The sequence below is a fragment of the Camellia sinensis genome, chromosome 5, assembly GCF_055761805.1.
Source record: "Camellia sinensis isolate YWXY chromosome 5, ASM5576180v1, whole genome shotgun sequence".
In the NCBI taxonomy this organism is placed as follows: domain Eukaryota; kingdom Viridiplantae; phylum Streptophyta; class Magnoliopsida; order Ericales; family Theaceae; genus Camellia; species Camellia sinensis.
Window position 1 is genome coordinate 27,913,397 of NC_138965.1, and position 72,089 is coordinate 27,985,485.

General features: G+C 39.4%; 2 protein-coding genes across 2 annotated transcripts; both read right to left on the bottom strand.

Annotated features, from left to right (window-relative positions):
• Positions 1-7,202: 7,202 nt before the first annotated feature.
• Positions 7,203-13,344, bottom strand: LOC114315544 (uncharacterized). The gene is made up of 3 exons (XM_082868465.1): positions 13,045-13,344; positions 12,692-12,860; positions 7,203-7,740 (listed from the first exon to the last, which is right to left on the bottom strand). The coding sequence occupies exons 1-3, from the start codon at positions 13,102-13,104 to the stop codon at positions 7,544-7,546; spliced, it is 426 nt and encodes a 141-aa protein (XP_082724591.1). The 5' UTR covers positions 13,105-13,344; the 3' UTR covers positions 7,203-7,543.
• Positions 13,345-21,958: 8,614 nt separating this feature from the next.
• Positions 21,959-28,820, bottom strand: LOC114305807 (zinc finger BED domain-containing protein RICESLEEPER 2). The gene is made up of 6 exons (XM_082868466.1): positions 28,585-28,820; positions 26,960-27,043; positions 24,200-26,173; positions 24,047-24,109; positions 23,870-23,926; positions 21,959-22,420 (listed from the first exon to the last, which is right to left on the bottom strand). Exons 3-4 carry the CDS (start codon positions 26,145-26,147, stop codon positions 24,084-24,086), a joined length of 1,974 nt encoding a protein of 657 aa, XP_082724592.1. The 5' UTR covers positions 26,148-26,173; positions 26,960-27,043; positions 28,585-28,820; the 3' UTR covers positions 21,959-22,420; positions 23,870-23,926; positions 24,047-24,083.
• Between the last annotated feature and the right edge of the window lie 43,269 nt (positions 28,821-72,089).

Here is a 72,089-nt window from a genome sequence, read left to right on the forward strand (position 1 = left end):
CTTAAATGGAGAGGCCTGTATAACAGATCCTTGATGTTCTATTATGATGGTAGATAAAGGAGGATGACTAGAACTAACAGTAGTATTAGGAGAAGTTTTTCATTTATGTTTTGTAATTGTATTAACTTTGTTGTAATAATTTTCTAAGTATTCAAAGAAAGGAACTTCTATACTATGTTCAGTCATAAACTTATACCATTTGTGAGTAATTTTAGATTGTTGATTGGAATTATATTTAAGCCGATAAACATGACGTTTGGTTTTATTAGGTTTAGATTTAAATTCAATATGTAATTTATCAAGATCATGTGTAAATGGTTTACTAATGGTCATCAATTGAGGATTTACAGGAGGTATAACTTCGAAATCCGTTTGAGTTGGGGAATCCTGAGAGACAGTATTGTCTTCAGGAAGATGAGTATAACTTGAATAAACAGGTTTACTGATTTGGGAACTTGTGGAGTCATCAACGCCTTTCATTTTACTATGTGAAGCTTGACCAACATGGATTTGACTGTTTTTTTGAAACAAATGTGTATTAAATACTTCATCTTCAGTTTCAGTATCAGTAGGTATACTAGACGTACTATGTCGAGAGGATTGACTAGATCGATTAAATTTAATTTGGACAGAGCTATCAGTAAATTGTTGAATATCCTGAATATCTTGACTAGTAGATTGTTTTTTATTATGTTTATAATTTTCATTAACTGTAACCCATTGATCTGGGAGAGTAATATTTTTCCATTCAATCATTTTAGAAATATTTATATTAGTATCATGACTACTACTTTGAATCAGTAAAGTTTTGTCTTTTGGACTTTTATGTAAAGCTTGAACATTTAAATTAGTTTTAATACATTTGTAATAAACACGATAAATTAAAGCAATATTATGAACTTTTTCTTTCATATTTGTAAAAGAACCACTTAACTGGATATTCAAAGTTAAAGTAAAATCAGGAAAGCAATTAAAATAGACAGGTCCTCTATGGAAACCAGTTTCCATCATACCCATTAAACTATCATTATAATCAAGAAAACGAGTATCTCTTAAACATAATAATACAGAAGTATTTTTACCTTATTGAGTTAATGGTTTGATTCCTACTTGAATTAATCCTAAATGAATAAAATTATGACCAGTTCTTAAATGGCGTTTAATAGTATTAACATCAAGTAATTGACAAGTTTCGCGAGGCCTTTCTAAAGCATATACTTGTTCTAAAGTTTTAACATGAAGATTAACATTAAATGTAGATTATATAAAAGTAGTTTTATAAATTTCTTTAACTAGTAATTGTGGTATATTCCAACTTACATCAATTTTATCATTATGTAATTCGACATCTTCTTCATTAATTACTAAACCTTGATTAGGTATAGAGGGTGGAGTGGTTGATCTAGAACTGATAGAAGAGTTACTTCTAAATAATCGACTCATTTTAACCTTTACCTGAAATGTTTTACAGGGAGCTTAATACATTGTCTAAATTTATCATGTTCTCACATACGATGTGTTCACACATACCCAATTCGGAAAATCCTTAAAATCCAACACTGCCTAACCAAAGGACTTACCTAGGACGTGGGACGAAAGATGGGTGGCTAATAACAAAGTGGAAAGACACAGATAGAATTTTGACAGATTAAGAGGACTGTAAACAAGGTTAGATAAAGGAAAAGAGTAGACACAGATATAACAATTCAGTAAGTAACCGGAATCAACATAACTTGGCTTTGATACCAAGGCACTTGTGCCTTCTAGTATTCCAGTTCCTCCCTTGAAATTAGTCACCTATTATCATCCAGCTGAATTAGTTAATTGTTACCAAGTCCTTGGTAATATTCCTAAACCCAGTTATACATCTGCATTAGCTTCTGATCCATTTGCTTCCTCTAGTCAAGCAGTCACTCCATATCCTCCTAACCATAAAATCAACTCGTTCTGATTATGTTCAATCTACTAACACCAATCTTTTCTTTAAAGAACCCAGTCATAAAAATGCCAATGTTCTTGATCTAGTCAAATCTTATTTTCCTCCTAGATGGCATTTTGTTCATCATCATCCAGAAAAGTCAATCACATTCTATAAGGATATTCTGTTCAATCACCAATCCATTGTTATTAAATCGATTTATGATCAAACCTACCCCAGTAAGATTGTCTACCATTCATTGTATATTCACAATATAGTCTCTTTGAATGAATGGGGTTCTCCTTACCAACTCTGTGATTTACCTGGTCACTTAATTCAATATAGTTATTATGATTATATTGATGCTTGGTTTAAAGTCCTTTTATATCAAAATGAGTCCAATAGTCACTCCTGGTTTCCCCAATTTGATCACAAATTCAAGTCAGAATTCTCTACTTGGTTTCTACGATGGTGGACTCAATATGGCTCCATCACTGATATTTTCCCTTCCATCTTGATTGAACAAGTCAATTATTTCTCTACCGTTTTCTCATTCAGTCCACAACAAAAGAAATTCTCTACATTGCTCATTTTCATATCCAAATACAAGGTCCCATGGATATTTAAATGGCAATATCCTATTTCTGATGACATAATCATTCGCCAATACTTTATTAAATGGTGGGATAATTTCAAAGTTCCACGAATCATTGAACAAGTTCAGGCAGAATTTCCAGTCGACATTCATGCACCCACACCTGCCATGATTAAAGCTCAGCAGAACCGAACTGCTCCATTAACCTAAGGAAGCCAACTTCCTCCGGTCAATCTTGGAAGCCCATCTTCAAGTTCTTCCAAGCCCAAGTTAGCAAAGCCCAAATCTGATCAACCAAAGTCCAAGGCAAAATCTAAGCCCTCTTCATCCCAGGCTAAGCCCAAAGTTAAGTCTAAATCCAAGTCCAAGTCCAAGTCATCTAAAGATGAGTTTCTCTAAATAGCTCATCTCCTCATGGCCTAAGCCAAGTCAGAATCTGATCAAGATAAATCAGAAGAAGGCTTAGACAGTTCAAACTCTTCTGAAAGTTTAACTACTCAAAATCCTTATAGACCCGAGTTTCAAGATGCTCAGGACCCATATGCTTGATATAGTCAACAAAATCTTTATAGCTATAATTATCAGCTTCAATCAATACTCTCCTTTTGAGAAAAGCTGTTGATATATATATCTCAAAGCTGTTGATATATATATATATATATATATATTGATTTTCACAGTTACATGTCTCCACCGAAAGTAGTGAATAGTGAAAAAAGTTAACTTTACTGTTCACTATTCACCAATCAGACAAAGTCACTACAGTTAACAGCATCCATCAGTCACTGAAAGTTGCAGACAGAGCCCATGTGCTGCATCATGCTCCTTGCCAATCACAAGCTGCATAGTCATTTGTTTTGCTTATAAATTAGTTAGCTTAGTCATTTGTGAGAGAGAGTTAAAAAAAAATTGAGAATTCTTTTACCTCAAAAACAAAGCTATCTCTGTAATTTAATTTTTTGCAAATTTAGTTTCAAACTTTCAAGTTATGTATTTTGAAGAACTGTTTTTTGCATTCCAGTAAACAATTGTAAGTGAAACTATTTATTTTAAACTATTGTTATTTATTATGTCTATTGTGCTGATTTCTTATTGCCATCTTATCACTTCATTCCGCTCCTTTTGGTATCAGAACCAAGTTATGTCGATTCCTGTTACCTACTAATTTTATTTTATATTTTTTTAATTTTATTTTATTTAATAAAAAATAATTTTATTTAATATATAATTTTAATAATTTTATTTAATTTTTTAACAACACTAAAAAAATTTAATTTATAAGGCCATAATTTTTAATTTATTATTTTTAATTAAATTTAATTTATAATTTATATTTTTAATTTAATATATAATTTTAAATTAACAACACAAAAAATAATTTATAAATGTTCAAAAGACTATTTTATCTTTTTCCAATTGTTTATTAAGTAATAACATGAGGGTAAAATGGACATTTCACACATTAGTCTCATGGGATACCAATCCCATGGAAATAATCCCATCTTCCAGGATACAATAATCCTTCATACGAGGGACGAATAGTCCGGAGGGACTATTAATCCGGAGCAAAAAAATTAAACCAAACAATGGACTATTAGTCCAGTTAGTCCGGATGGACTAATAATCCAATCTCATGGCCTAATCCTTCAAAACAAACACCAATATTAATTAGGACTTATTGTAATATTAGTTATGATATTATTTTAGTTATGATCTAAGAGTTCATTGGTTATACCTTATATATTGTTTGATTATAATTTTTTTTAAGTTATCACTCCCTTAAAATTGAGTTATGATATTTATAATAATCAAATTTGTAAATGTTATAAAAGGGTGTATACCATAGAATTACCCTTCAATATTTTATTTATTGAACAAATAAATATTATGTACATATATTAACATTTAGGGCAAATTACAAACACCCCCTTGAGGTTTGATAAAAATACAGATTCTCCCCTGAGGTTTGAGAAATTACAAATTGTCCCTGATGGTCAAATTTTCGTAACAAATTAGGGGAAATTATGGAGGAATCTGTATGAAAGTAAAAACCTCAGGAGGCAATTTGTTATGGAAATATAAACCTCAGGAGACGGGATATAATTTCACAAACCTCAGGAGAGAATTTGTATTTTCACCAAATCTCAAGGGGGTGTTTTTAATTTGCCCTAATATTTAAAAAAAAAATTCTTAATTATGCGGTTGGGTTGAGTTTTGCAGATTAGTATATATGTAGTTCTGCCCACATTTGTCCGCTTGTTACGTCGAAATCACTCATTTGAAATTAAGTTAAACAGATTAAGTGAGTCGGCTGGATGTTTGTCCTCTGCAACGGTGATGAGAAATTTTGATCATTGGTAAATCTGTTCACACTACCTCGTAAACACAACTTTGTTGGGAGCTTCTATTTCCGCATCATATTTCCTCTCTATTCACGCACTTAATGATTTATTACTTTATTACAATTTTATTCTCAAATAAAATTATCAAATTGTTCTTATCTTCTTTACCAAAATCTTAGTTTCCTAACCTAACCCTAGCCACGCCCACCGCTATTACCAACGCCGCCATCAAACCCCTCTGTTGCAACTTCCTTGCTGCGAAACCCTCACCTCCTCTCTCTCTCTCTCTCTCTCTCTCTCTCTCTCTCTTCATCAACGTCTCTTTCTCTCTTACTCTCTTAGTTGGTATGCTCATTGGAGTATGAAGTATAGGCAACAAAGATGGAGATGAGACCATAACAATTGCGACTCGCGAGGGGCAAAAATCACGATGGTGGGAGAGGATGGCAATGAAAGGGCCGGAGGGGGATGAGAAGGATTGGCGGAGGAGTAGAGGGAATGGCAGAAGCAGTGACAACGGTGGAAGAGGGCTAGAAATAAGCAACTTAGAGTTGCCGCCATTGCCGATCCGTGGTCATGGATGGCGACTGGCATCGAGTGGTAACATGTGTTGGTTTAGGGTTTGAATGTCAAAGAAAGGAAAATTTTTTTGGCGAAAAAGAATTTGAATCAAGTAAAATTACAAAATTCAAAATTGATTAATGTATGTATTAAAAGATGATGTGGAGTAAGATGTACTAGTATGTGAAAATAGAATTTTTTTAATTTCATTATATATTCTTTGTAAATTTTCAATTATCTCATTAATTACACCTACGAAGAGCAATTATTCATCGTCCCAAAGGCATTGACATTGTAATGCCACAAATCAATCCAAACCGTTCATTTGTGTCTTAGATTGATTTGTGGTAACGTCACATGGGCGTGAAATAATTTTTCTATGACCTCACACACTGCAGTCCTAGATCATCATCTCTATTATGAGAATAAATCTGGACCGTCTATAATATATTGTCTCTAGTGAATCCTATAATGTATTAAAAAGTCATTGTAAAATAAAATTTAAACAAAAAAAATCTTTCCACTTTTTCCTTCCCCTTTCCCTTTCCGGTGCCCTTTCCCTTTGCCCTTTCACCAAAACAATATCATTTTAATACACTTTAATACTGTGTTTGGTTGGGGAATTTGGAGAGGGATTTAGAAAAGGAAAGAGAGAAGGTGTGTGAAACTAGGTGAAATGTAGGTACATTTTATTCACATTTCACCTAACTTTTCCCTTTCCCTTTCCAAGTCCCTCCTCAAATCCTCCAACCAAACACAGCGAACGCGCATTATATGCAATATATTACAAAGGATTGGGATTCAACCAGAATAGAGAATAAGAGGACATTGGTACGAAGAGTGGAGTTTGCTCAACTTCATGACCTTACTATTGAATTAATAATCTGATAAAATACATAATGGGAAATTCCAAAAAGAAAAAAAAAGAAAAAAAAGTTACGAACGTCTGAGTCTTATAACAAAATAAATTTTTAATTTTATCAATTTAAACTTTAAAATTTTAAATTATTTTCAATCTAAATCATTTTTTTATTTTCGTTAGGTAAAATCGATGAAAAAAATAAATATTTTAATAATTAAACTAAATAAAAAGAGTATTTTAGACATTTTATGTACACCTACATTGAGTTTAATGACTAAAATACCCCTTCCATTGGATTACTTAACGAAAATAGATAAATTGTTTAGACTAAAAAAAAATAAAAAAAATTATAATTTAAATTGATACAATTAAAAACTCAGAGTTTATTTTGTTACAAGACTCAAACCTTATAATTTTTTTTTTTTTTTTTTTTGGTAATTGTCCCAATACATAATTTTATAAGAAAATTTGAATTCGAAGTAAATTCATAAGAGAGATTATGAAATCTTAAGAGAAATGAGATATCAAATTACATTAAGGACAGTTCAGACTAATTAATTAAATTATATGATAATTAACAATCCCAACAAATTTGTTCATATCAATCGCTTATAAATTTCATAAACAATTTTTTGCATTTGGAAGCAAACGGAACCCTGCAATACTAAGCATACAACTTACAAATTGTTTAGGCTGTTTGAATCATAAAAACTAAATGACTATCAGTTTCAAGTGTAGTGGCGTGCACACGGGTGGGACGGGTATGGCAATACCTATTTCTAACTCTCACATAAAGAGATGCACTAGAAGCTAAACTGGTGTTTGGGTACCCCAAAAATAAGTGACAAAATGACAAATTTATCCTCTTATATAACAGGCCCTGGTCAACATGTGTCGTAAAGGTGTAAAATGGAAAAATAACCATTTATACCAACTGGCGTGACATATTTTATTATTCTCAAAAACTAAACAAAGCCGATAAATAAATAAATTCCTAATACCTCGACAAAAAAGCAATTAAAAAAAAGTCAAAAAGTTACTAAATAAGCAAATTCCAAATTTTCAGCACTTCATTCTTTACAGTATAGTAGGTAGTTTGGTCCAATTGGGCTTGTTATAAATAGAACATATCAATTCAATACAAAGAAAGTAGCACAATATCAAACTGAACTTGCAAAAACGAACTTGGAGATCATAATTTTCTTTTAAAATATCAAAAATAGATCAAAAGAAGCTCAAGTCAAACTCACATTTCAAGGAAAGTCTCATCGCCCCAACAAGGCAACACGGTCCTTCTGAACTGCCTGTGTCAGGTTGATTTCAAAAAGCTCACACCGGATGGGCATCTCCATTTCATAGAAGGGGTTCTTTAAAACATAATCCGTGTACAGTTCATATATATGTTTCAAGAGACCATCCATATGCAGTGTTCCCGGCTCACTCACCACAAAGAATTTTGTCCCTGCAAGCAAAAAAAAAAAAACAATCCGCAATTTAACTATCGCTTTGAGTGATTCACACAATAGAATTCATCTCCAAAAAGAGAAATCACAAATTACTTACAATTTTGAATAAACAGTGACCAACAGGATACCAAAATAAAAAGATATACTCATTACGTTGACATACGCCAAGCCTCATCAAATTAAATAACATAGTTTTTCATCACCTATGAAGCATGGGTGTAGGTACGGATACGTTACGGGTATGCCGATACGGCAAGACCTAAAAAAAAATAGGATACAAGTACAGTTGTGGTGCGTTAATAAATTTTTTTATTTTTTATAATTTATAGTTTGAGATTCAACTTACAAATAAAAGTTCAATACCAAAAATTAAAGAATAAATTACAAAACCAAAAGAGAAATCATAATTCAACAATACTAATATCAAAGCAAAGTCCATAAGTTATTTTAATTTCAATGCTATTAAATAAGAGAAATTACAAAACAAAATTTCATTCTAAAAGCAAGCTAAGCAAAATTTGTTTTCACTTCTACCAATTTCATTATTGAATAATACATCTTTCATCTTTGACACGTCAAGTAAAAGATTTGCAATACCAAGTACATCAGAATTCTCTAATAAATTAATCGTATTTCTACCAATGTCTCATAACTTGGTGCACCTCCAATGTAGCCATCCTGTACCCATGGAGTACCCAATTGCCAAAGAATATATAAAAAGTACCCGATACGTATTTCGAGTATGCAGCCCTATCGGTATGCGTACCAATACTTGGTATCGGTATAAGTGCGGCAATATTTTCGTAATACCCATATTTCATAGTTCATCACAAACTTGAAATAACTCTGTAGTAACTGAAACAATTTTGTCCTCTATAACTGAAGGTTTACATGATACGAGTATTGACATTGAAAATCAAAGGACTATAAAAATTTGATCCATTATATAGAAATTTAATAAACTTTCGAAAATCTTAAACAACTATATCAAGAAAAGCTTGGTTTCTGCTTTTAAAATAGTGACAGTTTTCACGTCTTTTTTCCCCCCAAGAAACCTTGGCATAGATCTCTGCACTGAGCCACTAGGAAGAGAGAATCAAGAAGTCAAATGACCAACAAAGGAAGACTAAGCGATGATTCTTACAAATTCCATAAATAAATATGGATGGGAGGTATGAGCAGGGTAATGTGTACCGCTATTAGTTTGACAAAGGAATTTTATTAAGGCAAATTGCATTTTAGTTGAGCATTTCATGATGGTGCAACTCTCCTGTGTGCATGGTGCAAATTCATTCATGTGTTTAGTGCAACTCTTCATGTGTGTTAGAGTTGCACCAAAAAAAATTACCATTTCTAGTGCATTTATTTTGTGATTTTACCATGTATTTGCAATTTCTCCATTTTATTATATAGCTAGGGTGGTGCTAATGTCACAAATAAAACAGTTGGATCCATGCAAATTACACAACTCAGACAAAATTGTCCTTCCAACACTCACACTGACATTCTCCATCACTCCTCTTTTCTTCTCTTACGATAATAACTCTATGCTCATGAAGGATTTTTTTTTTTTTTAATAAATTGAGGCCTAAATCTAAACCCAAACACAAATTTAATAAATTGAGGCCTAAATCTAAACCCAAACACAAACTCAACTCATTTAAACTGTAACCGAACTCTGCTTCACTTGTTTAACATTATTTGTTATTTTTAAGCTAAAAATATGAATTGTATTTAAAATTGCTTAGACAATTTAAATTTGTTAAAGTAATTATCTTATTAATTAGTATTTGATACTTTTGAGTAATGATATGATAACACGTTAAAATAATGTACTCAACGTGAAATCATTAACTAATAGTGGTTTAATACTGCACAAATGTCTAATTATGATGTATATAATACAGTATAATAACACGTTGGGGCTTAATAGATTCATCATGAAACTAAATTACTTATAATCTCGTTGGAAGATGTCAACCCAAACTTGACCAATCTTTAATAAACAACTCAAAATCTCAACCCAAGCCCTTAAAAATAAGGGTTAGGTTGGGTAGATTGGCAGTCAGGTCAAAATTCCCACCCCTAAGCATCTCCAATGGTAAAAGCCAAAATGGCTTTGCCAAAGCCATTTTTTAGCTTGCTACAGTACAAAAAAAGCTATTTTTTGGCTATACCACTCCAATGGTGTCCTGCTATTTTGGCACAATCAAATGCTAAATCCAACTAACTTTTAAATTTTTCAACAACTTGTCTTCCACCATTATGTTGTTCTAATTTATTTCTACCAACCACCCATTATTTTTCATATAACTTTTTGTTATTTTTTAATCTATAAATTACCCCATTGACTCAATTTATTCCAGAACAGTCTCAATTTCAATCTCATCAACCTTCTCACACTAGTGATTTACATCTTGCCACAACACAAAATAAGAAGGGGGGAAAGGGTGAATTGCAATAAAAAGAAAGGAATGCCAACCGGACAAAGTTGGAAGAAGAACCACTCTTTAAAGCATGGTTGCGCATCTTAGAAGATGCAACTACTGGTACAGATCAACCGAGAACAACGTTACGGGATCGAATTCGGGATGAGTTTAATTTGTAATTTAAGAGGATGATGAGGTTGTAAGGTTGAATAGAACAGTGAGTTTCATCAATCTTCCAACAAATTTTGATAAGCTTTGCTCAACACTAATTTTTTATAAGCTTTGTTAGAGTTAACACTAGTGTCAACACTAATTTTTTATAAGCTTTGCTAATGTTGACACTAGTATTGATACTAATATGTGATAAGCTTTGTTAGTGTCAACACTAATTTTTTATTAGTTTTGCCAGCGTTGGCACTAGTGCTGACACCAGTGTCGACACTAATTTTTTATAAGATTGCTAGGGTAACATTAATATTTGATAAGCTTTGCTAGTGTGTCACTAATTTTTTATTAGTTTTGCTAGCGTTGAAACTAAATTTTTATAAGCTTTGCTAGTGTTGACATTAATTTTTGATAAGTTTTGCTAATGTTGACACTAGTGCAGCGTCAGACATTAATTTTTGATAAGCTTTGCTAGTGTCGACACTAATTTTGAAATTTTTTATTATTGTTAAGATATTGTGATTGCAGAAATTTTTTGTATAAAGTTTAGGAATTTGGTAAATTAAAAACAATTGGATTTTGATAGGAAAATTGATGCAGCAACAGATAGTTTTGCCAAACTTTGCGCCAAATTTGACTCATGGTTTGCTTTGCCATTTTTTGGCAAGGCATTTGGCTCACCATTGGAGGAGTGATTTTGTGAACTCGCCATTTTTTTCGCTTTGTCAAGGCATTTGGCACAACCATTGGAGACAACCATTGGAGTTGCTCTAAGAGCATCTCCAATGGTTGAGTCAAACAACTTGCGAAAGCCAAAAAATGGCTAGAACTCAGAAAAAGCCCTCTTCAATGGTAAGCCAAAGCTATTGTCAAAAAATGGCAAAGCCAAATTTTATGCCAAATTTGGCTCAAGGTTTGGCAATGCCATTCCTTGCCAAATCAACTTTCCTACTAAAGGCCGAACTATTCTTTCATACCAAAAATACTAAAATCACAAAACATTTTCACAACAATAATAGAAATCATAAAAATTTATGAGTAGTTCTCAAAGCATTGTCAGATAATAATAAAACTCCATGCAAATTATAAAAATTGAACTTTGCACAAATTCCTAAAAAGACACTTATCATGGAACTATTGGCAATGATTAAATAAACCAAAATATTTTTGACTGATTTTTTTAAAATTTTTTAACATTCTTCCAATAAACAATTTTGTTTTTATATTTACTCCAAAATTCCTCCAAATAAACCAAAAGTTAGTTGGATTTGGCACTTGATTATGCCAAAATTACAAATTACCATTGGAGTGGTATAGCCAAAAAATGACTCTGCCAAAGCCATCTTAGCTTAGACCGTTGGTTTAGGCTTGTGGCATAGGTTTAACTTTATAAGATGGTGTCTGTCTGTCACCTTTCATTAGTTGCTCAATGCATATTATTAGTACATAGGCTGTGCCCCCTTTGTGGCTTAATGGGTTGCTTTTACCTGTCCAAAAACCATACGTCTTTTCTTTGTCTTAAAAGTGTTGTTTGAGAAAATTTTCAAATTGTTAACAGCATTACTTTCCCAGGCTACTATGTACTCAACACTCAAAAGGTTTTCATTTCCTCTACTATTTATTGGGGTGAGATTGAAAATTCTAGCAAGTTGGTTGTTACAACAAATTTCATACAGCATGTGGGGAAGCCTTGCCTGAATTTTACTTACCCAAAAAAAAAAGCCTTGCCTGAATCTTATATATGTTATCACATCATTGCCTCTTTGTAACTACGGCGATACATTTTGGTCACTCTTTGATTGCTTAAAAAGATTCTTTTTAAAATACTTGTGTTCCGTGTTCATCCAGTCCTATTTAAACCATTAAAAATTCCTAATCCATCACCACTCCAATATGTAGATTGTAGAAAATTCTAAAGATGCAGTATTGAAATTCCGCATTCGAAAAGAACATTAATAGATCCCAATATGATTTCTAAGAGCATCTCCAACCCTTCATCAAAAAAAATTTCATCTAATTTGATTCTAAATTTGAGTAAAAAGCTTGATTTGATACTAACTATTTCAACCCTTTCATCAAATTTTCATCAATCTAAAAATAAAAATAAAAACCCTCTCTTATCCCAAATTTATATACAATGCTCCATCTTTTTAAATTTTCATCAAATTACAATTTGATGAAATCTCAATTTGATAAAATAAATAAAGTCTCTCCCTTGATTTCATAAACATTTTATGAATGGATGATTTTTATGTATTTTTTTTTTATCAAATTTAAATTTGATGAAAAAAAAATCTAAGACTAGAATTTGTTCATAGAACAATATATAAAAGAAAATGAGATCAGATGGTACCAGTAAGAGATTGGAAGCAATGGAGATCGAAATTATCGGCTTCAAGAAGTTCGATCCCTAAACAACCAGGGATCGGCGATAGCTGCTGAGAGATAGCGTGCATCGAATGCCATAAACTCGCCAATCTCAAGCTATCATTCGTATCCATCCTTCCTGCAGATCCGTAATCCTATAACATTACATTTTCCCCAATTCATGCCTCCCATTAAAATTCCCCAAAAAAAAATTTAACAAAATTAAACATGCTACTCTGTTTGTTAATATAGAAACAGAGAGAAAACAGAAAATGAATCATCACATGAATTAGATAGAGAAAAAAAATATATATGAAGAGGGAGATTTAGGGTTTGAACCTTGTAGAAGATGAGACCTCCTGATTTATTGATGATGTAGAAGCTGTAGACAGCTGCCATTATTGATGAAAACTGAAAATGAGAATCACAGGAATTAGGTAATTGCTTTTGATTGATTGAAACTATTTCTCGTCCATATGCTGTGTTTGATCTTTGTAGGCACCATTGGACGTTCCTATAGCTTTTTTTTTTTTTTTTTTTTGTAGGTCACGTGTTTTTCTTTTTTTTTTTTTCATATATTTTTGTAAAATATATATATATATATATATAAATAAAATTATTTAAATCATTCAAAAGACCTTCTAAGTAAATGATAAATAGTGAAAAATGATAAGAGAGTGAAAGAATAATTATCACATTTGTGTTTTGTTTCTTACTAAAATGGTGTGATGCGGTGGAAAATGAATTAGGTGTAATCAAAATTTTCTAAAATATTAAAATTATCATGTGAAAAGCATAGTTTATTATGAAAAGTTATTTTGATAAAATGAAATTTAACATTTTTTTTTCTTTTCTTTTATCTTATTTAGAGGTGAGAAATCACATTTTCTTTTCTTTTATTCATTCAAATATAATAATAAAAAATTATAATTATTTCTTTTCTTTTCTCACTCCATCTCATGATTAAGGAGACTGTAAATGCAGAAGAGTTGAACGGACATGATGATCCATAAAGAGTTATGGGTCAAGTTGGGTCGATCTACTATCTACCTAAGGTCTTGGATTTTTATTAATGTTGTGTTTGGTTGGGGGATTTGGGGAGGGAAAGGGAAAAGGTGTGTGAAACTATGTGAAATGTAGGTATATTTTTTTCACATTTCACCTACCTTTTCCATTTCCCTTTCCAAATCTCTCCTCAAATCCCTCAACCAAACACAGCATAAGAGAAAGAAAGTCCACGAGTAAATGATTTAAGACAATTTATTATTTTTAAAAATCACTTATCATGATGGTATTTGATAGGTTTTAAATTTTGATTTGTCATTTTATCATGTAAGGATTAACATCAACTTTTTATAAACTACACCATATAGATCCTAATAAGAGCAAAACTAAAATGCTGATAGTTGCACCAATATTTAAATTGATTATACATTATTTTTGTTGCACACATTCTTATGCATTGTATACTAACATTTTAAACTTTTTATTAAGGGTCTTTAGAGCACTTGTTAATAAAATTCTTAAGTCAAGGCCCTTGTGGCAAGTAGTGAGGAAAATTTAGGAGTTCAAGCTGGAGCAGCGGCAACTCTTTAAGCTTTACTAACAAACTACCAAATCTAATTACCTAAAATGTTGACAGAAAAATAAATAAATAAATAAAATCCTTAATATAATTAGTCCATGCACCTTGAATTTGTAACTTCTAAAAACATTCATAAAATTTCTCCCTATATTCACATGGATAAATGTTTTTTCCCCTAAAGGATAAGGTCTACTATTATGTAGTTGATATAAAAACAAGGGTAAATTTCACTTTACCTCCTATGATTTGAGTTATGTGCAATTTATTTCTTAATGTTTAAGAATAGCCACATAATTTTCATGTGATTTATAGATTGAAAGGTACCGTTAAACATTCCGTTCAACTTGACAAGAAGTATGAAACATGTAACAGACATATAGGGGTTATCTACTCATTTTCAAATTTTAAGGAAGGTAAGTCCCACATGGAATAAAACACAATGGATTAAAGTGCACTTTGCTTTCCAAATAAATGACAAAAATATAGGAATATTTTAGTCTTCTTCATTAAACCGTAAACAAATCTAACGGTGCATTTCAATTCACAAACCATAAAGAGGGTTATGTGGTCATTTTTAAACATTAAAAAAATAAATCACATATAATCTAAACTATAATAAGATAAAGTGAAATTTGCCTTAAAAAGAAAATCGGTGAGTCTATTTAAAAACTCTCCTTGAATTTATAGTTCTTTCAAAGGTGCAAATAGTCATTGGGTGTTTAACCTTGTCATAGAATGTCTTTCAAATGTTTGCCTAAGTCTTGGCTACAAGGTTTTGTCAACAAATGAATTAAAAAAACTCTGAGTCCATCAATAATGGTAGATATTGGTTAGATTGAGGATTTTATTTTTATTTTTTTTTTAAAGCATGCACCATAGCCCATTGCTCAAGTACTTCACGATTTGTTTTTTAGGCCATATTGGCTTAACCTTTGCGCTTTATCCAAATTGATGATAGTATTTTTCAATCTTTAGGCCTATCTTGTCTTTGAGAAGTTGTTGCACATACGACTTTTTATTTGAATTGAAGTATGTTGATTATTAGTGGTTTAGGTAGATTGTGAGTCATTTAAGAATCATGGTAAACACAAAAATGGTGCGAGATCATTAGATGAGGAGAGAGACAGAGCTAAGATAGTCTTTTGAGAGAAAGTGGCAAAATGGTACATCTCTTAGGAGTGGAAGTGAGAGCTCTCCTAATACTGTGTTTGGTTGAGAGATTTGAGAAGGAATTTGGAAATGAAAAGGGAAAGAAAAAACTTGTGTGAAACTATGTGTAATATATGTATATTTTATTCACATTTCACCAAACGTTTTCCTTTCTTTTTTCAAATTCCTTTTTAAATTCTCCAACCAAACACGTATGGAGAAGTTTGTTGTGTATGGAGAGCAAGATCACTTTTTATAAGAGAACAAAGGAGGTCAACTAACTATTAGAACTCAAACTCCCTCATCCTTTAGATCTGCTTATTTTCTCTCTCTAGAATGTTGAACACAACGGTTACCCACAACGACACTTCATCACTAGAGAAATCCTCTAAAGAGGAAGATAATCTGGTCCGAAGTACGAAGAAGGTCAAGAATGGGACTGATGATCTTGAAAACGCACCTATAGTAGATGATATGGTGGAAATTACAAACCACTCTACCCAGATTGAAACCACAAATCCCACCAAAGATACAGCACTCATTGTAGGAAGGTCCTTCAAGTAAGCCCTCATTGAATTCAAGCTAAATGAGAAAGATTTTGATAGTGATCTTGAAGATCTATCAACTAATAATGAATTTATGAGTGATGATGTGATGGAAGAGGAAACAGAAAACTATGAAGACTCCAACAACGGTATACCCAGAGTCAAAATCCCAAGAAGCCTCCTGAGAAGGATTAGAAGGCCATGGAAGAACTGCTTAATCATCAAACTCCTGGGGAAAAATATTGGCTACAGAGTGCTAATTAATAGAGTTAAAAAAACTTTGGGCTTACAAGGGGATTTTGAGGCAGTGGATATTGGATTGGGTTATTTTTTGGTTAAATTTGAAATGCAGGACCGTGTGAAAAGTCGCAATAGGAGGACCATGGATCTTAATGGACCATTACCTCACAGTCCAAAAATGGGAGGCTGACTTCAAACCCTCTGAAGCAGAAGAGATTACAATGGCGGTCTGGGTGCGGTTTCTCCAATTACCGATCGAATATTACAATGAGAATGTTCTATTCCACATTGCAAAATTAATTGGCAAGCCATTGAAGGTGGATCATAACACAACCACATCAGCTAGAAGGAGATATGCTAGAGTTTGTGTGGAGATTGATTTGAAGAAACCCTTTGCATTTCAATTTTATATAGGTAAATATTTATATAATATTGAATATAAACATTTACATTTTCTTTGTTTTTCAAATGGCAAGATAGGCCATAAAAAGAGACCTGCAGGAACTCACTGGTGCCGGAGAAGATAGAAGCACAAGTGACCAATGCCAATCCCAACAACACTTCAAACATGGCCACGTGCGATGAAATCAATATTGGGCTGCCAACAAGCAATATGGAGAGGCTTTGGGCCTTGCATACTAGCCACAAGAAAACCAAAGACAACAGATTTAGTTGAGAAAACACAAAAAGGCCCAACGAATGCACATAATAGATTTGAGCCTCTTTCGGAGGCTATTGTGAAGGATAATAGGGAGAATGAAGGTAGGAGTTGTTTGAGATGTCTTAAATAGGTGTACTTTTTGACTTTTTAGACTAAAAAGTTGAGGAAAAAAATATAGTTGTTTGGGATAACTTTTTGACTTTTTACGAAAAAATGTATATTAAAAAATTATATAAATTTGTGTATAGGAGAAGATTGTGATAGAATGGGCCGTACGGTCGGAAGGCGTAAGGGGCAGCGTGTGCAGAGTATAGGGTAGGAGATGATTCCATCATTTTCGGGCATTGAATTGGACGGTGCTGTTCGGCCCATGGGGGCCCACCACGGGTCCCGTTTTGCTAATCGGAACCGTTCAATGTGTAGAACTCGTTGAGTATTATATGCTTATAAAAAATCACGTTAATCAGATATCGATAGCTATTTGATCGGATTAGGCTTTTTTCAACTGTTAACTATAACACCATCCATTTTTTTTTATACAAAACTGATTTGATCATATAGTTAGCGATATCCGATCAATGTGATTTTTTATAAACATATAGTACTCGACGAGTTTTACAAATTGAACGGTTCAGATTATCAAAACGGGATCCGTGATGGCCCCCATGAGCCGAACAACACCGTCCTTAAGCTTGTCTTCGCCTGTGTAATTTGTCCTCACCAAAGTTAGGCAAAGACAACTCACGTCAAAGTGAGTTGTCTCACAAATTGTATAAAATAATTTTTTTATAATTTTTTTTTTTGTGAATAATGATAACTTTTTAACTTTTTAAATAATTTTTTGACTTTTTGTTTTATTTTGAAGATGCCAAACTAGGCCTTAAATACCAACAAGGAGAAAGTCGTAAGAAAGTGAGAGAGGGAAAAAACAAGGCCCGGAGAAAGAGAGCCCACAATATAAAATGGGCTTAAATGAATCAACAATTATGCAGGGGACAGATAAGGAGCATAGCAAAGGAAAGCTAGGGGAGAAAGAAGAGGCAAGTTCCTTACAGCTGTATAAGGCTGTGCAAGAGTTGATTTATGAGAAAACAACTGACAATAAGATGACTAAAGCTAGAACGATAGAGCTGGTAGGTGTCATTAGTCATGAAAGAGCTAAAATGGAAGTCACATCCTCATCTCTATTACATGATAATAACTCAGAGGCTATTAATCACAACCAACCCTAGTTTGGAGAACACAACACATCTCATTTTGAATATGGAGGACTTGATCCAAAACCCCCAGACAAACAATATGAGGAACACAGAAAGGGAGATCCAAGATATGAAGGAGGAGTAAGAAATGGAGAGCAACGCAGAAGCGATTCCAGGAGTGGAGATTCATTTGATAAAGTACAACAACCTAAGGTTATCTCTCGAACCAGAGAGCGAAGCAATTCACCTAGTCACCATAGAATGGTAGATTGAGTAGTTAAGACTATGGATAAAACCCCTCACGGGTTGCCCACTCTTTCCTCTATATCATCTGATACGATTGGAGTCGCTGTTTTCGGTAGTGGCCAACTACCGAAGGGTTAACTTGATTATGGGTCACCCAAATCTTCAAACCCTCCATCTTTTCCCTTTATGGGACCCATGATTATGTTAATTTGGAATTGTCGGGGAGCTAGAAACAAAATCTTCAAGAAAATATTAAGAGAAATCGTGAGAATTCATAAACCTAACATGTTGGTGCTCATGGAAACCAAGGTAGGCCTAAGTTCAATGGGTATGTTTTTTAACAACATGGGATTTACTGCATCCTCTAATGTGGATCCTACAGGTAGAGCAGGTGGTATTTGGGTTCTATGGGACTTAAACCAAGTTGGATTTAAAGTGTGTGAAGCAACTTTTCAAGCCATTCATGTAACAGTGCAAAAAGAAGACTTCGAGGAGTGGGTACTTTCAGCTATCTACGCAAGTCCAAATGCAAGGCAACGTGATGAATTATGGAGCAACTTAGTAAACATGGAAGGAAATATGCAAAGTCCTTGGCTTGCAGTTGGGGGTTTTAATGACTACACCAGTTTAGAGGAAAGAAGAAGCTTTTTCCAAAATCAAAATATTGGTAGAATCAATAAGTTATGGATAGGATTAATCAATGCAACCTCATGGATCTTGGCTGTGAAGGACCAAAACTCACTTGGACCAACAATAGGCAAGGATTGGTGAATGCAAAGGAAAGGCTTGATAGAGCACTCTGCAACACCGAATAGAGGACTACCTTCCCCGAAAGATCTGTAAGGAATCTACCTCGTACGTACTCAGGCCACTCACCAATGCTTGTCTTCATTGAAGGTATGAGAACTAAATCCCCTTTAAATAAAATTATTAGATTTGAGGCTGCTTGGTTCTCTCATCCTTATTTTAAAAATGTCGTGAAAAATACTTGGGATAGTTGTGACAAATCACTTCCTCTGAAAAATAAACTTCTCCTTAATAATGCAATTCTCTAGAATAATGAAGTTTTTGGAAATATCTTTAAACCAAGGTTCTAAATCGCGGTATCAGGTAACGTAACGGTATCGATCGTAGAGTATCGGTGTCAGTAATATTGATCGGTACGTATCGGGAATCGAGTGTCGCGGTGGTGAAATTTTAAAAATCATTTCACAGGTTTTTTAGCTTTTTCTTTCCCGTACCGGTCCGAACTGGTGAGTATCGACCCGTCGCGGCTTATGTAACAGCTTATGTAACAGTTATAGACCGACACATACCGGGACTCAGCCGATACTCCTGCGATTTTCAATCTCAACGGTATACCGGCCTGTATCCGTCGCAGTACCCCATTTTTTCGATACATATCGGCCGATATTTAGAACTATGCTTTAAACATAAACGTATACTTCTGGCTAGGATTGAAGGTGTGCAAAAAGCACAAGGCACCCATTGTTCTCATAACCTTCTTTTTCTTGAGAAAGATCTCATAAAAGAGTACAACCAAGTATTACAACAAGAGGAAATTGTTTGGTTTCAAAAGTCTAGGAATAAGTGGATTACTCAAGGTGATAGGAACACAATTTTTTTTTTTTTTTTACATAACTACTCTTACTAAAAGACAGAAATTGAGAATTAATGTTCTTCAAGATGGTACCAATGCTTGGATTTCCAACCCTGAAGAGATCAAGGCTCATATTCAAAACTACTTTTCAAATCTCTTCAAACATGAGGATGTGTTTAATTTGAACAATTGAAATAATATTTCCATTAATACCTTCACTGAGGAAGACAATCATGAGATCTTAAAACCTATCACTGATGGTGATATTTAGAGTGCTATTAAAAATATCAAAGCATTTAAAGCTCTCGGTAAGGATGGCTTGCAAGCTGTGGTTTATCAGAAATTTTGGAACATTATGGGTCAATCTACTTGTGATTTTATTAAAGATTGATTTAACACTAGAGTGATCCCTCAGGAGGTTAACCAAACCCTTATTGCTCTCATCCCTAAAACTGATAATCCTAAGACCATAAAACTTTTTAAACCTATCAATCTATGCAATGTGGGCTATAAAATTCTATCAAAAATTTTGGTGAACAGAATCAGACTTTTGTTGGATAATATTGTGGTCGATTCACTAATGATAATATTATAATAACTTAGGAAATTACCCACATGCTTAGATCCAAAGAGGGTAAAATTGGTGGCATGATCTTCAAAATTGACTTGGAAAAAGCTTATGATAGACTATCTTAGGATTTTATCCACCAAACTTTGTTTGAATTCAATCTGAATATTAAAATTGTTGATTTGATTATGAGTTGCATTACCATTGTTAGCTCTGCCATCTTATTAAATGGGAAAACCCTACTTGAGTTCAAACCTGGTAAAGGATTTAGGCAAGGTGACCCCCTCTTCCCTTATATATTTGTGTTGTGTATGGAAAGATTGTCTAACATGATTGTTAAGAAAGTTGAAGCAAGTGAGTGGAAAGGAATAAAAGCCTTCAAAAATTCTCTATCCTTTTCCCATTTATTTTTTTGCGGATGATCTCATATTATTTGCCAAAGCTGATTTTGTGCAATGTGATGTGGTGATGGAAGTCCTCAGGACATCTGTGAGATTTCCGGGCAAAAAGTAAATTTTCATAAATCCAAACTGTTTGTATTCACCAATGTACCTAGATAGAAAACTTTGGAGCTCAGCCACAAATGTGGAATTTTATTAACCCAGGACCTTGGGAAATATCTTGGAATGCCCTTACTTCATAATAGGGCCAGCAAAGCCCACTTCTAGTACATCATTGAGAAAATTCAAAAGAGGTTAATTGGGTGAAAAGCTAAAACCTTGTCTCTAGCTGGGAGAATAACTCTAATCCAAGCTGTGACATCTGTCATTCCTAGCTATGCCATGCAAACAGTGAAGCTACCTCAAAGTAGGCCTGTCAATGGGTCGGATCCGGGTCGGATATGCCAAAATCCGATCCGATCCGATTAACTATTAATCCGAATCCGAATCCGAATCCGATTATTGAAAATCCGATTATACGTGATCCGATCCGATCCGTTTTACACGGATATCCTATCCGAATAATCCGATCCGATCCTTTTTTTTTTTTTTTTTTTTTTTTAAGCCAGCCATAAAGTCAAGAAAATACCAATTATAAAAAAAACATAGCAGCTTTTTATAATGAAAAGTTCATCTTGATGTTCTGACTTTCCTAATGCAAAACATAACATCATTTCAAAGCATCTTTCCAAAACAAAACATCATAATTTCTCCCCTTGTGATACAATCAAAAATACATAAATGAGGGCTTTCACAATGTAGCATGAAGTAACAACAAAGAAAAACTTTTTAAAAAAAATATTCAATTCCAGCAAACTAAAAGTGAAATTGAAAAATATCTAGCATGTTTGACTAGCAACATCAAAATTGGAAACAAGTCTATTTCATTACACATGCTAAACATATGTTCTCGGATTTTGAACATACAAATCAAATCAAACAATACTAAGCTGAGCAGTCTAATTCAAAGCTTACAAGCCTAACCCAGCTCAATAACTCAACCTGATCATATCCCAGATAGAGTACAAAAGTCACTGTTGCATTCATGGTGTAAAAACAACTCAAAAGATGTCACCAGGTTTTGAGAGACAATGGAGCATCATTACAAAGCAACAAACCAATCACTTGGTTGCAAATTAAACGGTGATGTGATTCAGTTTCACTATCACCAATCATATCCAACTCAAAAAGAATAATTCCATCATTGACAAAAAAAAAAAAAGTAACATCAGCCACCAAAACATTGCCACTGCATTCTCTAACTTACAAGAGGTCAGAATTTTATGACACACTTTTGGCACAAAAGTAAAACCAGAAAAAACTCATGAAAGACTCCTATGAAGAACAAGCTATGCTATACTATCTGAGAGCTAACAATAGTTTCCCAAACATGTTTGTGTCTCTTTTGGTCTTCTCTATTAGTTCTTCAGTATCTTCTCTTGTTCTTTGCTTCTACTACGATAACATCAGCCACCAAAACATCTGCAGAAGTAATTTTATCAATGTATCAGCAAGTGTAAGAGAAGATAAAAACAATAATGAAAACAATTTTGTTGATAAAGAGCAGTGGACCCAAGTAAAGTCACCGATCAGGGAGGAGACTTATTTTGTTATATATATATATATATATATTTATAAGGCAACTGCATCATGTGGTATGACCCTTTAGTTCCACTTTATAAGGCAATTAACATTGTGCCACATAGATGTAGACCACTTATTTTGGTTCAGCTGATAATGATTAGAGAATGAATTGGTTATATCATGAAGTAGCTGCAACTTGTCTCTATAATCCCTTTTGCTTTTGCAATTATGGGACTTCACTGTAGTTATAGAATAAAAATAAAAATAAAAATAAATATGATATGCATCTGTTGCAGTGGTTTCAGCCCCAGAAGCACTTATGGGGACAACTAGGTTCCTCTGTTGCCTTGTTTTGAGTCTAGTACATGGTAGCTTTGTGGGTATGTTCTTATTAAAGCCCAGAAAGGGGACAGATATAGAATGATGAGAACATGGTTTAGAGTGGAGGTGAGGAGATAGAGAACAGCTTGGCCTTTGAGGGCTTGGAAGCAGCTTGGCACAGGAAAGAGAAGAGACAGTGCAGATACTTCCATGTTTGACAATTGGAAGCAGCTTGGCCTTTTAGTTCCAATTCTCTCTCATTGTCCTTTCTTTTTCTTTTTCTTTTTTGTTTGCTAATATCTTATACTGTTAATTTTTGTTTTGGTTGTTCCGTAGATATTTCCCATACTAGAGGAGCAGTTCTTGCCTTGCAAACTTGGTGAGACAAAATTGGAGATGCCAGCAAGTGTGTGTGAAGATGGTTACTGGTATAGGGGCTTGCAAGGATTTGATGATACAAGAGATCTTGGGAAACGAGCGTGATGAGATGGAGAGTGAAAAGCGTTTTCGTGGACCATATAGAGAGGTTTTTTCAGATGTTGCTACAGACGATGAAACGGAAGGGGCGAGAACTACTGAACAATCTTCTCTCACTGAACTAGATGAGGTAGAGTGGCTAACTATAAGATTAAAGGCAGCAAAGAAAAGATTGAAAGAACTAGAGGAGAGGCGTGCTCAGTATGTTTCATCTCTATTGCTCAATTCTGGGGATAATGAGTGAATGTTTAGTGAAGCACTGATTTGGAAGAACCACTATCTTGCTGTCAATTATCTGAAAGTGCAACTATAGATAGAAAGAGACAACAGATTTGGAAGTAGGCAAAATCAGCACAACCGTCTACCATCTTAACAAAATATATTCAGACGATCCAACACATGTACATGGTAATTGTAAAAAGTACCAATAACCAGAGCAGTTCACATAAGCACTATTAATATTTAAACCAAGCTCCAAGAAGAAAAGTTATGTAACCACATTTCACAACAAGCAGTTCTAGTAAGAGATAATTAAAGCTATATACTCACGATTCTTCCAAGTCAATAACTTTAATAGCAACCGCTTTGTTAAGCTCATTATCAAACCTGCAAATCAAGAAAGCTATTACCTTAATATGCAAACAGATTATCAAATTATGTCAAATACGAATTTCATTGATCACTATAAAGGCATGGGACAAGCCCCATAATCTGAACCATATTTACCCATCTACTTCAAGTGATTCGATTCAATTCAATCCATCTACTCATGTCTGCATTCTTCTACATCTGCAATTTGAAAATAATGTGACATTAAGATATTCATAGAACTAAACTAAATAACATCTAATTATTTAAAAATTTCAATATTTCACTTACTTCTATTTTTGGTTGATTCAATCCAATCATGGCAAGTGATCAAGGCCTCCACAATATCTGGAAGTAATGAAGCACGTGTCTCATCAATCACCCTACCTCCTACACTAAACGCCGCCTCTGATGCAACCGTAGTAGCAGGAACACTTAAAACATCACGAGCTATCCTTGCCAAAGTAGGAAATTTTGCTTTATTCACTTTCCACCAATGTAGAATATTGAAGCTCTCATTACTTGGAAACACCAACTCCTCCAAGTATTGCTCCACCTCTGATTTTTGATAGGCATGAATGTTAGAAGCACGTTCTTGGGCATACCACGCATGAAAAGCAGCCAAACTTTCTTGTTTCGAAGAACCGACAAGCAACTGACTACCACTTGAGCTACTATTTTCAGAAACAAGTGCAATGCTACTCATAGAATCAGAAGAATCACTCCTATACTCATAAAAAAGATCAACAAAACCATTACGGACCCTCTGAATATGCTTATTAGCATCAACACCATAAATAAGCCCAAAGTAGTATTCCACCAAGTCCATTTTAAATCTCGGATCAAGAACCACTGCAATTGCTAACACCAAAGAACATTCTTCCCAATATTTTTGAAATTTCACTCTCATTGGACCGGCCATCAATCGAATGCAATCATACTCACTTTGCTCCCATTTTTTCATTTCAAGTTGAATAAGACAAATATCGGGAAAAAACACATTTGAAGTCGGAAAAGTGGTACCACTAAAGTGAGATGTAGCATCAAAAAAAATCTTCAAGCACCCACAAATCACATTTGCTACATTCCACTCATCCTCAGAAGGATTGTGCTTATATTGTTTGTCAATTTGCCCTAAGCGGTGGAATGCACTTTTCAAATCTAATGCAGCTTCAAGCATTGAATAAGTGGAGTTCCATCTGGTAGGAACATCCATGGGGACTTTCTTTTTATGATGTAACTTAACATGATTCACTGCAACATCAAATTTTTGTTTTCCATAAGGAGACCTCCCTAAATATCTCACACTTTCTCGGATTTTTGAAATAAGACTCCCAATCACCTTCAAACCATCCTGAACAACTAAATTCAATATGTGCGCGCTACAACGCACATGAAACAATTGTCCACCCAAATGTAGTAATCCTTGGTCATGTAGCCATCGCTTTAAGAGTCTCACCATGACATCATTACTCGTTGCATTATCGACTACCATTGAAAATAACTTCTTATCTATGTTCCACTCTAAAATTAGATCTTTGATAAAACTAAACAAATGGTCTCCATCATGCGGGTAATCAATGCGTCTATAAGCAAGGATTTTCTTCTTCAACTCCCAATCATTAGTCACATAATGAGCAGTCAAACATGTATAGGCAAAATTCTGATGGTCTGAAGTCCATATATCAGTTGTCAAGGTGATCTTAGAAGAGAGTTCATCCAAAAATTGATATAACTTGGCCTTTTCTATTTCATAAACATCAAGGACATCCGCCCTAACAGTGTTACGAGAAACAAGTTTGAACATTGGTTGAAGATTATTACAAAATATTTCAAAAAATTCATGCTCAACCATGTTAAAAGGATAATTGTGCTTGATTACCATCCTAGAAAAATCCATACGACTTCTCTCTTGATCGAATTTAAAATTTGCAGCCTTAGGAGTAGATTCAGAAGCAGCCTTACTTGCAATCCTAGGGGCATTTGGCCCTTTAAGTACTGGACATGTCTTCGACAAATGATTTTTTAAATGACTAGTCCCTTTCCTACTCTCTCCAACAAATTCCCTATTGCAATGCTTACATCTAGCTATGTCATTTCCATTAGGTCCTTTAAATTTGACAAAGTCATCCCATACCTTTGAAGTTAGTTTTCGAATCCTCTTTGTGGGTCCTTGAGATACATCGTCATCCAACTCGGCATCATCAGCAGTAATAGGTTCGCTATAATCCGAAGACATCTTTGGCTCTAAAACTCAAATATGCACTACACAAGAAATCAAACATAAAGGAGCAGGAGTTCATTTAAAAATAGTGTGCACCAATTTGGAAATTATATAGATTTGTGACTTAGTGATTTTTTTGTGATGTTTTTTTAAACTGTCACTAAAACTTATAGTTAGTGACATTTTTTGTGACAATTTTTATATTGTCGCTGAAAATTAACAAATAGTGACGTTTTTTATAGTGTTTAATGAAAAATGGCATTAATTATAGGACATATTGGACAATAAGTCCACCTAGTAGGACATACACGTAAGTCCCCCTTTATTTACTTCTCTGTTTTTTTCTTGTTTTTCTTTTTTTGGGTGGTCATTATGAAGAAGTAAACTATGGTTCTTAATCCAGAGTAAACACAGGTTACCACCAAGAAAAGAGAGTAAATAGGCTTATTGCCATAGCAAATTGGGTAAACTCTTTCACGTACTATTCAATCTTTCAAGGAAACAAAGAGATTGTAATTCAGTATAGACAACAAGGATAACCATCCCCAAATCATTCACCCACATATAAAATGTTGGGAAATAGGAGTAAGAGAATGTGTCGTAAGTTATAACTAAATACACAACTTTTGGAATTTTCAAAAAACAAACAAAGATCTTCTTATATATATATAAAGGTTTCACAGTTTATCCTCAAATTAAGACATTCTAATTCTAATTATAATATACAAAAGCATAGCCATCACTGTATTTAGCAATATAAAGGGCAGGAGCTAATTTATGTTGCAATGAGCAACAATGAGGAAGAAGTGGGGGTGTTCAGCAACTACCTGAGGTTTAATAATTTCTTGGACAGTCTTGAGAGCAAAATTTTCTGGTGGCCCTGACTCCAGTATGGCCCTCCTGAATAAATCCTGATTTACATATCATCGGTTCATAAAAATAGTCACACAATTAAAAAGTAACTAAATTTACACAACAACCCAAAAACAAAGAGTCAAATAGAGAAAAAGGAAAGCAGTTGTTTGTAACACATTTATATAATTTCGAATTCTAACTTTTCAAGTGACCTAGGTGAAAAAATCAGATCTTCATTAACAACATCATTTGTACTAGGACTAAACATCTGAGTGAGGCTCTCTGGGAAAGGTTGTCCATGAAAGTACCTACAGTTACTTCCATAGAACCAACCACAGAAGATAAGAATAGTCATACATGTCTGATGGTGTGTGACACGGTTGGTGCAGTGGTGAAAGCATCTGACCTTCGAGGTTGTTCCCATGTATATTTTATGTGGTTGATTTTGTATCCATAGAATTATTGATTTGGGTCACTTTCCAATCCAATAATTTGGGGAGCCTTTGTTGTGAAAGATGATTTCTTAGAACTTTCTTTTTCCTTTTCTTTTTACCTTTACCTAGTATTTGCCTTTGTAATTTTATACTAAATCGTGGAGGGGCTCTCTGAAACTCAACAACAAAAATCATGTGTTTTTGTTGAATAATTGACAGAGGATACACAATTTTATTGAATAGAATGAATTTGGCATGTTGATCTTGTCTTCTATTTTTTATTTATTAATTTGTTGTTTTTTGGTTGCATAAAGATGTGTTCCAAGATATAAAAAAATCATTTGTCATTCAAAGTAGTGCTGCAGTCCCAGCAAAAAAAATAAAAATAAACAAAGTAGTGCCAATCCAAATAATCTATGATTCAAGAACAGAAAATTATACATAGTGATCAAGTAAGAGTGATAAGTGATTTGTGTCAAACTTTACTGTCAAAAAAGAAAAGTATAAGCAAATCTAGGGAAAACCCACATAAGTACTTGTATAAGCAAATCTAGGGAAAAAAAAAAAAAAAAAACTACTTGTATGAATCTTTATATCATACTGATGAAAACCCACATAAGTATTCTACACATCTACTTAACAAAAAAAAAAAAATAGTAAGATTTGAAAAACCCTCCAATCAAAAATATTCATTTGCTCTTTTTTCAAACTTGACCTTCAAAGTTCTTTCTTTCCAGATTCAAAACCCTCTACAAACTAAATTCTTTTCACACGCCCCAAATTTAAAAATTAAAATTAAAATTAAAAAAAAATGCCCATAGTTATCAAAAACTATAAAATTAAAAAAATTAAAAAAAAACTTCCACATTAACAAAACCCAACTCTCATTAACAAAACCCAACTCTCAAATCAATAAAAAGAAACAATAAATTCACGGTCTCCTTTGATCTTGTTCAATATTGTAACAAAACCCAGCTCTCATTAACAAAACCCAACTCTCATTGACAGAGCAATAGGATCAGATCTGATACATACAACTTTAAACCAAGAATCAGATCTGATACGGGTAAGAATCAGATCGGCAACAAAAACAGATCTGATACGGGACAGAGACCCAACAAAAAAAATAAAAAATAAAAAGGAGCAGAGAGATGATCTCTTACAGTTCGTAGCTCCGATCTGACAAGATTTGGACTTCGTTCTTTGAAATTGAGCGTTATGAATCCAATCGGAGCAGAGAGCTCGATTTGGCTAGGTTCATCGTCATCAATCGGAGCATTTTCAGACGATGAGAGAGAGATTTGATCTTCAGACGATGAACTTCAACAATAGAACGCACTTTTCAGACGATGAGAGAGATCTGTTTATGAGAGATCTGATTTCAATGGAATCGGATTAGGCAAACAAACGGATTGGATCGGATTTATCCGAGTCCGACCCGTTTAAAATCGGGCTACACAGATACGGGTTAAACAGATATTCGGATTCAGATTTGTATAAATGGACCGGATTAATCGGATCGGATTCGGATCGGATTCGGGCTATACCCGATCCGTTGACAGGCCTACCTATTTGTAAAACTATTGATAAACTCAATAGAAATTTCTTATGGGGAGAGACATAAACCAGCAAGAAAATCTATCTAATAAAATGGGATAAGGTTTGTAAACCTAAGGAGAAAGGTGGACTGGGAATTAGGGCAGCTAAGCAACAAAACTTAGCCCTTATTTCCAAATTAAGTTGGAAGATGCTGATAGATAAGGAGAATCTTTGGGGTAACATCTTAAGGGACAAATACCTTAAAAATTCCAAGTTCATGAATTGGGATAAAAAGACTAAAACCTCTCACATTTGGAGAAGCATCATGAAATCTAGGGAAGTTCTTAGGAAAGGGGTAAAATGGATTGTGGGTAATGAAGAGTCTATCTCTATTTGGAATGACTGGTGGAATGGGGATAAACTTATGAAAGAAAATGTAGCAGAACTCCATATTCAAGAAACACAAATAGTGAACCAGATCATAACTAAGGACGGCCAGTGGGATCTCTCATCCATAGACCCTCTATTAAGTGATATAGACAAATAAAACATCTACAAAATACCTCTGCCCAGGTTTGTAACCTTTCCAGATAGACCTTCATGGAAAGGATATGAGAATGGTAATTTCACTTTAAAAGTTGCATACAATATCATTATTGGTTGTAAGGAAAACATCAACTGGAGTTGGGTCTGGAAATTAAAGTTACCACAAAGACTTAAAAGTTTATGTATGGATCGTGATGCATGGTAAACTCCTAACCAATGTGATGAGAGCTAAAAAAGGCATGGACACAGATGGTACTTGCCCTAGATATAGAAGTCAATTGGAAGACATGACACATCTTCTTAGAGATCGTCCTAACGCTAAGGAACTATGAAGATGCTTGAGGAATGAGGAATGGATCAAGGAAAATAGGTCTAAACAGTGAGAGGAGTGGTTGGAATGCAACCTCAAGAAGAAAACAAAATTTGCTAAAGGCCCAAGCTAAAACTTGTAGAATGGGTGACAAAGGTGAGTTTGATACAACTTTTAAGATCTCATTATTGTGATATGTTTTTGGAAGTGTTACTTGCCTTGGTAAAAAAGATTTGTCTATTTTATTTAAGACTAATCAAAGTAGAGCCATCTCGAGCAGGTAAGCTTAATTACATTAAAACTAATAGATGCAAACACAAAATGAGACACAAGTGTTTCACAGATATGTTAGATTCATTTCCTATAAGACATCTATATCTCTTTTTGTGTTTTGTATTTGTACACTTAACACTGCTAGCTCGATTATCTCTCAAATCACCAATTCACAAATCTTTGGTGGGAGCTCATACGTTGATCGAGTGAACCATGTTTGTGACATCAATCTTGAAGAGGTCTCTAGCCTTGCTCCCAACTTATGCAAACATGATAATGCAAAATAAACAAGTTGAAAGTTGAGCGGAATCTTAATAAGATAAAGTGGTTGCCACGTAGTTGGATAGCAACTAGACAACATATCAAGCGAGTGATTCAAAAAGAGAGGTTGGGAGAGAGTGATGATGTGACTTGCCACATGACATTCAAATACACGTACTTACAAAACCATCACCAAATCACTTCCACCAATTTGAAGTGCAGTGGAATGCTAAATTGGTACAAGCATTTCCTTCCATTTAAAATGGAGAAAATGACTCAAAAACTCAAACTTGCATTTTCAAACTAGTGGGCTTTTTTTTTTTTTTTTTAACAAAAGAAGCTCATAAACTCTTTTAAAACATTTTATTTACATTACAAGAAATTAAGGCTTTGTGGATAAAATTTAAGGATGAAATCATTTGTTAGGAACAAAACATTTAGCTGTCAAAAGTGTCATAGTGTATTGATGAAATTAAACTTTTAGTAATGAATTACAATCTTTTAGAGGTAAGATATTTTGTCTCAAAGAAAATAAAAATGGTACAAAATTATTTTGTTCTTAAAAACATATTTATTTGTGACATTTTTAAAATTTTGTCGTCATTTTATATGTTAGAGTGTTACTTGATTAGTTAATTCCTCTTAATAGTTGACCTCCTCTTCCATTTTGAGAGTTACATTTTTGGACACGTAGCTCACACATTTCAATTCTGAACACGCAGCTCATACATTTTCATTTGCACACAGCTCATTCTTAATTCTGAACACGCAGCTCATAAATTTTCATTTCTGAACACATAGCTCATTCACTTCATTTTGAACACGCAGCTCACACATTCCACTTTGAACACGCAGCTCACTTATTTTCATTTTTTTGAACACGCAGCTCATAACACAACACTGCTCGATTTGAACACATGGCTCATAACACAGTATTCTTTTAATTTTGAACACACAGCTCATTCTGAACATATAGGATGCGATGACGGAACTTGCAGAAGTTGAAACAAACTCAGATGCCCGACATTTTCCCTTTTTTCTTTTGCTTCGAAGTCTGGAACCTATATAGCTTCAGATACGTCTGGTTTTACTGTTCCCACATGACTCGGGTTGAACCCTATGGTTTTTGAAAGAACAAAATCTTGTTTTGCACAAATGTGGAGAACAACACGGCACTCTGAGCATAAAACGATTTTTTGAAATTGAGAGTGAGAATAAGTTCTCAACTGGGTATTGAGCCTACGAATGAACATAGCACACCACGACTCAACAACAAAAAGAAAGAAAAGGAAAGACAACCTAAACACATCTATAGACACCCGAAACGACTCAAAACAAGAATCGAGACAAACAAAACGACTGACACGACACACAGACGTGTTCCAATGGCAAGAGACCTCTCAGTGCACGAGGAGCCAGTTTCTCCGGGTATTGTTTCCCATCCTTTCTCATTTGTGATTCTCACATCACTCGGCCCTCAGGCTCTGTTTTTCTGAAAAAGCCCTTTTCCTCAACTTTTTCTCTCATCGTACATCTCTCTATTCTTCAATCTCTCATTTTTTTATCCTTCCAGTGGGTGGTTGATGGATAAAGAGGAAGTTGTGGGTTCTTGCCCCTGGTATTCTACCAGATTCTCATTCTTGTTCACAATAGTGAGTTTCTCCCACAGAGGGGTTGCAATGCGACCAGACGTGCAGCAGATCTGTAACTAACATCGGTTGACGATGCTCTGTTGGGGAGTTTGGACGTGATCAGATCTGTCCGGATGAGGGAGTGGAATACCTTGCTCCATTCTAGTTCGTGCTTCGCACTTGGCTTGATACCTCGCTGTTCGGAGGATATGAGAGCTTTCAGCCCTTTTCTGTTAGCTTCCGCAGTGCCCTTCTTGGCGAATAGGGTGCCCTTTCGGGCAAGTATGGTGCCCTTTCTGTCAAATGCATTGACAACGGGGGAAAGACAGGAAGCCTGACTCAACTGTGCCCCTAGTTCATCATTTTAACCAATTTTTTGTTTTGGTTTTCTACTAAAATAATTTTGACCAATAGGAGAGTAAGATTAACATGCTTGTTCAATTTTTCGATTTAAAATCATGCAAGTCAAGCTATGAGCACTGAAAATTTTCCTTTTTGGGTCCAAGATATGGTCCAGTTTTTGGAAAAATAGAATAATTTTCTAGAAAATTAGTCAATTTCACTAAAAATTCTCAAAAACTATTTTTGCAAATGGCCACTGCTTGACCAACACGGAACTTACTCTTGAGGTGTACAACCTCAGATCCAAAACAATGAAAAATTGCCCCTTGCCCGAACGGCACTGCTCGGCAATGGAAAGTTGCCCCTTGTTTGAATAGCACCGCAGCGCGCTGTATGGCAATGGAAAGTTGCCCCTTCTTTGAATAGCACCGCAACACACTGTAGCCAGTTTTCAAGGTGACGATAACAACCGAACTCTCGGATACAGAGAAGACAACGATGATTAGAACCATTACATGGACACAGTCGATTTGGAAATGTTTGTGGCTGGACTTCAAAATGGAGTTGCCTACGTATTCCAAACATGGGAATCAAGCCTTACGTAGTTCGGGTTAAGGTACACTCAGGTATTAACCTCTCCTTTTGCGCTCTAACTTTTGCCAAGGCCACCATTTCTGGGTTTTCAACCTTGCGAGCTATGTTCTTCTTTTTCTTTTCATTTCTTTTCTTCTTTTTTCATCTTTTCTTTTCATTTTCTTCATTTTTCTTCTTTTCTTTTTCATTCTTTGCATTTTTTCTTTTTTTTTGTCCTTTTTCTTTTTTTTCTTGCTCTAACTTTTCCCTGGGTCGCCCTTCCGGATTTTTGGCCCAGCGAGCCTCTCAAGGGTAAAAGTGTAGCTTTGTCCATGTCAAATGGTTTTAGGATCTCGAAGCCATCTGAATCCAGGAGAATGGCTGCTATTCACTGATAATGTAGGAGTCCATCCAATGGAGGCTGAATTTGCCCCTAGTGTTGTGGATAGGAACTCGGTTGTCCTTCAGCAATACTTTCTTCTTTCCTCCCTTTTGGGATTTGGCATTCTTGCCGATCTTCATTGGCTTGAGAAATGTCCCATTTTTTCGCTCTTCAAGCACATTTGACATTTTTGCCCCTAGTTGGAGGGGTGCTTCTGATCTAACTTTGCAAGCTTCTTTTGACGACATCTGATCTTCTTGATCTAACTTCCCTGCCCTTAGTTCGAGGGCTGCTTCGAATCTGGCCACACAGGCCTCACATTGTAGTTGACCGTTGAACATTCAGAATTCAAGTTCAAGGTTTGAAAGTGAGGGGTCGAGTCTCGGGGCTTAGAGCGATCCTAAGCTGCACAATCTCAAGAGCGATTCCATATAGGTCTTCGCAAGACCGTGCAAAATATTTTTTGAAATCTTTTAAGAGAGTCGCTCGCACTGAAGACAGTGCAGAATCAATCTGGATCAAGCCAGGATCTTTCTCAGTACTCACATTAACAAACATGATCTCATTCATTAAGGGCTTAGCACGCCTCTCTTTCCCTCAATTGATCAAATTTTACAAATCCCGAGGAGTTCTTTCCTCTTTGTTTTTATCACAATGTTCAAAAAAAGTTTTGAAAAACTTAGGTCGATGCAATGAATTCAAGGCATAGAAAAGACACAGCTTCTTGTCAAATACTGCCATCTCATTTAGAATTTCTGGCACAACTGGCGCAAGGCAGAAATAAACACAAGAGCGTGAAAATCACCGTTGTTTCATTCATAACTTCTGGCATAACTAGCTCCATAGCAGAAATAGACTCAAAAGAGTGTAAAAGATAAATACCAAAACAAGTAGGTGATGTCCGAGGTGACACCCCCGAAATCACCTGACTCTAACAAAACAGGACTGGCTCGATACAACAAGACAGACCCAACTGACTCAGTTCAAAAAGACTGACTCAATAAAAAAAAAACAAGACTGACCCAATACCCAAGTTAGAAAGTACAAAAACCAGCATTCGCAAATGCTCAAAACAGTGCGTGCCATACGCTACATCTGAAGTAAACTGAACATCGCCCACAGGTGGTTCATCCCCTGATCACATACTCGTACTATCGCCCAAGTTCATTGATCCAAAGACGATAGACTTTGCTGAGCTTGGTGGGATGATGACCTCGTTGTCAAACAAATCCTGTACTTCGTGGCGAAGACGAAAGCAATTGTCAGTGCTGTGACCGGTTTGTTGATGGTAAGCACAGTACTGGGTAGTATCATGACCGGGTGGAAGACGACCAAGGAGAGGTTGAGGCTCAAGGGGTTTGAGATGGCCTTTTTCAACAAGGATTTGAAGAGCCTTGGACAAGGGCATATAGAGGGCATGGAAGACCCTGCGACCTCGGGGTTGGTACTTCGAGGTTTGTGGATTTTGGCTGGGCGTACTAGCGAAAGGGTCAGCAGGTGCTGGCTTGGTTTGCCGATCTCTTCTGAGTGCAGGACTAGAGCTTAAATGATCGTTTCTAGTACGATGGCCCTTGTCCCGGTTTGCCCCTTGACTTAGACTGCTCTCATTCTGAGTGGCAAAAGTGCCATCTACAATCTGTGCAATAACTACGATCGCTTGCTGTTTGTTTAGCCCCTCGGCTTTCAAAGCCTCAATAGCCCACTGAAGGTGTTCATGGGGACCAATGTCCGCCCCAACCTTGTTCTTACCATTGGCCTCCACTTTGCCAGGAGACTGGCCTTCTTCCAATGCAGCTAGTCCCAAGATTGGGGAGCCCTTTGGTGTGAAATCCCTGGTAGGCGATGTGGTTGATGATGGAGCCAAAACTCCACAGGCTAAATCTGCCACTGTTCTCTGAAGATCTTCAATCATCCTCATCAGCTCAGAAGTGGTGGGTTCACGGGTTTGAGATGGTTAGGATTTCGAGACTGGATGTGTGGTAGGTGCCCCAGATGGGTGTTACATTTCGACATCGGTCTCACCCTGCATGGCGATTCCCTGGTTTAACACTGCTACCATGGCCACAACTTCTTCTGAACTCTGTGCCATCACGGTCTGCTAAGTTTGGACGAAGGTGATGCGACTGGTGACTGACGGATCAGATGAACTAGTAAACCTTGACTGGCCCTTTTTTGCCTTGCCTCAGTGAAGGAGAACACTGGTTGCTCGGAACCGAATCTCTGAACTGAAAGAGAAAACATGCAACATCTCAGCCCAATTTCACCAAAATAGACATAAGCATAGCTGAATAACTGTATTCGACCACTGATCACTGTTCCCCAAATTACCATCCCAAAACTGAATCTGATACCCGCAGATATAACTGATTCTCAAAAATGCTGATGCCCGCAGGCCTGATACCTAGACTTGCAAACTGATACGTGCATTCCTGTAGAGGCACACTCTAAAAGCACATAATCAAGCAAATGAGAGCCAAAACACCCCTATATTGGGGTAGGGTTTCCCTGTTCTATTTTGTCAGGAGCTAGGGTTTTGCTACGCACACAGTGGTTTCAAACAACCTACAGTCGGGTAAGCAACCTGTCCTCGCTTGGAATAGTCACTATGGATTCCGAATACGCACTAGGTCGAATGGTCAAAAGGGTGCCCCGGCAAAAATCGGGGTTTGTGTTCCCATCGTGGCAGAGCCCGTAATCGGTCAGCCTTATGGCACGCTTCTCAAAGCGAGCCTCCGGGAAACCATTCAGGAATAGCAGACGACAAACACTGTGTCCTAGACGCACCAATGCACATGCAATGCAAAGAAACACATAAGTGTAGTCAAAACAAGATATCATAAGTTTGAGTCAAGTTCTCTAAATCCCCAGCAGAGTCGCTAGAAACTGTAGACGTGCCCGAACGTCCCGGGAAAAATCCCGTTTTGTTCATTGGGCTCACTACAGTTCAGGATCAAATGTCACAGTTCCTAATCTGATCTCACAAAGTACAATGCGAGATTGATAAATCACCAAAGAGTCCAAATCCGGCAAATCATTTTGAAAAATTGATTTTTATAAAGAAGTGCTAAACATGAACTGCTTTGCCAGATACAGAGTTGCCACCTAAATGTTTTATTTTAGAAAATTTAGGAAACCCTGACTCGTGCCTAAGGTCACGTGTCCGTCATCACCAAAGTTGCCTCGGCTCAAGAACTTGGGTACGAGAGGGGAAGGTCATGCAATGAGCACCCTCCCTCGCCCGATCAAAGATCGGCCTTTACTAACATGATATCTTGTTTTTGAAAACACATGCGTTCTTACTCCGGTTTATTAACCTAGAATTACTATGTGATGCGCACAACATACAAGTATAGACTGGATCGCCTAAGTTGGAACAAAACATCTCATGCTTGTTTTTGAAAGCGGTTTGCTACTCGCAAGTAGGCTAAAATGCGAATTTTTCCACCCTCAAGTGGGCTTAGAAAATATGGTGATTTGACACTCTCAAGTGGGCTTAAAACTCGCAATCAATGAATTGTTCCAATTCAAGTAATCCAACCTTCAACCAATGGCATTCAGGCAGTTATATCACATAAGCAGTTAGCCTCATGGCAAGCATGCTATCATGGCAGTCACTTATACGCATGCAAGGATGCTAAAGCATAAACACTTACCAAGTACTCCGAGCCAAAACAAAAGCTATGTTAGAAATCAATGCGTGACCCTAGCTATGTCAAGAATGCCTAATGCAACACATACAAAATGCAACTAAAATAGACTCGGCTATTCTAAAATGTCATGTGAAATACAATTTGATACATGTATTCAAACAGGAATTGAAATACAACACAGTTAGTGTGATGCGCCGAGCCCGGTGAATGGAATACCGATGAATGGATGCAAACATGCGAGCATAAGGACGCTAATTGAAACATGCACTAAAACTAACCATCATAAGTTGGTAAATAAAAGGGAGAAAGAAATGGGGGTTGGAAGACATGCATCACACACACGCACACTTATTTACAACAGTTGTGCCCTCTAAACGGAGGGTCTGATTGAATAATACAGAACCAACTAGCTAATCTAAGCTAATCTAATTAAACTAGTTATTAAACCACAGAATGAATAACAAGCTACAACTAATTATTACACAACTCTAACTAATCAACAAATTAACTGAGTTAGCAATTGAATAAACATGTAAACTATATGGAATAGGCTGCCACCAATCTGCCTTGAATGACGAAGGATGCGTGCCCGATCACCTCGTGCAAAAATCCATCGCGATGCCCCGATTTGTCTCTGTTTGCAACTGGTCTCAGAGCACTACAAAAAGCTCCAGAAGGCTGAAACTCCATCATGGGAATCTGTAGGAGGGAGGCCGACCAGTTGTTGGCATTGGAGACCACCTGCCGACCACTTTTTGTGCTGAAAACCAGGAAAAGTGGTCAACCAGCCACTTTATCTGGTCGGCCGACCAGTTTTTGTTGCTGGTTTCTAGTTTGCTACAACAGAGAGCAAGAAAGGGGCATGGCAAAGTATTTGCAACACATGTATGCACAACCACCCTCCCTCTCATTACATATGCTCAAGGGGGTGTGGTTCTCGACCCTTGCGCCACCAATCACGCATCTCGATGCATGGTGGCCGAGGAGCCAAATTGCACAACTCAATAGGAAATGAATGCACAGACGAACACATAAAGCCTAAAACTCCATCATGTATAGTCAAGAGTGTTGGCGACCGAGAATTGAGGCACGTTTCATCACTTCGAGTATGAAACGTCCCTCGTTTCCCGTGTTTGGACTAATTCCTATTCCAAACACAATGCAACAAACAACATGGCATGGCATACACAATGCGGCTCAAGCATGCGAGCATACAATGCAATGAAACAAGCATGTGAATACGGTGCAAGGGACAAGCATGAAAACATGCAATGCAACACGAACAACCTAACAAGGCTAATGGCATGCTCAATGCACATACATACATACTCAATGCAAGGCGACACATGCATGCAATCAATGTGAACAACAACCAGCATACGCAATGCAAATGGACGTGGCATACACAACGCAATGAACCACGTGGCATGCACAATGCTCGATGGACTTAAACCGAAATGGATAGGCCTCAGCCATGTCCAAATCAGTGGCCATACATGCTAAGATAGAAACTCAAAATGCTATACAAACATGCATGCATATTGGCCCAAGCTCAAGGCACAAAATACAACTCTCCAAAAGCATTGAAAGGATGAAACATGGAGTACAATGGCATATGCTCCAGCACTGAAATGGCATGCAAAATGACTTAGAATCACGCCAACAACCCATGTATTGCATGTCGAAAGGCTTAAGCGTCAAAGCTAGTGAAGTGGATTACACTAGAGGCATGCAAGATAATGCTCAAATGGCCAAACTAACCCCAAAAAGACCCTATGCAGGCCAAAACAGTAGCAAAAATGAGTTGAGATGATGGCTTGAAAGGCACGAAAATGAAGCTCATGCAATGGCTCACAAATAGGGCACAAAAACACAACCCTCAAGAGCACTTAAAGAGCGGAAAATATGAAAGTGTAATAGCCCTACATGCTCTAAAATATCATTCTCAATGATGCCAAAACATGCAAATACCTCAAGTATGGCATGGTAGGGACCTCAAAACTCAAGACTAGCCAAAGCATTTGCACTATAACTATACAAAACATGAGTGATATGACCATGGCAGCCAAAAACAGTCCTAGAACGGCCCAAAATATGAATAAAATCATGCTGGAGCATAGCCAAAATATGCTAGAATGATGAGCCAAAATAACATACATACAAAGCTAGTAAGCAAGATTTATACTACAAGTACATGAAGCATGCAAGAGGCTACCAAACCAGCCAAAAACAGAGTCATGACATGTCAAATGATGACCAAACACCTACTGAAATGGAGCCAATACATGCTAGAAAGACATGCAACTTTGATGAGCCACAAATGGGATTGCACTACACATATAAGAAGAAAACACAAGGTGACCAAACCAGTCATAGACAGAGCTAAGGCAGGCCTTAAAAGTCACAAAAAAGTGCCTGAACCAAGCCTCGAAAGTATGAAGATGCATGCTCATTTGATAGGCCAATAAATCAAGCAAACAAAACAAAAAGAGAGAGGGTCACCCCCCTCTGATTTAAGGCCTCAAAACCACATGCCTACCACTGAAAATCCACTAGATTTCAGTGGCTAGGAGGCCAAGCAAGGACTAGCTCAAAGGCCAAAAGGGATGGCTCAAAACAATGCCTAAGAGGGGGTGGACCAACCCTAATGCAAAAATGACCTTAAACAAACATCACAAGGACTGAAAAACAGAACTTTTTCTAGTAGAAATTTAAGCTCAAATCAGCATACAAATATGGCTAGGAGAGTAACCAAAAAAACAAAGCTTAAAGAGGAGAAAAGGGGTTACCCTTGAAGCACTGCAACAACAGCAAATCCTCTAGCCCAAAACCAACTCTTATGACCCAAAAACCACCTCCAATGATCTCAGCTCAAATGTGGTGGTGTGTGGCTAGGAGTTGTAGTGCAAAAGTGAAGGAATAACACTCTTTAAGGCACAAAATATGGAGGGAGAGAAGAATATAGAGAGGGAGATGTATCTATCACTCTTAGCAAATTTCAGAACCTCTGTAATGGAGAGGGAGGCTCTCTCTTATAGAAAAACCAAAGCCAAAGCTTCTTGGAGAAGCTAGAAGCTTGGATAAATCCCTCCATATAGAGGATACAGTCTGTGCCCTCCAGCTGGCACAGTTGGCATCCACAACACTTGTAGAATTTGCAGGAAGGCCGCCGACCTGTTAAAGTGCACGGCCGGTGACTTTAACAGGTCAGCCAGCTACTTTTTCTAGTCGGCCAACCACTTTTCAGGAGAAAGTGGTCGGCCAGCCACTTTTCTGGTCGGCCAGCTAGTTTTTCTGGTCGGCAGGAAAATTCTGCCTTCCAGGTCCAACTTCAAATGGCCAAAACTCCTTCATTTGAACTCATTTTTAGGTCATTCTTGTGTCCAAATTGAAGCTTCGGAAGTAAGATTTCCAATGGTGGCAGCCTTGCATCAAAATTCCAATTGTGAAAAAAGTTATGCCTATTTTGGTGAAGCTGCTCAGTTTCAATCCTTCCTGTATTCATGCCGAACTTCTCCCAAACTAGTTTTCTTCTCTCCTTTCCTCTTTTCTTCAACTCCAAACCCCTAAACAAAGTGTTTTGAAAGATTTTTCAAAGATTTCATCTCTCTTTCATTCATTTCCACTTTGTCCTTGCTCGGTTTACCGGAAAGCGTAACATTTAACGAAATGCGAGCGTCAGAACATCGTAGGAACTTTATTTTCGAAACATTTTGAAAGAGAGGGTTTCAAGGTCTAAAATCTTTTGATCAAGATTATTTTGGTCCAACAAAGGGTATGAAGTTGAGATTTGACTCTATCATTGCCGAAGAAACTGAACCTTTGCCCTACACACCTTTCTCCACAAAGTAAACCATCAATAGTGCCCAAGTCTTAAGGGCGGTAAAAAATGAGGCGTCTACAATTGCCCCTCTTTGACAGAACTCAGAAGTCATGAAGTGACGGGAGTGAATGTCAAAGCCCAGAGACAACCCATTTTTGACAATACCGAAGACTTGGACAAACAAACAAAATATAGATAAATAAATGGTTGTGCCCGCAAGCTGCGTACGTATCCCTTTGCAAGGAATCAAACCAGTGTAGTTCAGGGGCAGGATGCAAAATGATATGCAGGAAGATTTTGATAATTGGACTTATACGCTACGCGAAGCCGGTTTGGGTGATGCGAACAGACAGGCGCACCTGCTATTGTTAAGTGGTTTTGATAATTGGACTTATACGCTATGCGAAGCTGGTTTGATAATTGGACTTATACGCTGCGCAAAGCCGGTTTGATAATTGGACTTATACGCTGCGCGAAGCCGGTTTGATAATTCAGGATTTATGCAATGCAATGCAATGTAATAGCTAGGAAGTGAAGGTACCTTACAGGGGCAATTGGCAATGACCTACCTTATGCTGCTGGGGACCTTCCCCTTCTTCTCGGTTGAACCGCAGGTACTACTTTTCTCCCTGACTATGGTCGCAGCTTTCCCTATTCTCCAACAGGGTGACAGACTAGGTTGGTTCAGTATTCAAAATTGAGGCGCATACACATGCTATCTCAATCTATGGGGCTGCCATATAGATTTCAAGCCGAGGATATAGCCCTGGGTATTTAAACCAGACTTTAGTCTCGGAAATCCTGAACCTTTGCGTTCTAGGCATGAGCCATTCGAACTGTAGTTTCCACCGTCTCAGTTGGTCTCCTAGGAACTCACCGCAAACACAGGCAGGTGGCTATACCAGACCTCGGAAGTCGTTCAGGCATGACAAACACCAAAGGAATTGCACCTTTAAAGGATTTAAGGTCTCCTAGACCAGAGAGTGCACAAGACGGTGCAAATGAAGATGCAGGATTTAAGGTATCTTAGACCATAGGATTTAAGGTCTCCTAGACCAGGGAGTGCACAAGACAGTGCGAATAATACAAAAATACAAGGTGCACAAGACAGTGCGATGCAGAGTGAATGCATAAAATAGTGCCAAGAAGATGGGTGCGCAAGACAGCGTGAGCAATGCAATGCACTAACAAGTGCAGGTAAGATGCACAAGAAAGCGCGAACAATGCAATGCACTAAGTAGTGCAAGTAAAGTGCGCAAGACAGCGCGATGCAAGGCAATGCACTAACAAGTGCAGGTAAAGTGCGCAAGAAAGCGCGAACATTGCAATGCACTAACAAGTGCAGGTAAGGTGCGCAAGACAGTGCGATGCAAGTTCAATGCAAAAGATACAAGCTTTTTTTTTTTAATGCAAGATGAGAGTATGTAATGAAATGCACAGGATAGTGCTATGCGCAAGAAAGCGCGAGTATGAACTGCACAACACAGTGCGATGCACGAGAAAGCGTGAGTGTAAACTCCATAAAACAGTGTGATGCGCGAGAAAGCGCAAATGTAAACTGCACAAAACAGTGTGATGCGCGAGAGAGCGCGAGTGTAAACTGCACAAAACATTGCGATGCACGAGAGAGCGTGAGTGTAAACTACACAAAACAGTGCGATGCGCCAAAGAGCGCGAGTGTAAACTGCACAAAACAGTGCGATGCGCAAGTGAGCGCGAGTGTAAACTGCACAAAACAGTGCGATGCGCCAATGAGTGCGAGTGTAAACTGCACAAAACAGTACGATGCAGGTAAGGTGTGGTGCGCAAGGTAGCGTGAGTATAAACTGCACAAAACAGTGCGATGCGCAAGAAAGCCCGAGTGTAAACTGCACAAAACAGTGCGATGCGCAAGAAAGCGCGAGTGTAAACTGCACAAAACAGTGCGATGCGCGAAATAGCGTGATAAAATGCATGCACAATGCAAGTAAGGTGTACAAAATAGTGCGATGCGCAAAATAGCGCGATAAAATGCATGCACAATGCAAGTAAGGTGCACAAAATAGTGCGATGCGCAAAATAGCATGATAAAATGCATGCACAACGCAAGTAAGATGCATAACAATGCAAGGTAGACGTGCGTGATAATGCGACGAGTAGTGTGCATAACAATGCACTTAAAATGTGCATAACATTGCGAGAAAGGTGTGCATAACGATGCATTTTGCATTTCTTACACACTTCATGCTTTTGCTATATATTATATCTGCTCGTTCTAAACACATTCATATGCACAGTACTTCTGCTCATTCTGGCATACGGCTCGCACATAGCACAATACTGATTTGGCACACAACTTATTTAGAATACGATGCTGACTTGGCACGCAGCTCACAGCACAATATTCTGTTAATTTGGCACACAGCTCATTTGGGCACACAGTACATTTGGGGCACACAACACATTTGGGGCACATAGCACATTTGGGCACACAATTCATTTTGGGCACACAGCTCATTTTGGGTACACAGCTCATTCTTCGGGCACACAGCTCATTTTTGGGCACACAGCTCATTTTCGGGCACACGGCTCATTCTTCGGGCACACAGCTCATTCTTCAGGCACACAGCTCATTTCGGGCACACAACTCATTCTTCGGGCACACAGCTCAATTTCGGGCACACAGCTCATTCTTCGGGCACGCAGCTCATTTTCGGGCACGCAGCTCATTCTTCGGGCACACATCTCATTTTCGGGCGCACAGCTCATTTTTCGGGCACATAGTTCATCTTCGGGCACGCAGCTCATTTTCGGGCACACAGCTCATTTTTCGGGCACACAGCTCATTTTCGGGCACACAGCTCATTCTTTGGGCACACAGCTCATTTTTGGGCACACAGCTCATTCTTCGGGCACACAACTCATTTTCGGGCGCACAACTCTTTTTTCAATTTTTGAACACCCAGCTCAGCGTTTTTTTCATTCTGAACACACAACTCATTCACTTCACTTTGAACACGTAGCTCATACATTTCAATTCTGAACACGCAGCTCATACATTTTCATTTTCACGCAGCTCATTCTTAATTCTGAACACGCAGCTCATAAATTTTCATTTCTAAACACACAGCTCATTCACTTCATTTTGAACACGTAGCTCACACATTTCAATTCTGAACACGCAGCTCATACATTTTCATTTGCACGCAGCTTATTCTTAATTCTGAACACGCAGCTCATAAATTTTCATTTCTGAACACATAGCTCATTCACTTCATTTTGAACACGCAGCTCACACATTCCACTTTGAACACGCAACTCACTCATTTTCATTTTTTTGAACACGCAGCTCATAACACAACACTGCTCGATTTGAACACACGGCTCATAACACAGTATTCTTTTAATTTTGAACACACAGCTCATTCTGAACATACAGGATGCGATGACGGAACTTGCAGAAGTTGAAACAAACTCAGATGCCCGACATTTTCCCTTTTTTCTTTTGCTTCGAAGTCTGGAACCTATATAGCTTCAGATACGTCCTGGTTTTACTGTTCCCACATGACTCGGGTTGAACCCTACGGTTTTTGAAAGAACAAAATCTTGTTTTGCACAAATGTGGAGAACAGCACGGCACTCTGAGCATAAAACGATTTTTTAAAATTGAGAGTGAGAATAAGTTCTCAACTGGGTATTGAGCCTACGAATGAACATAGCACACCACGACTCAACAACAAAAAGAAAGAAAAGGAAAGACAACCTAAACACATCTATAGACACCCGAAACGACTCAGAACAAGAATAGAGACAAACAAAAAGACTGACACGACACACAGACATGTTCCAATGGCAAGAGACCTCTCAGTGCACGAGGAGCCAGTTTCTCCGGGCATTGTTTCCCATTCTTTCTCATTTGTGATTCTCACATCACTCGGCCCTCAGGCTCTGTTTTTCTGAAAAGCCCTTTTCCTCAACTTTTTCTCTCATCGTACATCTCTCTATTCTTCAATCTCTCATTTTTTTATCCTTCCCCTGGGTGGTTGATGGATAAGGAGGAAGTTGTGGGTTCTTGCCCCTGGTATTCTACCAAATTCTCATTCTTGTTCACAATAGTGAGTTTCTCCCACAGAGGGGTTGCAATGCGACCAGACGTGCAGCAGATCTGTAACTGACATCGGTTGACGATGCTCTGTTGGGGAGTTTGGACATGATCAGATCTGTCCGGATGAGGGAGTGGAATACCTTGCTCCATTCTAGTTCGTGCTTCGCACTTGGCTTGATACCTCGCTACTCGGAGGATATGAGAGCTTTCAGCCCTTTTCTGTTAGCTTCCGCTGTGCCCTTCTTGGCGAATAGGGTGCCCTTTCTAGCAAGTATGGTGCCCTTTCTGTCAAATGCATTGACAACGGGGGAAAGACAGGAAGCCTGACTCAACTGTGCCCCTAGTTTATCATTTTGACCATTTTTTTGTTTTGGTTTTCTACTAAAATAATTTTGACCAACAGGAGAGTTAGATTAACATGCTTGTTCGATTTTTCGATTTAAAATCATGCAAGTCAAGCTATGAGCACTGAAAATTTTCCTTTTTGGGTCCAAGATATGGTCCAGTTTTGGAAAAATGGAATAATTTTCTAGAAAATTAGTCAACTTCATTAAAAATTCTCAAAAATTATTTTTGCAAATGGCCACTGCTCCACCAACACGGAACTTACTCTTGAGGTGTACAACCTCAGATCCAAAACAATGAAAAATTGCCCCTTGCTCGAACGACACTGCCCGGCAATGGAAAGTTGCCCCTTGTTTGAATAGCACCGTAGCGCACTGTATGGCAACGGAAAGTTGCCCCTTGTTTGAATAGCACCGCAGCACACTGTAGCCAGTTTTCAAGGTGACGATAACAACCGAACTCTTGGATACAGAGAAGACAACGATGATTAGAACCATTACATGGACACAGTCGATTTGGAAATGTTTATGGCTGGACTTCAAAATGGAGTTCCCTACGTATTCCAAACATGGGAATCAAGCCTTACGTAGTTCGGGTTAAAGTACACTCAGGTATTAACCTCTCCTTTTGCGCTCTAACTTTTGCCAAGGCCACCATTTCTGGGTTTTCAACCTTGCGAGCTATGTTCTTCTTTTTCTTTTCATTTCTTTTCTTCTTTTTTCATCTTTTCTTTTCATTTTCTTCATTTTTCTTCTTTTCTTTTTCATTCTTTGCATTTTTTCTTTTTTTTTGTCCTTTTTCTTTTTTTTCTTGCTCTAACTTTTCCCTGGGTCGCCCTTCCGGATTTTTGGCCCAGCGAGCCTCTCAAGGGTAAAAGTGTAGCTTTGTCCATGTCAAATGGTTTTAGGATCTCGAAGCGATCTGAATCCAGGAGAATGGCTGCTATTCACTGATAATGTAGGAGTCCATCCAATGGAGGCTGAATTTGCCCCTAGTGTTGTGGATAGGAACTCGGTTGTCCTTCAGCAATACTTTCTTCTTTCCTCCCTTTTGGGATTTGGCATTCTTGCCGATCTTCATTGGCTTGAGAAATGTCCCATTTTTTCGCTCTTCAAGCACATTTGACATTTTTGCCCCTAGTTGGAGGGGTGCTTCTGATCTAACTTTGCAAGCTTCTTTTGACGACATCTGATCTTCTTGATCTAACTTCCCTGCCCTTAGTTCGAGGGCTGCTTCGAATCTGGCCACACAGGCCTCACATTGTAGTTGACCGTTGAACATTCAGAATTCAAGTTCAAGGTTTGAAAGTGAGGGGTCGAGTCTCGGGGCTTAGAGCGATCCTAAGCTGCACAATCTCAAGAGCGATTCCATATAGGTCTTCGCAAGACCGTGCAAAATATTTTTTGAAATCTTTTAAGAGAGTCGCTCGCACTGAAGACAGTGCAGAATCAATCTGGATCAAGCCAGGATCTTTCTCAGTACTCACATTAACAAACATGATCTCATTCATTAAGGGCTTAGCACGCCTCTCTTTCCCTCAATTGATCAAATTTTACAAATCCCGAGGAGTTCTTTCCTCTTTGTTTTTATCACAATGTTCAAAAAAAGTTTTGAAAAACTTAGGTCGATGCAATGAATTCAAGGCATAGAAAAGACACAGCTTCTTGTCAAATACTGCCATCTCATTTAGAATTTCTGGCACAACTGGCGCAAGGCAGAAATAAACACAAGAGCGTGAAAATCACCGTTGTTTCATTCATAACTTCTGGCATAACTAGCTCCATAGCAGAAATAGACTCAAAAGAGGGTAAAAGATAAATACCAAAACAAGTACGTGATGTCCGAGGTGACACCCCCGAAATCACCTGACTCTAACAAAACAGGACTGGCTCGATACAACAAGACAGACCCAACTGACTCAGTTCAAAAAGACTGACTCAATAAAAAAAAAACAAGACTGACCCAATACCCAAGTTAGAAAGTACAAAAACCAGCATTCGCAAATGCTCAAAACAGTGCGTGCCATACGCTACATCTGAAGTAAACTGAACATCGCCCACAGGTGGTTCATCCCCTGATCACATACTCGTACTATCGCCCAAGTTCATTGATCCAAAGACGATAGACTTTGCTGAGCTTGGTGGGATGATGACCTCGTTGTCAAACAAATCATGTACTTCGTGGCGAAGACGAAAGCAATTGTCAGTGCTGTGACCGGTTTGTTGATGGTAAGCACAGTACTGGGTAGTATCATGACCGGGTGGAAGAAGACCAAGGAGAGGTTGAGGCTCAAGGGGTTTGAGATGGCCTTTTTCAACAAGGATTTGAAGAGCCTTGGACAAGGGCATATAGAGGGCATGGAAGACCCTGCGACCTCGGGGTTGGTACTTCGAGGTTTGTGGATTTTGGCTGGGCGTACTAGCGAAAGGGTCAGCAGGTGCTGGCTTGGTTTGCCGATCTCTTCTGAGTGCAGGACTAGAGCTTAAATGATCGTTTCTAGTACGATGGCCCTTGTCCCGGTTTGCCCCTTGACTTAGACTGCTCTCATTCTGAGTGGCAAAAGTGCCATCTACAATCTGTGCAATAACTACGATCGCTTGCTGTTTGTTTAGCCCCTCGGCTTTCAAAGCCTCAATAGCCCACTGAAGGTGTTCATGGGGACCAATGTCCGCCCCAACCTTGTTCTTACCACTGGCCTCCACTTTGCCAGGAGACTGGCCTTCTTCCAATGCAGCTAGTCCCAAGATTGGGGAGCCCTTTGGTGTGAAATCCCTGGTAAGCGATGTGGTTGATGATGGAGCCAAAACTCCACAGGCTAAATCTGCCACTGTTCTCTGAAGATCTTCAATCATCCTCATCAGCTCAGAAGTGGTGGGTTCACGGGTTTGAGATGGTTAGGATTTCGAGACTGGATGTGTGGTAGGTGCCCCAGATGGGTGTTACATTTCGACATCGGTCTCACCCTGCATGGCGATTCCCTGGTTTAACACTGCTACCATGGCCACAACTTCTTCTGAACTCTGTGCCATCACGGTCTGCTAAGTTTGGACGAAGGTGATGCGACTGGTGACTGACGGATCAGATGAACTAGTAAACCTTGACTGGCCCTTTTTTGCCTTGCCTCAGTGAAGGAGAACACTGGTTGCTCGGAACCGAATCTCTGAACTGAAAGAGAAAACATGCAACATCTCAGCCCAATTTCACCAAAATAGACATAAGCATAGCTGAATAACTGTATTCGACCACTGATCACTGTTCCCCAAATTACCATCCCAAAACTGAATCTGATACCCGCAGATATAACTGATTCTCAAAAATGCTGATGCCCACAGGCCTGATACCTAGACTTGCAAACTGATACGTGCATTCCTGTAGAGGCACACTCTAAAAGCACATAATCAAGCAAATGAGAGCCAAAACACCCCTATATTGGGGTAGGGTTTCCCTGTTCTATTTTGTCAGGAGCTAGGGTTTTGCTACGCACACAGTGGTTTCAAACAACCTACAGTCGGGTAAGCAACCTGTCCTCGCTTGGAATAGTCACTATGGATTCCGAATACGCACTAGGTCGAATGGTCAAAAGGGTGCCCCGGCAAAAATCGGGGTTTGTGTTCCCATCGTGGCAGAGCCCGTAATCGGTCAGCCTTATGGCACGCTTCTCAAAGCGAGCCTCCGGGAAACCATTCAGGAATAGCAGACGACAAACACTGTGTCCTAGGCGCACCAATGCACATGCAATGCAAAGAAACACATAAGTGTAGTCAAAACAAGATATCATAAGTTTGAGTCAAGTTCTCTAAATCCCCAGCAGAGTCGCTAGAAACTGTAGACGTGCCCGAACGTCCCGGGAAAAATCCCGTTTTGTTCATTGGGCTCACTACAGTTCAGGATCAAATGTCACAGTTCCTAATCTGAGCTCACAAAGTACAATGCGAGATTGATAAATCACCAAAGAGTCCAAATCCGGCAAATCATTTTGAAAAATTGATTTTTATAAAGAAGTGCTAAACATGAACTGCTTTGCCAGATACAGAGTTGCCACCTAAATGTTTTATTTTAGAAAATTTAGGAAACCCTGACTCGTGCCTAAGGTCACGTGTCCGTCATCACCAAAGTTGCCTCGGCTCAAGAACTTGGGTACGAGAGGGGAAGGTCATGCAATGAGCACCCTCCCTCGCCCGATCAAAGATCGGCCTTTACTAACATGATATCTTGTTTTTGAAAACACATGCGTTCTTACTCCGGTTTATTAACCTAGAATTACTATGTGATGCGCACAACATACAAGTATAGACTGGATCGCCTAAGTTGGAACAAAACATCTCATGCTTGTTTTTGAAAGCGGTTTGCTACTCGCAAGTAGGCTAAAATGCGAATTTTTCCACCCTCAAGTGGGCTTAGAAAATATGGTGATTTGACACTCTCAAGTGGGCTTAAAACTCGCAATCAATGAATTGTTCCAATTCAAGTAATCCAACCTTCAACCAATGGCATTCAGGCAGTTATATCACATAAGCAGTTAGCCTCATGGCAAGCATGCTATCATGGCAGTCACTTATACGCATGCAAGGATGCTAAAGCATAAACACTTACCAAGTACTCCGAGCCAAAACAAAAGCTATGTTAGAAATCAATGCGTGACCCTAGCTATGTCAAGAATGCCTAATGCAACACATACAAAATGCAACTAAAATAGACTCGGCTATTCTAAAATGTCATGTGAAATACAATTTGATACATGTATTCAAACAGGAATTGAAATACAACACAGTTAGTGTGATGCGCCGAGCCCGGTGAATGGAATACCGATGAATGGATGCAAACATGCGAGCATAAGGACGCTAATTGAAACATGCACTAAAACTAACCATCATAAGTTGGTAAATAAAAGGGAGAAAGAAATGGGGGTTGGAAGACATGCATCACACACACGCACACTTATTTACAACAGTTGTGCCCTCTAAACGGAGGGTCTGATTGAATAATACAGAACCAACTAGCTAATCTAAGCTAATCTAATTAAACTAGTTATTAAACCACAGAATGAATAACAAGCTACAACTAATTATTACACAACTCTAACTAATCAACAAATTAACTGAGTTAGCAATTGAATAAACATGTAAACTATATGGAATAGGCTGCCACCAATCTGCCTTGAATGACGAAGGATGCGTGCCCGATCACCTCGTGCAAAAATCCATCGCGATGCCCCGATTTGTCTCTGTTTGCAACTGGTCTCAGAGCACTACAAAAAGCTCCAGAAGGCTGAAACTCCATCATGGGAATCTGTAGGAGGGAGGCCGACCAGTTGTTGGCATTGGAGACCACCTGCCGACCACTTTTTGTGCTGAAAACCAGGAAAAGTGGTCAACCAGCCACTTTATCTGGTCGGCCGACCAGTTTTTGTTGCTGGTTTCTAGTTTGCTACAACAGAGAGCAAGAAAGGGGCATGGCAAAGTATTTGCAACACATGTATGCACAACCACCCTCCCTCTCATTACATATGCTCAAGGGGGTGTGGTTCTCGACCCTTGGGCCACCAATCACGCATCTCGATGCATGGTGGCCGAGGAGCCAAATTGCACAACTCAATAGGAAATGAATGCACAGACGAACACATAAAGCCTAAAACTCCATCATGTATAGTCAAGAGTGTTGGCGACCGAGAATTGAGGCACGTTTCATCACTTCGAGTATGAAACGTCCCTCGTTTCCCGTGTTTGGACTAATTCCTATTCCAAACACAATGCAACAAACAACATGGCATGGCATACACAATGCGGCTCAAGCATGCGAGCATACAATGCAATGAAACAAGCATGTGAATACGGTGCAAGGGACAAGCATGAAAACATGCAATGCAACACGAACAACCTAACAAGGCTAATGGCATGCTCAATGCACATACATACATACTCAATGCAAGGCGACACATGCATGCAATCAATGTGAACAACAACCAGCATACGCAATGCAAATGGACGTGGCATACACAACGCAATGAACCACGTGGCATGCACAATGCTCGATGGACTTAAACCGAAATGGATAGGCCTCAGCCATGTCCAAATCAGTGGCCATACATGCTAAGATAGAAACTCAAAATGCTATACAAACATGCATGCATATTGGCCCAAGCTCAAGGCACAAAATACAACTCTCCAAAAGCATTGAAAGGATGAAACATGGAGTACAATGGCATATGCTCCAGCACTGAAATGGCATGCAAAATGACTTAGAATCACGCCAACAACCCATGTATTGCATGTCGAAAGGCTTAAGCGTCAAAGCTAGTGAAGTGGATTACACTAGAGGCATGCAAGATAATGCTCAAATGGCCAAACTAACCCCAAAAAGACCCTATGCAGGCCAAAACAGTAGCAAAAATGAGTTGAGATGATGGCTTGAAAGGCACGAAAATGAGGCTCATGCAATGGCTCACAAATAGGGCACAAAAACACAACCCTCAAGAGCACTTAAAGAGCGGAAAATATGAAAGTGTAATAGCCCTACATGCTCTAAAATATCATTCTCAATGATGCCAAAACATGCAAATACCTCAAGTATGGCATGGTAGGGACCTCAAAACTCAAGACTAGCCAAAGCATTTGCACTATAACTATACAAAACATGAGTGATATGACCATGGCAGCCAAAAACAGTCCTAGAACGGCCCAAAATATGAATAAAATCATGCTGGAGCATAGCCAAAATATGCTAGAATGATGAGCCAAAATAACATACATACAAAGCTAGTAAGCAAGATTTATACTACAAGTACATGAAGCATGCAAGAGGCTACCAAACCAGCCAAAAACAGAGTCATGACATGTCAAATGATGACCAAACACCTACTGAAATGGAGCCAATACATGCTAGAAAGACATGCAACTTTGATGAGCCACAAATGGGATTGCACTACACATATAAGAAGAAAACACAAGGTGACCAAACCAGTCATAGACAGAGCTAAGGCAGGCCTTAAAAGTCACAAAAAAGTGCCTGAACCAAGCCTCGAAAGTATGAAGATGCATGCTCATTTGATAGGCCAATAAATCAAGCAAACAAAACAAAAAGAGAGAGGGTCACCCCCCTCTGATTTAAGGCCTCAAAACCACATGCCTACCACTGAAAATCCACTAGATTTCAGTGGCTAGGAGGCCAAGCAAGGACTAGCTCAAAGGCCAAAAGGGATGGCTCAAAACAATGCCTAAGAGGGGGTGGACCAACCCTAATGCAAAAATGACCTTAAACAAACATCACAAGGACTGAAAAACAGAACTTTTTCTAGTAGAAATTTAAGCTCAAATCAGCATACAAATATGGCTAGGAGAGTAACCAAAAAAACAAAGCTTAAAGAGGAGAAAAGGGGTTACCCTTGAAGCACTGCAACAACAGCAAATCCTCTAGCCCAAAACCAACTCTTATGACCCAAAAACCACCTCCAATGATCTCAGCTCAAATGTGGTGGTGTGTGGCTAGGAGTTGTAGTGCAAAAGTGAAGGAATAACACTCTTTAAGGCACAAAATATGGAGGGAGAGAAGAATATAGAGAGGGAGATGTATCTATCACTCTTAGCAAATTTCAGAACCTCTGTAATGGAGAGGGAGGCTCTCTCTTATAGAAAAACCAAAGCCAAAGCTTCTTGGAGAAGCTAGAAGCTTGGATAAATCCCTCCATATGGAGGATACAGTCTGTGCCCTCCAGCTGGCACAGTTGGCATCCACAACACTTGTAGAATTTGCAGGAAGGCCGCCGACCTGTTAAAGTGCACGGCCGGTGACTTTAACAGGTCAGCCAGCTACTTTTTCTAGTCGGCCAACCACTTTTCAGGAGAAAGTGGTCGGCCAGCCACTTTTCTGGTCGGCCAGCTAGTTTTTCTGGTCGGCAGGAAAATTCTGCCTTCCAGGTCCAACTTCAAATGGCCAAAACTCCTTCATTTGAACTCATTTTTAGGTCATTCTTGTGTCCAAATTGAAGCTTCGGAAGTAAGATTTCCAATGGTGGCAGCCTTGCATCAAAATTCCAATTGTGAAAAAAGTTATGCCTATTTTGGTGAAGCTGCTCAGTTTCAATCCTTCCTGTATTCATGCCGAACTTCTCCCAAACTAGTTTTCTTCTCTCCTTTCCTCTTTTCTTCAACTCCAAACCCCTAAACAAAGTGTTTTGAAAGATTTTTCAAAGATTTCATCTCTCTTTCATTCATTTCCACTTTGTCCTTGCTCGGTTTACCGGAAAGCGTAACATTTAACGAAATGCGAGCGTCAGAACATCGTAGGAACTTTATTTTCGAAACATTTTGAAAGAGAGGGTTTCAAGGTCTAAAATCTTTTGATCAAGATTATTTTGGTCCAACAAAGGGTATGAAGTTGAGATTTGACTCTATCATTGCCGAAGAAACTGAACCTTTGCCCTACACACCTTTCTCCACAAAGTAAACCATCAATAGTGCCCAAGTCTTAAGGGCGGTAAAAAATGAGGCGTCTACAATTGCCCCTCTTTGACAGAACTCAGAAGTCATGAAGTGACGGGAGTGAATGTCAAAGCCCAGAGACAACCCATTTTTGACAATACCGAAGACTTGGACAAACAAACAAAATATAGATAAATAAATGGTTGTGCCCGCAAGCTGCGTACGTATCCCTTTGCAAGGAATCAAACCAGTGTAGTTCAGGGGCAGGATGCAAAATGATATGCAGGAAGATTTTGATAATTGGACTTATACGCTACGCGAAGCCGGTTTGGGTGATGCGAACAGACAGGCGCACCTGCTATTGTTAAGTGGTTTTGATAATTGGACTTATACGCTATGCGAAGCTGGTTTGATAATTGGACTTATACGCTGCGCAAAGCCGGTTTGATAATTGGACTTATACGCTGCGCGAAGCCGGTTTGATAATTCAGGATTTATGCAATGCAATGCAATGTAATAGCTAGGAAGTGAAGGTACCTTACAGGGGCAATTGGCAATGACCTACCTTATGCTGCTGGGGACCTTCCCCTTCTTCTCGGTTGAACCGCAGGTACTACTTTTCTCCCTGACTATGGTCGCAGCTTTCCCTATTCTCCAACAGGGTGACAGACTAGGTTGGTTCAGTATTCAAAATTGAGGCGCATACACATGCTATCTCAATCTATGGGGCTGCCATATAGATTTCAAGCCGAGGATATAGCCCTGGGTATTTAAACCAGACTTTAGTCTCGGAAATCCTGAACCTTTGCGTTCTAGGCATGAGCCATTCGAACTGTAGTTTCCACCGTCTCAGTTGGTCTCCTAGGAACTCACCGCAAACACAGGCAGGTGGCTATACCAGACCTCGGAAGTCGTTCAGGCATGACAAACACCAAAGGAATTGCACCTTTAAAGGATTTAAGGTCTCCTAGACCAGAGAGTGCACAAGACGGTGCAAATGAAGATGCAGGATTTAAGGTATCTTAGACCATAGGATTTAAGGTCTCCTAGACCAGGGAGTGCACAAGACAGTGCGAATAATACAAAAATACAAGGTGCACAAGACAGTGCGATGCAGAGTGAATGCATAAAATAGTGCCAAGAAGATGGGTGCGCAAGACAGCGTGAGCAATGCAATGCACTAACAAGTGCAGGTAAGATGCGCAAGAAAGCGCGAACAATGCAATGCACTAAGTAGTGCAAGTAAAGTGCGCAAGACAGCGCGATGCAAGGCAATGCACTAACAAGTGCAGGTAAAGTGCGCAAGAAAGCGCGAACATTGCAATGCACTAACAAGTGCAGGTAAGGTGCGCAAGACAGTGCGATGCAAGTTCAATGCAAAAGATACAAGCTTTTTTTTTTTAATGCAAGATGAGAGTATGTAATGAAATGCACAGGATAGTGCGATGCGCAAGAAAGCGCGAGTATGAACTGCACAACACAGTGCGATGCACGAGAAAGCGTGAGTGTAAACTCCATAAAACAGTGTGATGCGCGAGAAAGCGCAAATGTAAACTGCACAAAACAGTGTGATGCGCGAGAGAGCGCGAGTGTAAACTGCACAAAACATTGCGATGCACGAGAGAGCGTGAGTGTAAACTACACAAAACAGTGCGATGCGCCAAAGAGCGCGAGTGTAAACTGCACAAAACAGTGCGATGCGCAAGTGAGCGCGAGTGTAAACTGCACAAAACAGTGCGATGCGCCAATGAGTGCGAGTGTAAACTGCACAAAACAGTACGATGCAGGTAAGGTGTGGTGCGCAAGGTAGCGTGAGTATAAACTGCACAAAACAGTGCGATGCGCAAGAAAGCCCGAGTGTAAACTGCACAAAACAGTGCGATGCGCAAGAAAGCGCGAGTGTAAACTGCACAAAACAGTGCGATGCGCGAAATAGCGTGATAAAATGCATGCACAATGCAAGTAAGGTGTACAAAATAGTGCGATGCGCAAAATAGCGCGATAAAATGCATGCACAATGCAAGTAAGGTGCACAAAATAGTGCGATGCGCAAAATAGCATGATAAAATGCATGCACAACGCAAGTAAGATGCATAACAATGCAAGGTAGACGTGCGTGATAATGCGACGAGTAGTGTGCATAACAATGCACTTAAAATGTGCATAACATTGCGAGAAAGGTGTGCATAACGATGCATTTTGCATTTCTTACACACTTCATGCTTTTGCTATATATTATATCTGCTCGTTCTAAACACATTCATATGCACAGTACTTCTGCTCATTCTGGCATACGGCTCGCACATAGCACAATACTGATTTGGCACACAACTTATTTAGAATACGATGCTGACTTGGCACGCAGCTCACAGCACAATATTCTGTTAATTTGGCACACAGCTCATTTGGGCACACAGTACATTTGGGGCACACAACACATTTGGGGCACATAGCACATTTGGGCACACAATTCATTTTGGGCACACAGCTCATTTTGGGTACACAGCTCATTCTTCGGGCACACAGCTCATTTTTGGGCACACAGCTCATTTTCGGGCACACGGCTCATTCTTCGGGCACACAGCTCATTCTTCAGGCACACAGCTCATTTCGGGCACACAGCTCATTCTTCGGGCACACAGCTCAATTTCGGGCACACAGCTCATTCTTCGGGCACGCAGCTCATTTTCGGGCACGCAGCTCATTCTTCGGGCACACATCTCATTTTCGGGCGCACAGCTCATTTTTCGGGCACATAGTTCATCTTCGGGCACGCAGCTCATTTTCGGGCACACAGCTCATTTTTCGGGCACACAGCTCATTTTCGGGCACACAGCTCATTCTTTGGGCACACAGCTCATTTTTGGGCACACAGCTCATTCTTCGGGCACACAACTCATTTTCGGGCGCACAACTCTTTTTTCAATTTTTGAACACCCAGCTCAGCGTTTTTTTCATTCTGAACACACAACTCATTCACTTCACTTTGAACACGTAGCTCATACATTTCAATTCTGAACACGCAGCTCATACATTTTCATTTTCACGCAGCTCATTCTTAATTCTGAACACGCAGCTCATAAATTTTCATTTCTAAACACACAGCTCATTCACTTCATTTTGAACACGTAGCTCACACATTTCAATTCTGAACACGCAGCTCATACATTTTCATTTGCACGCAGCTTATTCTTAATTCTGAACACGCAGCTCATAAATTTTCATTTCTGAACACATAGCTCATTCACTTCATTTTGAACACGCAGCTCACACATTCCACTTTGAACACGCAACTCACTCATTTTCATTTTTTTGAACACGCAGCTCATAACACAACACTGCTCGATTTGAACACACGGCTCATAACACAGTATTCTTTTAATTTTGAACACACAGCTCATTCTGAACATACAGGATGCGATGACGGAACTTGCAGAAGTTGAAACAAACTCAGATGCCCGACATTTTCCCTTTTTTCTTTTGCTTCGAAGTCTGGAACCTATATAGCTTCAGATACGTCCTGGTTTTACTGTTCCCACATGACTCGGGTTGAACCCTACGGTTTTTGAAAGAACAAAATCTTGTTTTGCACAAATGTGGAGAACAGCACGGCACTCTGAGCATAAAACGATTTTTTAAAATTGAGAGTGAGAATAAGTTCTCAACTGGGTATTGAGCCTACGAATGAACATAGCACACCACGACTCAACAACAAAAAGAAAGAAAAGGAAAGACAACCTAAACACATCTATAGACACCCGAAACGACTCAGAACAAGAATAGAGACAAACAAAAAGACTGACACGACACACAGACATGTTCCAATGGCAAGAGACCTCTCAGTGCACGAGGAGCCAGTTTCTCCGGGCATTGTTTCCCATTCTTTCTCATTTGTGATTCTCACATCACTCGGCCCTCAGGCTCTGTTTTTCTGAAAAGCCCTTTTCCTCAACTTTTTCTCTCATCGTACATCTCTCTATTCTTCAATCTCTCATTTTTTTATCCTTCCCCTGGGTGGTTGATGGATAAGGAGGAAGTTGTGGGTTCTTGCCCCTGGTATTCTACCAAATTCTCATTCTTGTTCACAATAGTGAGTTTCTCCCACAGAGGGGTTGCAATGCGACCAGACGTGCAGCAGATCTGTAACTGACATCGGTTGACGATGCTCTGTTGGGGAGTTTGGACATGATCAGATCTGTCCGGATGAGGGAGTGGAATACCTTGCTCCATTCTAGTTCGTGCTTCGCACTTGGCTTGATACCTCGCTACTCGGAGGATATGAGAGCTTTCAGCCCTTTTCTGTTAGCTTCCGCTGTGCCCTTCTTGGCGAATAGGGTGCCCTTTCTAGCAAGTATGGTGCCCTTTCTGTCAAATGCATTGACAACGGGGGAAAGACAGGAAGCCTGACTCAACTGTGCCCCTAGTTTATCATTTTGACCATTTTTTTGTTTTGGTTTTCTACTAAAATAATTTTGACCAACAGGAGAGTTAGATTAACATGCTTGTTCGATTTTTCGATTTAAAATCATGCAAGTCAAGCTATGAGCACTGAAAATTTTCCTTTTTGGGTCCAAGATATGGTCCAGTTTTGGAAAAATGGAATAATTTTCTAGAAAATTAGTCAACTTCATTAAAAATTCTCAAAAATTATTTTTGCAAATGGCCACTGCTCCACCAACACGGAACTTACTCTTGAGGTGTACAACCTCAGATCCAAAACAATGAAAAATTGCCCCTTGCTCGAACGACACTGCCCGGCAATGGAAAGTTGCCCCTTGTTTGAATAGCACCGCAGCGCACTGTATGGCAACGGAAAGTTGCCCCTTGTTTGAATAGCACCGCAGCACACTGTAGCCAGTTTTCAAGGTGACGATAACAACCGAACTCTTGGATACAGAGAAGACAACGATGATTAGAACCATTACATGGACACAGTCGATTTGGAAATGTTTGTGGCTGGACTTCAAAATGGAGTTCCCTACGTATTCCAAACATGGGAATCAAGCCTTACGTAGTTCGGGTTAAAGTACACTCAGGTATTAACCTCTCCTTTTGCGCTCTAACTTTTGCCAAGGCCACCCTTTCTGGGTTTTCAACCTTGCGAGCTATGTTCTTCTTTTTCTTTTCATTTATTTTCTTTTTTTTTTTTCATCTTTTATTTTCATTTTCTTCATTTTTCTTCTTTTCTTTTTCATTCTTTGCATTTTTTCTTTTTTTTTTGTCCTTTTTCTTTTTTTTCTTGCTCTAACTTTTCCCTGGGTTGCCCTTCCGGATTTTTGGCCCAGCGAGCCTCTCAAGGGTAAAAGTGTAGCTTTGTCCATGGCAAATGGTTTTAGGATCTCGAAGCGATCTGAATCCAGGAGAATGGCTGCTATTCACTGATAATGTAGGAGTCCATGTAATGGAGGCTGAATTTGCCCCTAGTGTTGTGGATAGGAACTTGGTTGTCCTTCAGCAATACTTTCTTCTTTCCTCCCTTCTGGGATTTGGCATTCTTGCCGATCTTCATTGGCTTGAGAAATGTCCCATTTTTTCGCTCTTCAAGCACATTTGACATTTTTGCCCCTAGTTGGAGGGGTGCTTCTGATCTAACTTTGCAAGCTTCTTTTGACGACATCTGATCTTCTTGATCTAACTTCCCTGCCCCTAGTTCGAGGGCTGCTTCGAATCTGGCCACACATGCCTCACATTGAAGTTGACCGTTGAACATTCTGAATTCAAGTTCAAGGTTTGAAAGTGAGGGGTCGAGTCTCGGGGCTGAGAGCGATCCTAAGCTGCACAATCTCAAGAGCGATTCCATATAGGTCTTCGCAAGACCGTGCAAAATATTTTTTGAAATCTTTTAAGAGAGTCGCTCGCGCTGAAGACAGTGCAGAATCAATCTGGATCAAGCCAGGATCCTTCTCAGTACTCACATTAACAAACATGATCTCATTCATTAAGGGCTTAGCACGCCTCTCTTTCCCTTAATTGATCAAATTTTACAAATCCCGAGGAGTTCTTTCCTCTTTGTTTTTATCACAATGTTCAAAAAAAGTTTTGAAAAACTTAGGTCGATGCAATGAATTCAAGGCATAGAAAAGACACAGCTTCTTGTCAAATACTGCCATCTCATTTAGAATTTCTGGCACAACTGGCGCAAGGCAGAAATAAACACAAGAGCGTGAAAATCACCGTTGTTTCATTCATAACTTCTGGCATAACTAGCTCCATAGCAGAAATAGACTCAAAAGAGTGTAAAAGATAAATACCAAAACAAGTACGTGATGTCCGAGGTAACACCCCCGAAATCACCTGACTCTAACAAAACAGGACTGGCACGATACAACAAGACAGACCCAACTGACTCAGTTCAAAAAGACTGACTCAATAAAAAAAAAACAAGACTGACCCAATACCCAAGTCAGAAAGTACAAAAACCAGCATTCGCAAATGCTCAAAACAGTGCGTGCCATACGCTACATCTGAAGTAAACTGAACATCGCCCGCAGGTGGTTCATCCCCTGATCACATACTCGTACTATCGCCCAAGTTCATTGATCCAAAGACGATAGACTTTGCTGAGCTTGGTGGGATGATGACCTCGTTGTCAAACAAATCATGTACTTCATGGCGAAGACGAAAGCAATTGTCAATGCTGTAACCGGTTTGTTGATGGTACACACAGTACTGGGTAGTATCATGACCGGGTGGAAGACGACCAAGGAGAGGTTGAGGCTCAAGGGGTTTGAGATGGCCTTTTTCAACAAGGATTTGAAGAGCCTTGGACAAGGGCATATAGAGGGCATGGAAGACCCTGCGACCTCGGGGTTGGTACTTCGAGGTTTGTGGATTTTGGCTGGGCGTACTAGCGAAAGGGTCAGCAGGTGCTGGCTTGGTTTGCCGATCTCTTCTGAGTGCAGGACTAGAGCTTAAATGATCGTTTCTAGTACGACGACCCTTGTCCCGGTTTGCCCCTTGACTTAGACTGCTCTCATTCTGAGTGGCAAAAGTGTCATCTACAATCTGTGCAATAACTACGATCGCTTGCTGTTTGTTTAGCCCCTCGGCTTTCAAAGCCTCAATAGCCCACCGAAGGTGTTCATGGGGACCAATGTCCGCCCCAACCTTGTTCTTACCACTGGCCTCCACTTTGCCAGGAGACTGGCCTTCTTCCAATGCAGCTAGTCCCAAGATTGGGGAGCCCTTTGGTGTGAAATCCCTGGTAAGCGATGTGGTTGATGATGGAGCCAAAACTCCACAGGCTAAATCCGCCACTGTTCTCTGAAGATCTTCAATCATCCTCATCAGCTCAGAAGTGGTGGGTTCACAGGTTTGAGATGGTTAGGATTTTGAGACTGGATGTGTGGTAGGTGCCCCAGATGGGTGTTACATTTCGACATCGGTCTCACCCTACATGGCGATTCCCTGGTTTAACACTGCTACCATGGCCACAACTTCTTCTGAACTCTGTGCCATCACGGTCTTCTAAGTTTGGATGAAGGTGATGCGACTGGTGACTGACGGATCAGATGAACTAGTAAGCCTTGACTGGCCCTTTTTTGCCTTGCCTCAGTGAAGGAGAACACTGGTTGCTCGGAACCGAATCTCTGAACTGAAAGAGAAAACATGCAACATCTCAGCCCAATTTCACCAAAATAGACATAAGCATAGCTGAATAACTGTATTCGACCACCGATCACTGTTCCCCAAATTACCATCCCAAAACTGAATCTGATACCCGTAGATATAACTGATTCTCAAAAATACTGATGCCCGCAGGCCTGATACCTAGACTTGCAAACTGATACGTGCATTCCTGTAGAGGCACACTCTAAAAGCACATAACCAAGCAAATGAGAGCCAAAACACCCCTATATTGGGGTAGGGTTTCCCTGTTCTATTTTGTCAGGAGCTAGGGTTTCGCTACGCACACAGTGGTTTCAAACAACCTACAGTCGGGTAAGCAACCTGTCCTCGTTTGGAATAGTCACTATGGATTCCGAATACGCACTAGGTCGAATGGTCAAAAGGGTGCCCCGATAAAAATCGGGGTTTGTGTTCCCATCGTGGCAGAGCCCGTAATCGGTCAGCCTTATGGCACGCTTCTCAAAGTGAGCCTCCGGCAAACCGTTCAGGAATAGCAAACGGCAAACACTGTGTCCTAGGCGCACCAATGCACATGCAATGCAAAGAAACACATAAGTGTAGTCAAAACAAGATATCATAAGTTTGAGTCAAGTTCTCTAAATCCCCAGCAGAGTCGCCAGAAACTGTAGACGTGCCTGAACGTCTCGGGAAAAATCCCGTTTTGTTCATTGGGCTCACTACAGTTCAGGATCAAATGTCACAGTTCCTAATCTGATCTCACAAAGTACAATGCGAGATTGATAAATCACCAAAGAGTCCAAATCCGGCAAATCATTTTGAAAAATTGATTTTTGTAAAGAAGTGCTAAACATGAACTGCTTTGCCAGATACAGAGTTGCCACCTAAATGTTTTATTTTGGAAAATTTAGGAAACCCTGACTCGTGCCTAAGGCCACGTGTCCGTCATCACCGAAGTTGCCTTGGCTCAAGAACTTGGGTACGAGAGGGGAAGGTCATGCAATGAGCACCCTCCCTCGCCCGATCAAAGATCGGCCTTTACTAACATGATATCTTGTTTTTGAAAACACATGCGTTCTTACTCCGGTTTATTAACCTAGAATTACTATGTGATGCGCACAACATACAAGTATAGACTGGATTGCCTAAGTTGGAACAAAACATCTCATGCTTGTTTTTGAAAGCGGTTTGCTACTCGCAAATAGGCTAAAATGCGGATTTTTCCACCCTCAAGTGGGCTTAGAAAATATGGTGATTTGACACTCTCAAGTGGGCTTAAAACTCGCAATCAATGAATTGTTCCAATTCAAGTAATCCAACCTTCACCCAATGGCATTCAGGCAGTTATGTCACATAAGCAGTTAGCCTCATGGCAAGCATGCTATCATGGCAGTCACTTATACGCATGCAAGGATGCTAAAGCATAAACACTTACCAAGTACTCCGAGCCAAAACAAAAGCTATGTTAGAAATCAATGCGTGATCCTAGCTATGTCAAGAATGCCTAATGCAACACATACAAAATGCAACTAAAATAGGTTCGGCTATTCTAAAATGTCATGTGAAATGCAATTTGATACATGTATTCAAACAGGAATTAAAATACAACACAGTTAGTGTGATGCGCCGAGCCCGGTGAATGCAAGACAGATGAATGGATGCAAACATACGAGCATAAGGACGCTAATTGAAACATGCACTAAAACTAACCATCATAAGTTGGTAAATAAAAGGGAGAAAGAAATGGGGGTTGGAAGACATGCATCACACACACGCACACTTATTTACAACAGTTGTGCCCTCTCAACGAAGGGTCTGATTGAATAATACAGAACCAACTAGCTAATCTAAGCTAATCTAATTAAACTAGTTATTACACCACAGAATGAATAACAAGCTACAGCTAATTATTACACAACTCTAACTAATCAACAAATTAACTAAGTTAGCAATTGAATAAACATGTAAACTATATGGAATAGGCTGCCACCAATCTGCCTTGAATGACGAAGGATGCGTGCCCAATCACCTCGTGCAAAAATCCATCGCGATGCCCCGATTTGTCTCTGTTTGCAACTGGTCTCAGAGCACTGCAAAAAGCTCCAGAAGGCTGAAACTCCATCATGGGAATCTGTAGGAGGGAGGCCGACCAGTTGTTGGCATTGGAGACCACCTGCCGACCACTTTTTGTGCTGAAAACCAGGAAAAGTGGTCAACCAGCCACTTTATCTGGTCGGCCGACCAGTTTTTGTTGCTGGTTTCTAGTTTGCTACAACAGAGAGCAAGAAAGGGGCATGGCAAAGTATTTGCAACACATGTATGTACAACCACCCTCCCTCTCATACATATGCTCAAGGGGGTGTGGTTCTCGACCCTTGGGCCACCAATCACGCATCTCGATGCATGGTGGCCGAGGAGCCAAATTGCACAACTCAATATGAAATGAATGCACAGACGAACACATAAAGCCTAAAACTCCATCATGTATAGTCAAGAGTGTTGGCGACCGAGAATTGAGGCACGTTTCATCACTTCGAGTATGAAACGTCCCTCGTTTCCCGTGTTTGGACTAATTCCTATTCCAAACCCAATGCAACAAACAACATGACATGGCATACACAATGCGGCTCAAGCATGCGAGCATACAATGCAATGAAACAAGCATGTGAATACGGTGCAAGGGACAAGCATGAAAACATACAATGCAACACGAACAACCTAACAAGGCTAATGGCATGCTCAATTCACATACATACATACTCAATGCAAGGCGACACAGGCATGCAATCAATGTGAACAACAACTAGCATACGCAATGCAAATGGACGTGGCATACACAACGCAATGAACCACGTCGCATGCACAATGCTCGATGGACTTAAACCGAAATGGATAGGCCTCAGCCATGTCCAAATCAGTGGCCATACATGCTAAGATAGAAACTCAAAATGCTATACAAACATGCATGCATATTGGCCCAAGCTCAAGGCACAAAATACAACTCTCCAAAAGCATTGAAAGGATGAAACATGGAGTACAATGGCATATGCTCCAGCATTGAAATGGCATGCAAAATGACTTAGAATCATGCCAACAACCCATGTAATGCATGTCGAAAGGCTCAAGCGTCAAAGCTAGTGAAGTGGATTACACTAGAGGCATGCAAGATAATGCTCAAATGGCCAAACTAACCCCAAAAAGACCCTATGCAGGCCAAAACAGTAGCGAAAATGAGTTGGGATGATGGCCTGAAAGGCACGAAAATGAGGCTCATGCAATGGCTCACAAATAGGGCACAAAAACACAACCCTCAAGAGCACTTAAAAAGCGGAAAATATGAAAGTATAATAGCCCTACATGCTCTGAAATATCATTCTCAATGATGCCAAAACATGCAAATACCTCAAGTATGGCATGGTAGGGACCTCAAAACTCAAGACTAGCCAAAGCATTTGCACTATAACTATACAAAACATGAGTGATATGACCATGGCAACCAAAAACAGTCCTAGAACGGCCCAAAATATGAATAAAATCATGCTGGAGCATAGCCAAAATATGCTAGAATGATGAGCCAAAACAACATACATACAAAGCTAGTAAGCAAGATTTATACTACAAGTACATGAAGCATGCAAGAGGCTACCAAACCAGCCAAAAACAGAGTCATGACATGTCAAATGATGACCAAACACCTACTGAAATGGAGCCAATACATGCTAGAAAGACATGCAACTTTGATGAGCCACAAATGGGATTGCACTACACATATAAGAAGAAAACACAAGGTGACCAAACCAGCCATAGAAAGAGCTAAGGCAGGCCTTAAAAGTTACAAAAAAGTGCCTGAACCAAGCCTCGAAAGTATGAAGATGCATGCTCATTTGATAGGCCAATAAATCAAGCAAACAAAACAAAAAGAGAGAGGGTCACCCCCCTCTGATTTAAGGCCTCAAAATCACATGCCTACCACTGAAAATCCACTAGATTTCAGTGGCTAGGAGGCCAAGCAAGGACTAGCTCAAAGGCCAAAAGGGATGGCTCAAAACAAGGCCTAAGAGGGGGTGGACCACCCCTAATGCAAAAATGACCTTAAACAAACATCACAAGGACTGAAAAACAGAACTTTTTCTAGTAGAAATTTAAGCTCAAATCAGCATACAAATATGGCTAGGAGAGTAACCAAAAAAACAAAGCTTAAAGAGGAGAAAAGGGGTTACCCTTGAAGCACTGCAACAACAGCAAATCCTCTAGCCCAAAACCAACTCTTATGACCCAAAAACCACCTCCAATGATCTCAGCTCAAATGTGGTGGTGTGTGGCTAGGAGTTGTAGTGCAAAAGTGAAGGAGTAACACTCTTTAAGGCACAAAATATGGAGGGAGAGAAGAATATAGAGAGGGAGATGTATCTATCACTCTTAGCAAATTTCAGAACCTCTGTAATGGTGAGGGAGGCTCTCTCTTATAGAAAAACCAAAGCCAAAGCTTCTTGGAGAAGCTAAAAGCTTGGATAAATCCCTCCATATGGAGGATACAGTCTGTGCCCTCCAGCTGGCACAGTTGGCATCCACAACACCTGTAGAATATGCAGGAAGGCCGCCGACCTGTTAAAGTGCACGACCGGCGACTTTAACTGGTCAGCCAGCTACTTTTTCTAGTCGGCCAACCACTTTTCAGGAGAAAGTGGTCGGCCAGCCACTTTTCTGGTCGGCCAGCTAGTTTTTTTGGTCGGCAGGAAAATTCTGCCTTCCAGGTCCAACTTCAAATGGCCATAACTCCTTCATCTGAACTCATTTTTAGGTCATTCTTGTGTCCAAATTGAAGCTCCAGAAGTAAGATTTCCAATGGTGGAAGCCTTGCATCAAAATTCCAATTGTGAAAAAGGTTATGCCTATTTTGGTGAAGCTGCTCAGTTTCAATCCTTCCTGTATTCATGCCAAACTTCTCCCAAACTAGTTTTCTTCTCTCCTTTCCTCTTTTCTTCAACTCCAAACCCCTAAACAAAGTGTTTTGAAATATTTTTCAAAGATTTCATCTCTCTTTCATTCATTTTCACTTTGTCCTTGCTCGGTTTACCGGAAAGCGCAACATTTAACGAAATGCGAGCGTTGGAACATCGTAGGAACTTTATTTTCGAAACATTTTGAAAGATAGGGTTTCAAGGTCTAAAATATTTGATCAAGATTGTTTTGGTCCAAAAAGGGGTATGAAGTTAAGATTTGACTCTCTCATTGCCGAAGAAACTGAACCTTTGCCCTGCACACCTTTCTCCACCAAGTAAACCATCAATAGTGCCCAAGTCTTATGGGCGGTCAAAAATGGGGTGTCTACATCAGGTCAGAGATTTAGTTCAGAGAAACCAGTATTCCTTCGCTGAGGCAAGGCAAAAAAAGGCCAGTCAGGGCTCACCGGTTCATGTGATCCGGCAGTCACCAGTCACATCACCTTTGTTCTGAGTAGCAACATTAAACCAAGGAATCGCCATGCAGGATGAGACCGATGCTGAAATGCAACGCCCATCTGGGGCACCTACCACACATCCAGTCTTAGAACCCCAATCATCTCAAACTCGTGAGCCCATTACTTTTGAGCTGATGGAAATGATTGACGATCTTCAGAGAACTATGGCTGATCTAGCCTTTGGACTATTGGCTCTGCCATCAACCACATCACATGCTGAAAATTTCACACCAGAAGACTCCCCACTCTTGGGATGAATTGTAATTGAAATTGGCCAACCTGAAGCCACTCCAAGTTTGGGCAATGACATGTCAACAACAACAGGACTTCACTCTGATATAGCGACCCAATCCCTTGGCAAAGTGGAGGCGAGTGGAAAGAACAAGATAGGGGCAGACATCGATCCCTATGAACACCTTTTGTAGGCTGTTGAGGCTTTGAAAGCCGAAGGACTGAACAAACAGCAAGTACTCATAGTTGTTGAAAAAACTGTGGATGACACTTTCGTCACTCAAAATAAGAGCAGTTCGAATCAAGGAGAAAACCGGGAGAAGGGTCGTCGTACCAGAAACGATCCTTTTAGCTCTAATCCTACACTTGGGAGAGATCAGCAAACCAAGCCAGCACCTACCGACCCCTTTGCTAGTGCATCCAGCAAAAATCCACAAACCTCGAAGTATTTACCCCGAGGTCGCAGGGACTTCCATGCCCTCTATATGCCTTTGTCTAAAGCTCTTCAAGTCCTTGTTGAAAAAGGCCATCTGTAGACACCCCATTTTTGACCGACCTTAAGACTCAGACGTCACCAGTTGAGCACTCGGTGATGCTGCATGTTGTGCTCGTTCTGAAGTTGCGGAGTCTCGGCTGCGAGCCTTGCCTCCGGACTTCGGAGCTCTTTTGTGCCTTGCCTTGGCTTGCGAACCGGGTCCTATTTTCTCTATTTTCTCTTCCCGAAGGGAGGGAGAGGTCTCGTAGACAATCTCTCAGTGGCCGTAGGCTACGTTTCGTGGTCATAGGCCATTTTTTCCATTTGGAGCCCGTTTTCCAGTTTTTCGGAGCCGTCGGCCGTGTGCCTCGGTTCGGGACCGCTTAACTACCTCCGTTTACTCCGATTTTTGGCACACATCTTATTTCCTCCCTTCAGAGGAACACTATGGCTCTGGAGACCACCTTCGTGGTCATACGCCACTTCCGGTGCCTAACAGCCTGTTTTCGGGGCCCCGAACCGCGCGTTTTGGCCCCCGAACCTTCATTTTGCATCCGTTTTGGTCCGTTTTTGGTAGAGACCCTATTTTCACTGTTAGGGAGGTGGTAGGATGGTGGCTGGATACCTCTTCCCCTAAAAAACTAGTTTTCTCATTTTCTCTCTTCAAAAATCGATTTTTCTGACAGAAAGTTGGTTTTTCCCACTTTTGAGCCACATTTTCTGGCTTTTCATACCACCATTGTGATCTACTCATCTGGGAGGCCACCAATATGGGTAGGCCGGCCAGAAATTCACCTTGACCCTTTTGAACCTTGCTTAAAAGCTAGCTTTTCTCTCTCTTGGGTCACATTTTCTGGTTTTTCTCCATAGGGCTGTGTTCTACTCATCTGGGAGGCCACCTTTCTGGATAGGCCGACCAGCAATTGATCTTGAACCTTTTGACCCCTGGTCGGCCGACCAGGGGGAGTGGCTGGCCGACCACTTGAACTGGTCGGCCTGCTTATTGCTTTTGCCCTTTTTGAGTGTAATCCAGCTGTGCCAGCTGGGGACCATTTGGTGCATCCTCCATACGCGTGTATGGAGGATCTTTGAAGCTTCCAAGAGAAGCTTTGGCCTCTCTTCTCTATAAGAGAGGCCCTCCTCTTCATATCTAAGGGTTAGACATTTTTGGCCAAGGCACACAACCTCCCTCCTCCATTGCCACTTTTCCAAGCTCCAAAACCCTAACGTTCTTGGTCCATTTATACTACAACCCTTAGCACCACACCTCCATCATCCATTCCAGCACCTTGGAAGCCATTTGTAGAGGTTGAAAGCTCACCAACTTGGTCCAAAAGCTGCTGGAGGTCGGCTCTTCAAGGGTAAGTCCTCATTTCTCCATTTTTTGCATTATTTTTCCCTATACTTTAGCTCCATTTGCAAGGATTTTCGAGCCTTAGTGTAAAATGAAAATAGTCTTATTTTGAGCTCCTCTTCATGTTTGTTTAAGAGCACTTTTCTGTTTGAGGCCTCCTACACCCTTGCATGCTTTACCCCTCTTTGTAGGCCTTTTTTTGCATCATACTTTAGCCTTACTTGTGAACATTTTCGAGATTTGTTACAAACTGGAAAAATTCTTTTTTCAAGCTTCTCTTCAAGTTTTCTTAAGGTCACTTTTCTATTTGGGGTCATCTTCCCCCTATGCATGCTTCATCCCTTCATGATTAAGGCTATGCATTAGAGCATTTGCATTGGCCATGGTTTGGCCTCGTAGCCACTAAAATCCAGTGGATTTTTAGTGGCTTTGATGCATTTTTGAGGGCCAAAATTAGAGGGGGGTGACCCCCTCTCTCCTTGTCTTGTTTGGGGGTCTTTTGGGCCTTCCAAAGGGACCCTATTTTTCATGCATCAAAGTCTTGTTTCAGGCCTCATTTTGTGAGTTTTGGGGTCTGCCTTAGGTCTGTCCAGGCCCCTTTTGATCATATTTTATGTCTATAGTGCATGTGTAGAACAATTCCATTCAAGGCCTTTTGAGGGGGCCTTTTATTGTATGCTTCCTTGACTGATTTCAAGGCCAATTTTGTGAGTTTTAGGGCTTTCATAACTCATTTTCAGAGTTGGTTTGGTCATGCTAAGTGTCTATCTTATATGTGCTTAACGACCCCTTGAATGGCCTTCTAAAGAAGCCCCTCTTTTTTGCATGCATTGGCTGCATTTCAGTGATTATTTGGGTGTATTTTGGAATGTTTTTTCACTGTTTTTGGCTGGTTTGATGAGTTCTCATTTGCTTCATTTACATGCCATGTAAACCATGCTTGCTAGCCAATATTGCATGCTATTTTAGTCCATCATGTTAGCATCTTTTGGGCATGCTCTAAACTAGAAATGTGCATGTTTTGGGACAGCCTTGGTTCTGTCTTTAGACTTCATGATCAAATAATGCTTTCTTTGCATACTTGTGGTTCAATGTATTGGACTAGTTTTGAGTTTCGGGGCTTAATCCATGCATCGGGTGCCATATTCCCATGTTTCGGGACCATTTAGCATTATGTTTCAGTGCTGAAAATTACATGCTTGAATGCCATGCTTTATCCTTGCCATGCTTTGGTAGAGTGGTACTTTATGCCTTAGGTTCGGTCCTCGGTTTGCGTGCATGTGTGCACGCATTTCGGTTGTCTCTTTTTCATCTAATGGCCATTGATGTGAGTGTGGCTGAGGTCCACTCATGTTGGTGTAAGTCCATTATGCATTGTGTATGCCATTTCATAGCATTGCGTATGCTAGGTTGTATGTTAGAGCATTGTGTATGTCATGTTGCGTCGTGCATTGTGTATGCCATTTCATAGCATTGCGTATGCTAGGTTGTATGTTAGTCGCATTGTGTATGCCATCTCATTTGCATTGTGCTTGGGATAGGAGTTAGCCTAAGCATGGGAAACGAGGGACGTTTCGTACTCCGAGTGACCAAACGTGTCTCAATTTCCCGGTCGCCGACACTCCAGATTACCCATGATGGAGTTTAGGTCTTGTTGTGTTTTCATGTGCATTCATTTCACATCGAGTGGTGCAATTCGACTCCTCGGCCATCATGCATCGATATGCATGATTGGTGGCACGAGGATCGAGAACTACACTCCCTGAAGAGTAGTCATGCATACATATGTGAAAATACTTTGCCATGCCCTGTAGACGCGCCCGCGTGAGGCCCTCATGCTACAGTTCGGACTCAATTCGTGTCATGGTTCTTAATCTGAACCAAAGAGTCCAAATCCGTCAAATCGTTTTGAGAAACAGATTTTTTTTGAAAAGAAGTGCCAAGCATGGACTGCTTTGCCAGATACAGAGTCGCCACCTAAATATTTTATTTTGGGGAATTTAAGAAACCCTGACTCGGTGCCAAAGGCCACGTGTCCGTCATCACCAAAGTTGCCTCGGCTCGGGAACTTGGGTACGATTGGGGAAGGTCAGCTATGAGCACCTCCTCTCGCCCGACCAAAGATCGGCCTCTACTAACCGTGATATCTTGTTTTGAAAGCATTATGTGTTCTTACCAGTTATTAGCCTAGAGTTACTATGTTATGCACACAGCAAACAAGTATAGACCAAATCGCCTAAATTGGAACAAAACATTTCATGTTTGTTTTGAAAAATGGTTTGCTACTCGCAAGTAGGCTAAAATGCGGGTTTTGCCACCTTCGAGCGGGCTTTTAGAAAAACACGATTTTGCCACTATCTGGTGGGCTTAAAATTCACAGTTTTAATGCGTTATCCCAATTTTAAGCAATCCAACCTCCATCCACAGGCATTCAAGCAGTTATATCACATAAGCAGCTAGCCTCATGGTAATCATGCTGTTATGGCAACACTCACACGCATGCGGTATGCTAAAGCATAAATGCTTACCGAGTACTCCGAGCCAAAACAAAAACTAGTTAATAATCATATGCGTGATCCTAGTTTATGTTAAGATGGCTAATGCAACACATGCAAGATGCAACTAAGATAGGCTCGGCTAATCTACAATGACATGTGAAATGTTACAACTAACACGTATTCAATTTGGAATTGAAATACAAATGCAGTTAGAATGATGCGTCGAGCCCGGTGCATGCAAGACAAATGTATGAATGCACGCATGCATAGCATAAGGTATGCTAATTTAAATATGCCCTAGTCTACCATCATAAGCGGGTAAATAAAAGGGAAGAAAGACGTGGGGTTGGAAAACATACACACACTCACGCACACTTATTACACAATTGCCCTCACTCGGAGGGTCCAAATAAATATTACAGTCCGAATAAATAATACTAAATTAATTATTACAGAATTTCTAATCTAATTAACAAATTAGGTGCAGAGAGAAGATGGCCGCAGCCCCCGCCTCGGGATGCGTGAATGATGCATGTTCGATCCATCTTGCCCGGAAACCCGTACCATGCCACTGCTACCTCTGTTAATGCCGCCCTGCTCCTCTGAAAATTTCCAAAGTGTTGGGATATGTTCTCTGCACACTGTAGAACCCCATCGGCTAAGAGAAATAACCACCGGCCATGGGAAATTTCCATCGGCTGCTTTCAAGTCTATCGGCCACCAACCCACGGCCGGTCGGCATTCTACAGTGCTGGTCGGCAAAAACTTCCTGCAGAAGCTGGTTTTTGACAGCAACAAGGACAGACAGTGTATGGCATGGAATTTCAAGCAAATGTATGCGCGGGCACACTCCCTATCATGCAAGGGACTCAAGGGAGTATGACCC

What these genes read in the sequence shown, in the direction of transcription:
- LOC114315544 (XM_082868465.1), bottom strand. Translation starts at nt 13,104, where the DNA reads ATGGCAGCTGTCTACAGCTTCTACATCATCAATAAATCAGGAGGTCTC. An exon ending in GAGGTCTCATCTTCTACAAG is followed by an intron (nt 12,861 to 13,044) that starts GTTCAAACCCTA and finishes GTAATGTTATAG; the next exon opens with GATTACGGATCTGCAGGAAG. An exon ending in TTGCTTCCAATCTCTTACTG is followed by an intron (nt 7,741 to 12,691) that starts GTACCATCTGAT and finishes TTTTGCTTGCAG; the next exon opens with GGACAAAATTCTTTGTGGTG.
- LOC114305807 (XM_082868466.1), bottom strand. Translation starts at nt 26,147, where the DNA reads ATGTCTTCGGATTATAGCGAACCTATTACTGCTGATGATGCCGAGTTG. An exon ending in TGAATCAACCAAAAATAGAA is followed by an intron (nt 24,110 to 24,199) that starts GTAAGTGAAATA and finishes TTCAAATTGCAG; the next exon opens with ATGTAGAAGAATGCAGACAT.